General features: G+C 35.5%; 1 protein-coding gene across 1 annotated transcript; it reads left to right on the forward strand.

Annotated features, from left to right (window-relative positions):
• The first annotated feature begins 16,975 nt into the window (after positions 1 to 16,975).
• LOC139876575 (protein DETOXIFICATION 24-like) lies at positions 16,976 to 24,977 on the forward strand. The gene is made up of 9 exons (XM_071863914.1): positions 16,976 to 17,130; positions 21,310 to 21,569; positions 21,954 to 22,495; positions 23,004 to 23,090; positions 23,183 to 23,239; positions 23,345 to 23,583; positions 24,231 to 24,349; positions 24,469 to 24,555; positions 24,645 to 24,977. The coding sequence occupies exons 2-9, from the start codon at positions 21,321 to 21,323 to the stop codon at positions 24,717 to 24,719; spliced, it is 1,455 nt and encodes a 484-aa protein (XP_071720015.1). The 5' UTR covers positions 16,976 to 17,130; positions 21,310 to 21,320; the 3' UTR covers positions 24,720 to 24,977.
• The last annotated feature ends 47,112 nt before the right edge of the window (positions 24,978 to 72,089 follow it).

Consider the following 72,089-nt stretch of genomic DNA (forward strand, 5'->3'; position numbering starts at 1 on the left):
TAAATAAATCGTGGATATTGATAATGGGGTAAGTCACTTACCTTTTGCTTTATTTAATTACAAGATTCATGATTTTATTAATTTCCACCCATATTCCACTAACATAAAAGATGGCAAGTGGGGTATTCATTTGTTGAAAAATCTCGGTGGTAATACAAGTTGGCAAGTGGGTTACTTACTTTTGATGAATATCGGTCAAAAGGAAGATAGAAAGGAAAAAGTTGTATCTCATTTCGAATATAAATAGAAACCAAGACTAGCTGTCATCGTAGATTACGGAAAAAAATATGTGTGTAGCAGTTTTTGTTTGGTTTAAAATGGGGTTTTACAACTGTGAAAGGTGGTGCAGGTGATGTCTTGCTACGGTTAATGGTGGTGGTTTCAACAGAAATAAAGTGCAATAGGTCTGGTGTATTCTCATTTGTTTTGCTCGACAGAAATGAAATGGTTACAGCAATTAAATGGGTTTGTTGTGGTTAATGGTAATGGTAGTTTAATGAGAGTGGTGGTGATAGCAAGGTGACGGGTTAAATGAGGTTAATGGTGGTAGAGATGGTTCACGAAAAATAACAAAGAAGAAGAAAAAAAAATATGGCGTAGGAGGTCGAACAAGAATGGTATTTGGTTTTTATGAGGAAGGTGTTTTGTGGTCCGATGGTTAAACCGGAGGTGTGGTGCAAAGTGATTAAAGTTAATGATTGAAACAAGTTGATCCAATGATGCTTCACAATGGACATTAGAGACAAGTTAATACAATTAAAAAATTGATCAGGACATTCAACTGATTTTGGATGTTATGGTGATAAAAGTCGTGATTTGTACTTGGAATTAGATATTGGAATCCAATTAAATACAGTAAGAATGAAACATGTAACCGATTTGAACAAGTTGTCATGAATTTACAGATTATTATTACTAATACTATCATAATAATAATAATAATACTATTAATAATAATTATCTTAATAATAATAATAATAATAAATTTTAATGATAATAATAATAATAATAATATTGATAATAATATTATTAGTAGTAATAATAATAATATGATGTTATTAATAATAACAATAATAATAATTTTTAATAAGTTTAATAATAACTAATGATAATGATAATAATAAAAATGTTATTAATAATAAGAAGTATTAGTTCCTAATAATAGTATTAATTAATAATTCTTAATAATAATAATAATATCTAATAATACAAGTGATATAAAGATATAACAAATTACATGTATTCTATTTTCGTATTAGATTAATGATATTAATAATACTGATATAGATATTAATATAAGTAATATTAAAAGTAATAATAATATTATACAATTATATTTATGTTTATATATATATATATATATATATATATATATATATATATATATATATATATATATATATATATATATATATATATATATATATATATATATATATATATATATATATATATGCACACTCATTTTCTTTCAAACAATGGTTCGTGAATCGTCGGGAATAATCAAAGGGTAAATGTATACATGAAACAGTTCAAACTTTTTGATACTTTAAAATTACAGACTTCGCTTATCGCGTCGAACTTATATAAAGATTAAGTTTAAATTTGGTTGAAAATTTCCGGGTCGTCACACTAAGCCAAAGAAATACACTTCTAAACAAGCTAACATAGTTGATGATGCTGACAACCTGGTTGCTATGGTTTCTGACCTTACTATTATGATTTCCGAGGTTAATCTGGTTGGTTCTAATACCAGAGAGTGGTGGGTTGATACTGGGGCTACCCGTCATGTGCGTGCTGATAAGAGCCTCTTTAAAACTTTCAAAGAGGTTACTAGTGGAGATAAGATGTTTATGGGAAACTATGCTACAGCTGATATCAAGGGTGAAGGAAATGTGATCCTGAAAATGACCTCTGGAAAGGAACTTACTTTGACTAATGTGTTGTATGTTCCTGATATTCGTAAGAATCTTGTGTCTGGGTGGTTATTGAATAAGTTTGGCTTTAGACTTGTGTTTGAGTCTGATAAGGTCATGTTGACCAAAAGTGGTGTTTATGTTGATAAGGGTTATGCCCTTAATGGCATGTTTAAGCTAAATGCAATGGTTGTTAACAATGAAGCTAATAAAACAAGTACTACTTCTGTTTATTTGCTTGAGTCTTCTAATGTGTGGCATGGTAGACTAGGTCATGTTAATTTTAATTCCATTAGTCGCTTAATTAAATTGAATTGCATACCAACGTTACACATTGACTCAAACTATAAATGTAAAACATGTGTTGAAGCCAAATTAACAAGATCATCCTTCAAATCGGTTGAACGAATAACCGAACCCCTTGATATGATTCACACTGATGTGTGTGATTTGAAATCCATTCCAACGAGGAAGGGAAACAAGTACTTCATTACGTTTATCGATGATAGCACGAAGTATTGTTATGTTTACTTATTGAAAAGTAAAGATGAAGCAATTGAGAAATTTATTGCTTATAAAAATGAAGTTGAGAATCAACTTGAACGGAAAATCAAGGTTGTCCGCAGTGATAGAGGTGGCGAATATGTTGCACCTTTTGCTGAATTTTGTGTGCAAAATGGCATTAGACATGAATTCACTGCACCTTACTCACCCCAATCAAATGGCACTGCTGAAAAAAAGAATAGAACCTTGAAAGAAATGGTGAATGCCATGTTGGTGAGTTCAGGTATAAGCCAGTCAATGTGGGGGGATGCCATCCTATCGACAAACTATCTTTTAAATAAGATACCCCAAAAGAAAAGGGATAAAACCCCATACGAGTTATGGTGGAAAAGAAAACCATCATATGAGTACCTCAAAGTGTGGGGGTGCCTAGCAAAGGTAGCTGTTCCACTACCGAAGGCACAAAAGATAGGGTCAAAGACTGTTGACTGCATATTTATTGGATATGCTGAACACAGTACGGCTTATTGGTTCCTTGTGCATGAATCCAAGATTTTGGATATACATAAAGATTCGATCATGGAATCGAGAAATGCTTCGTTCTTTGAAAATTTATTTCCGTGCATTGCGAATGAACATGTTGAAGTTGAGACACCTCATGAACAAGTTCATGAGGAACTAGTAGAATCTGAGGAAGAAGAGCTTGAGCTGAGACGAAGAAAAAGAGCAAGGACAGAAAAATCATTCGGTCCTGATTTTCACACTTACATGGTTGAAAATGAACCTACAACTTACCGTGAAGCGGTGTCTTCCTCTGAAGGACCTCAATGCAAGGAGGCCATTAAAAGTGAAATAGATTCTATTTTACAAAACCATACTTGGGAGTTAGTGGATCTTCCTCCGGGATGCAAGCCACTAGGTTATCGATGGATCTTCAAGAAGAAGTTAAAGCCAGATGGTACCATTGATAAGTATAAGGCAAGTTTGGTGATCAAAGGTTATAGACAACGAGAAGGTCTAGATTACTTTGATACATATTCGCCGGTAACGCGAATAACCTCAATCAGGTTGGTACTTGCCATTGCCGCCATTAGAAACTTGGAAGTACATCAAATAGATGTGAAAACCGCTTTCCTAAACAGAAATCTCGAAGAAGAGATTTACATGGAATAACCCGCGGGGTTTAAAGTGCCTGGACAAGAAAGGAAAGTTTGTAAACTCGTTAAATCCTTGTATGGATTAAAACAAGCTCCCAAACAATGGCACCAGAAGTTTGATCATGTCATGCTTGATTTAGGATTTAAGATCAATGAATGTGACAAGTGTGTTTATGTGAAAGACACACCAGATGGATATGTTATCCTTTGTCTATATGTAGATGATATGCTCATTGCTGGTAGTAATGAGAAGATGATTAAATCTACAAAAGACATGTTAAAATCGAAGTTTGACATGAAAGACATGGGTCTGGCAGATGTGATATTGGGAATAAAAATCACACGAACCCATAGTGGACTTGTTCTGAGTCAAACCCATTATGTGGATAAAATTCTTGAGAAGTTCAATGCAAATGACTCTAATGTAGCTAGAACTCCCATTGACACGAGTTAACATCTAGCTAAGAACAGAGGAGAACCTGTTAACCAATTAGAGTACTTAAGAATTGTTGGCAGCTTAATGTATCTAATGAGCTGTACTCGACCCGACTTAGCATATGCTGTAAGCAAGCTAAGTAGATACACGAGTAATCCAAGTACATCTCACTGGAGGTGTATGACAAGGTTCCTCCGGTATCTAAGATACACTAGGGATTACGGGCTGCATTATAACAGATATCCTGCAGTGATCGAAGGTCATTGTGATGCAAACTGGATATCTGATACAAATAATTCCAAAGCAACAAGTGGATATGTATTCACACTTGGAGGTGCTGCTATATCGTGGAAATCGTCTAAACAAACGGTTATTGCTAGATCCACGATGGAATTAGAATTCATCGCTTTAGACAAAGCTGGTGAAGAGGCAGAATAGCTACGTCAATTCGTTGAAGATATACCAAGATGGCCTAAGCCGGTGTCGGCCATAAGTATACATTGTGATAGCCAATCGACGATTGGTAGAGCTCATAGCACAATGTATAATGGTAAGAATAGACATATACGACGTAGACATAATACAGTATGACAACTAATCTCTACAGGAATTATCACTATTGACTATGTAAAGTCAAAGGATAATATTGCGGATCCGCTGACAAAAGGCTTAAGCAGAGAATTAGTGTATAAGTCGTGCGTGGGAATGGGACTAAAGCCCATGAAAGGCTAAGTTTATATGAAGAAAAACCTAACTCAGTTGACTGGAGATCCCAAGATCTGAGTTCAATAGGACAACCTACTTGTATGAACTAGCGAAGTTACTGTGGGGGAGTTAATTACTAGACTAGCAACCCCTACACTTTTTAAAGGGAGTTTACTAATTAAGAGTAGACTTCCTAGTCCATTCCTAAAAGTGACAAGTGTAACATCCCGCCTTTTTCCGTTTACTTTTCCGTTTAACTATTTAAGTTCCGTTATATGTTTATAACACATCCCGTTAATATGCGTTGAATTATCTCGTTTAGGTAATTCCCGCACCCGGTTTAAAGTTGAGGGACCAAACTTGCCAAAGGTTGAAACATTTGACTAGGTCAAAGAGTCAACCCCTTTTCATCCATTCATTTCACCTCCTCTTCCTCTTTTTACTACTTTCAAATCCTCTCAACATTCAAACACAAATTCATCATCTAAATCCGGAATAAGGAGCTAGCAACAAAACAAAATACATATTCGTGATCCTCTCTTCATCCTCTTCGATTTGATACCAACTTCATCACTTTTGGGTAACATTTCTAAAACACTGGATTTCTTTAAATTCGTGTTCTTGACTTAAAAGTATGTTAATTAGTGTCTATGGCTCATTGTGATGTCGTGTATGTAATTTGTATGCTCGATTTGTTGTTTTTGGTGTAACTAGTTCATTATGAAAATTGCTTGCTAAATCCTTGATTTTGGATGATCAAATGTCGTTAGATTGTTAAAGTGCATGTTTTAAAAGTGTTACTAGCATCATTAGCTTCATGTTGATGTATAGGTTGATTAAAGAAACTTCATTAACATGATTATTGTTTTTGTGATGCTTGACTAGGGTTTGATAAGCTTTATATGAACTTTGATGCACCAAATGCTATGAAATATTGTAGATAAGAGTTTGGTTGCAATGTGTGTTTGATTACCTTCGAAACCGCATATCATACATGTAAATTGGTTTCCCTAATCATGAAATGCGTTTTAGAACTTGAAACTTTGATTATGAATGTTTAATACGGTTTTTGGTTGTTGTAAGTGTTGAATTGCTTGATGAAATGTGTCTAGGTGTTTTCCTCGTCAATTTACCTTCCCGATGATATATGATACATGTTCTAAGTGTTTCCGGGTCATAAATTAGGTTAGTTTGATATTTGGTTCGTGCACTTAGGAAATACAGCAAACAGGGCCTGGAAACCGATCAGGACGCCGTCCAGATACTGGGGACGCCGTCCCACCTTTTGAACCTGGACGCCGTCTAGGATATCAGGACGCCGTCCCACCCTTCATTTTGGGACGCCGTCTAGCCATTTGGGACGCCGTCCCATTGTACTAAAACTGGCTGTTTGGGTTGTCATTTGACGAAAAATGTTTGGGATGTTCTAGACCTCCAATTCACTTGCAACTTGTTTTAACATGCTTATATATGAATAACTAGCATAGAAAATTTGTCCGAGACCCGACCCGAACATGTTGACTTTTCCGTTGACTTTGACCCGACCAAGTTTGACTTTTTGTCAAACTTAACCAAATACTTATGCAACCTTTCTAGCATGATTATTTACTTGTAACTTGCATGAAACTTGACTAGTTGATTCACATGTTAATATAATCGAGTCGTAACGAGCCATAGGACTAATTGAACATCTTTGACCCTTCGTGACTATCGTTATTGATACAACCTATTTGTTTAGGTCAAGACTAGCATTGTTCTTTGCACACGTTACTTGTCGAAGTACTTTTTGGTTCGTGCATACAAGGTGAGATCATAGTCCCACTTTTACTCTTTTTGAACTTACTTTTGGGATGAGAAAACATAAACGTTCTTTTAAACTACGTGAACACAAGTACAGGGAAAACAAACATTCTACATACGAGTTTGAACACAAATCCTCAATTCGATTATCATTAGTTACATCAGATGGTGTAAGCGAGAACTTATGTTATATGGCCATATGGGTTTGACAAACCCTCACTTCGGACGGTTCGCTACCGTCAACGGGTGAAATATATTTTCGGGAAACAGTGTATGTTCTAACACTATTATTACGGGGTTCAACGGACGGAATGTTAAGCCTTGATAATTGAGTGCTCGTGAATATTAACTTTTAGAATGTACTATGACTTTATCGATGTTGCAAATCTTGTGGTTCAACTTACTTTTACTCACTTACTTATTTAAACCTATGATTTCACCAACGTTTTCGTTGACAGATTCTCTATGTTTTTCTCAGGTCCTTGAACTTAGGTGATATATGCTTCCGCTCATACTTTTTGATACTTGCATTGGATGTCGAGTATACTTGCATACGTGGAGCGTCTTTTTGACTACTTTTAATCGTGTCGCACGTGTTTCATACAAACTTTAAACATTGTTATGTACTTGTTATGGAAACTACTTTTGTAAACTTTGAAACACCCTTATTTATGAAATGAATGCGACATACTTTTCGGTCAAACTTTGTTATAAAGACTTACGACCATGTAATGGGACCATACGTAGATGACGCCGTCATTTGACGATTTGTCGGGGTCGCTACAAGTGGTATCAGAGCTTTGGTTATAGGGATTTAGAGTTCATTGGTGTCAACCCCGAGTCATAGGGTACATTGGTGAGTCTAGACTACAACCGGCATATAGACTTGACATAGGAATTACCTGACAAATTGTGCATTTATACTCTGACTCTTCTACTCATATCTACTCTTATTCTATCTAAATCTTGCGTTATATAATTTAATTGACACGCCACCTTGACTATATGATGTAATGTCGAATGCACATATGAATTAGGGTAATATAATTCCCGAAAATTATATTACGGTGACTCATATGAACATACCGACATTATGACATAAAGAATTTAAGGCGGGTCAAGGATAATTTTCTCTCTATCTTTATCCCATATCACGGCTAGTATTATTTAGAATACTAACCAACGGTATTCTTTTGTTTTGAAGGAACAATGGCTCCTCGCCGTGTACGACGCAATGAAACTCCCGAACAAGCCTTACAACGCATGATAGCCACCGCCGTGGATGCGGCCATGGCCGGTCACTCGTCTAACAACAACAATAACACCAACCACAACAACAATAACCAAGGAGCCGGTAACTCTAGCGAAGGGTGCTCCTACAAAGCTTTCATGGGGTGCAAACCTCACACTTATGATGGAACCGGGGGACCGGTTGTGCTTACTCGTTGGTTTGAACAAACCGAGGCCGTCTTTAGCATAAGCGGTTGTCGGGATCAAGACAAGGTCAAATACTCCACCCACACTTTCTCCGGAATTGCTCTAACATGGTGGAACACCTATGTTCAATCGGTGGGTACCGATGAAGCTCATGCCCTCTCTTGGGCCGATCTAAGGGAAAAGATGATTGTTGAATATTTTCCGCGCGAAGAAACCCGAAAGCTTGAGGAAGAACTAAGAGCTTTGAAAGCGGTCGGAAACGATCTTAAAGCTTATAATCAACGCTTCGCTGAACTATCCTTGATGTGTCCTAATCTTGTTAACCCCGAATCTCAAAGGATTGAGCTCTACATGCTCGGTCTTCCAAAAAGCATCAAACAAGGGGTGATGTCATCCAAACCCACTACTCATCAAGCCGCTATGAACATGGCTCGCCAACTAATTGAAACAGTTGACGAAGTCGTAGCGCCGGCTCCTAAGGCCGAGGACAAGTCGGGTGGCAACAAAAGGAAATGGGAAGCCACTCCATCAACCAACTACAACAACAACACCTTCACCAAAAAGCCTTTCAACAACGACGGCAAGAAGGGTTATGTCGGAAACTTACCTTTTTGCAACAAATGCCACAAGCATCATCACGGAGAATGTAACAAGCTAGTTTGTCACCGTTGCCAAGGTGTTGGTCATAGGGCCAACAATTGCACAAGCGCCGCCCCCGTTGCTCGAAAGGGGCCCAATCCTCCAAAAACGGTCACTTGTTACGAATGTGGCCAAACGGGCCATTATAAGAACGAATGCCCGAAAAAGAAAGCCAACCCCAACAACCGAGGCCGAGCCTTTAACATCAACACCGAGGAAGCCCGAGATGACAATGAACTAGTCACGGGTACGTTTCTTCTCAACAACTCTTATGTTACTTGCTTATTCGATTCGGGTGCCGATAAATGTTTTGTGTCTAAGACTTTGGCTCCTACCCTTTGCACTCCACCACACCCTTTAGATACTACTTATTCCATCGAAGTGGCCGACGGAAAACTCTTAAGTGCCGACACATATTACCGGGGGTGTACTTTGAACATTTTGGGTAAGGAATTTGAAATTGACTTGATACCCATGGAATTAGGGAGTTTTGATGTAATAATCGGTATGAATTGGATGGTCAAAAATAAATCTCACATTCTTTGCGATCTTCACGCAATCCGAATTCCTATCGAGAATGGTGAACCATTGATTGTCTATGGCGACAAAAATTGCACCGGACTCAATCTCGTTTCGTGCCTTAAAGTTCGAAAGCTACTTCGCAAGGGTTGTTTCGCGATTCTTGCTCACGTTAAGAAAGTCGAGGCCGACGAAAAGCGCATCGAAGATGTGCCAATTGTTAGTGACTTTTCCGATGTATTTCCCGACGAATTACCGGGTCTTCCACCTCATCGACCGGCTGAATTTCAAATCGATCTTATTCCAGGAGCTGCACCCGTAGCGCGTGCACCGTATAGACTCGCTCCATCCGAATTACAAGAATTACAAAGTCAAATCCAAGAGTTACTTGACCGTGGTTTCATTCAACCTAGCCATTCACCATGGGGCGCTCCGATTTTGTTCGTCAAGAAGAAAGACGGATCCCTACGAATGTGCATTGATTATCGTGAACTAAACAAATTGACGGTTAAGAACCGATATCCTCTTCCTCGCATTGATGACCTTTTTGATCAACTACAAGGTTTTCGTGTATACTCAAAAATCGATCTCCGTTCGGGTTATCATCAACTAAGGGTTAAAGGGGAAGATGTCTCCAAAACCGCCTTCCGGACTCGTTATGGTAGTTATGAGTTCCTTGTCATGCCTTTCGATCTCACTAACGCACCGGCGGTGTTCATGGATCTCATGAACCGCGTGTGCAAACCTTACCTCGACAAATTCGTTATCGTGTTCATCGATGATATTTTGATCTATTCTAAAAACGAAGAGGAACACAAAGAACATCTCCGACTCGTGCTCGAGCTCTTGAGAAAAGAGCAACTATATGCCAAGTTCTCCAAGTGTGAATTTTGGTTAAAGGAAGTTCAATTTCTTGGTCATGTTGTAAGTGATCAAGGCATTAAAGTCGATCCCGCAAAAATCGAAGCCATTAGTAAATGGGAGACTCCTACTACTCCTACTCAAATTCGTCAATTCTTGGGTCTCGCCGGATACTATCGTAAATTCATCAAGGATTTCTCCCTAATCGCTCGTCCTTTAACCGCGTTAACTCACAAGGAACGAAAATTCGTTTGGACCTCCGAACAAGAAACCGCTTTTCAAATCTTGAAAACTAAGCTAACCACCGCTCCTATCTTGTCACTTCCCGAAGGCAATGATGATTTTGTTGTATATTGTGATGCCTCGAAAAACGGTTATGGATGCGTATTAATGCAACGAAAGAAAGTCATTGCTTATGCCTCTCGACAACTCAAAGTCCACGAACGAAACTACACGACACATGATCTTGAACTCGGTGCCGTCATCTTTGCACTTAAGTTATGGAGACATCATCTTCTTGGTACCAAGAGTACTATCTTTACCGATCACAAAAGTCTCCAACATATCTTCGATCAAAAGCAACTAAACATGAGACAACGAAGGTGGATTGAGACCTTGAACGATTATAATTGCGAGCTTCGTTACCACCCCGGGAAGGCAAATGTAGTGGCCGATGTCTTAAGTCGAAAGGAAAGAGCGGTGCCTCTTCGTGTTCGAGCTTTGAATATCACCATCCACTCCAACCTTAATAGCCAAATTCGGGTAGCCCAAGATGAAGCTCTTAAGGACAACAACATCGCACGCGAACTTTTAAACATTCTCGTCTCCCGATTCGAAGTTAAGGAGACCGGACTTCGATATTACGCCGGAAAAATTTGGGTGCCTAGATATGGCGATCTACGAAACCTCATCCTAGACGAAGCCCACAAATCGCGATACTCAATTAATCCCGGCGCCAATAAGATGTACCATGACCTTAAAGAACAATATTGGTGGCCGAACATCAAAAAGGAGGTTGCTAGATACGTCGCCAATTGTTTGACTTGCGCTAAAGTCAAAGCCGAACACCAAAGACCGTCCGGGTTACTTCAACAACCCGAGATCCCGCAATGGAAGTGGGAAAGGATCATGATGGATTTTATCACCAAACTACCGAAAACGTCGGGCGATTATGATACAATTTGGGTCATTGTTGACCGTCTCACCAAATCCGCGCACTTTCTCGCCATGAAAGAAACCGACAAAATGGAGAAACTTGCACGACTTTACATTAAAGAGATTGTAGCCCGACACGGAGTACCGTTATCGATTATCTCCGACCGAGATGGTCGTTTCGTTTCTAGATTTTGGCGTACGTTACAAGAAGCGTTGGGAACGCGTTTGGACATGAGCACCGCATATCATCCCCAAACCGATGGGCAAAGTGAACGTACAATACAAACCTTAGAGGATATGTTACGAGTCTGCGTTGTTGATTTTGGAAAAGCTTGGGACAATCACTTACCTCTCGCCGAATTCTCTTACAATAATAGTTATCACGCGAGTATTAAGGCCGCACCTTTTGAAGCATTATATGGTCGAAAATGTCGCTCTCCTCTTTGTTGGGCCGAAGTGGGTGACGTGCAAATTTCCGGGCCCGAACTCATTCACGAAACAACCGAAAAGATTCTTCAAATCCGAGATAGGCTTCGGACGGCCCGGAGTCGTCAAAAATGCTATACCGACAAAAGACGCAAGGACCTCGAATTTCAAGTCGGTGACCGCGTCATGTTAAAAGTCGCACCTTGGAAAGGTGTCATCCGTTTTGGGAAACGTGGGAAACTAAATCCGCGGTACGTTGGTCCTTTCGAAATCTTAGAGCGTATCGGAACCGTTGCTTATCGTTTAAACCTTCCGCCTCAACTAAGCTCCGTCCATCCTACTTTTCATGTATCTAACTTGAAGAAGTGTCTCGCCGAGCCCGATATCGTCGTCCCTCTCGAGGAACTTACTATTAATGACAAACTCCGTTTTGTGGAGGAACCGGTTGAAATTGTGGACTACGTCGAGAAGGAATTAAAACAAAGCCGGATCCCGATTGTTAAGGTCCGATGGAACGCCAAAAGGGGACCCGAGTTTACTTGGGAAAGAGAAGATCAAATGCGAAAGAAACACCCTCATCTATTCCCGGTCCCGGAAACGTCAGATTCCGAGGAAGAAACAACGAAAACTACGCCTACCTAAATTTCGGGACGAAATTTCTTTTAAGGTGTAGGTAATGTAACATCCCGCCTTTTTCCGTTTACTTTTCCGTTTAACTATTTAAGTTCCGTTATATGTTTATAACACATCCCGTTAATATGCGTTGAATTATCTCGTTTAGGTAATTCCCGCACCCGGTTTAAAGTTGAGGGACCAAACTTGCCAAAGGTTGAAACATTTGACTAGGTCAAAGAGTCAACCCCTTTTCATCCATTCATTTCACCTCCTCTTCCTCTTTTTACTACTTTCAAATCCTCTCAACATTCAAACACAAATTCATCATCTAAATCCGGAATAAGGAGCTAGCAACAAAACAAAATACATATTCGTGATCCTCTCTTCATCCTCTTCGATTTGATACCAACTTCATCACTTTTGGGTAACATTTCTAAAACACTAGATTTCTTTAAATTCGTGTTCTTGACTTAAAAGTATGTTAATTAGTGTCTATGGCTCATTGTGATGTCGTGTATGTAATTTGTATGCTCGATTTGTTGTTTTTGGTGTAACTAGTTCATTATGAAAATTGCTTGCTAAATCCTTGATTTTGGATGATCAAATGTCGTTAGATTGTTAAAGTGCATGTTTTAAAAGTGTTACTAGCATCATTAGCTTCATGTTGATGTATAGGTTGATTAAAGAAACTTCATTAACATGATTATTGTTTTTGTGATGCTTGACTAGGGTTTGATAAGCTTTATATGAACTTTGATGCACCAAATGCTATGAAATATTGTAGATAAGAGTTTGGTTGCAATGTGTGTTTGATTACCTTCGAAACCGCATATCATACATGTAAATTGGTTTCCCGAATCATGAAATGCGTTTTAGAACTTGAAACTTTGATTATGAATGTTTAATACGGTTTTTGGTTGTTGTAAGTGTTGAATTGCTTGATGAAATGTGTCTAGGTGTTTTCCTCGTCAATTTACCTTCCCGATGATATATGATACATGTTCTAAGTGTTTCCGGGTCATAAATTAGGTTAGTTTGATATTTGGTTCGTGCACTTAGGAAATACAGCAAACAGGGCCTGGAAACCGATCAGGACGCCGTCCAGATACTGGGGACGCCGTCCCACCTTTTGAACCTGGACGCCGTCTAGGATATCAGGACGCCGTCCCACCCTTCATTTTGGGACGCCGTCTAGCCATTTGGGACGCCGTCCCATTGTACTAAAACTGGCTGTTTGGGTTGTCATTTGACGAAAAATGTTTGGGATGTTCTAGACCTCCAATTCACTTGCAACTTGTTTTAACATGCTTATATATGAATAACTAGCATAGAAAATTTGTCCGAGACCCGACCCGAACATGTTGACTTTTCCGTTGACTTTGACCCGACCAAGTTTGACTTTTTGTCAAACTTAACCAAATACTTATGCAACCTTTCTAGCATGATTATTTACTTGTAACTTGCATGAAACTTGACTAGTTGATTCACATGTTAATATAATCGAGTCGTAACGAGCCATAGGACTAATTGAACATCTTTGACCCTTCGTGACTATCGTTATTGATACAACCTATTTGTTTAGGTCAAGACTAGCATTGTTCTTTGCACACGTTACTTGTCGAAGTACTTTTTGGTTCGTGCATACAAGGTGAGATCATAGTCCCACTTTTACTCTTTTTGAACTTACTTTTGGGATGAGAAAACATAAACGTTCTTTTAAACTACGTGAACACAAGTACAGGGAAAACAAACATTCTACATACGAGTTTGAACACAAATCCTCAATTCGATTATCATTAGTTACATCAGATGGTGTAAGCGAGAACTTATGTTATATGGCCATATGGGTTTGACAAACCCTCACTTCGGACGGTTCGCTACCATCTACGGGTGAAATATATTTTCGGGAAACAGTGTATGTTCTAACACTATTATTACGGGGTTCAACGGACGGAATGTTAAGCCTTGATAATTGAGTGCTCGTGAATATTAACTTTTAGAATGTACTATGACTTTATCGATGTTGCAAATCTTGTGGTTCAACTTACTTTTACTCACTTACTTATTTAAACCTATGATTTCACCAACGTTTTCGTTGACAGATTCTCTATGTTTTTCTCAGGTCCTTGAACTTAGGTGATATATGCTTCCGCTCATACTTTTTGATACTTGCATTGGATGTCGAGTATACTTGCATACGTGGAGCGTCTTTTTGACTACTTTTAATCGTGTCGCACGTGTTTCATACAAACTTTAAACATTGTTATGTACTTGTTATGGAAACTACTTTTGTAAACTTTGAAACACCCTTATTTATGAAATGAATGCGACATACTTTTCGGTCAAACTTTGTTATAAAGACTTACGACCATGTAATGGGACCATACGTAGATGACGCCGTCATTTGACGATTTGTCGGGGTCGCTACAACAAGTAAGAGGATAAGCCTAGGCTTTTAATGATTCAACTGAAATAACCATGCGTGGTTAATCAGTAGCCACGATGTGGTGAATCACCTATGTGAGAGAGAAGTGGGGTCGCTTCGAATGGTATTGTTGGGGCAAAATATTTGATAAGCTCTCGCAGAACCAGGCGAATGTTCATGACCATAACGAACATAACTATGAGGACTTGACTTTGTCAGGGAGAGTCTTGTGTGAAGCGTATTGTCGCCTACACAAACGGCAGACGAGTTCAAAGACATCGTCGTCTACTCAGAGCCAGTAGACTAAGTGCGTTTCATAAGCGAAGGTTCAAAGGGTAACACCTACCTATCGTATGCAAGATTCAACTGCTGAAATTTAATCGGAATATTGTTGTTTCTGAGAGCGATCTCCATTCATGTGGGGGATTGTTGGAAATTTTGGATAAAACAAATGGTTTTACCAAATTTTGGACACATATTAATATATGATAACGTAATACATATTAGTAGCTATTTAGTGGATTTTGTAGTCCTTGACGAGGACTTTAAAACGAGCTAAAGTGTGTCCAAAACGGATAGAATGTGAATGAGATATCGAGTCTCAATGTTGTGTGTTTGATGCAAAAATATGGAAATCTAGTGGAATGCATCTTGTCCCACATAGGAGTGGAGATAAACTTATGAGAGGTATATAAGTTCTTATCTCCAAACCTATGTCAAGACCTTATGCCATATTTTACTCTAGCACCTACTCTCGCGCAGGGGGGTGCAAAAACTTGAGATTTCCCGTGATCCAATGGGCGTGCCCGCATGACCTGCAGACACGAATGCAGCTCCGAAAATTCGGGCTCGTGCGAGGCCTGTTTTTGCAATACGATTTATTTTTGGTCTATGCAGTTGTGGAGTCCTTGGAGACTCACTCACTTGTTGGAGTTGTTGGATCATGATTGCTGGAGTTGTTGGATCATGATTGTACAACTTGGTGAATAGTTGTTAGTGACCCACTCACTTGTTGGAGTAATTGATTAGATACCCACTCACTTGTGGAATGATTGAGTGGAATGATCATGGCATAAATCATTTCTTTAAGCTGCAACTTTATGTGAATAAATAGTGGCTCAGTCTGCAGAAACAAGACACAACAAAAACTGCACATCGAATTCGTTTATCTCAGCCTGTTCACGTCTCCGACTTCATTTCAGGCAAGTGTTAGGTCCGGCAGTACGCTGCTTCGAACCGGTGTACCCTGGGAACAGACATCGAATCTGTTTAAGGGAATTGTGTCAAACACAAGCCCGGTTCACTCCTGTTATTCGGTTTGATTGCTTTTTTACATTTCACCTTATTGTTACGTTTACAATTATATAGCAATGCATTTATGTGTTTCAGTTTCATACGTACATAGTTTATAACATATATATCACACGACATTATAAAATGTACTCTATAAATATAAAAAATATCATCTAATCCGTTACTTTTTCTTCCCAATAATGATTACTTTCATTGTTGTTTTAAGTGTTACACGATGCTATTTGGCAATTTTCATTAGTATAAGCATTTGTGTAATTTATTTTAATTTTTATTAAGAATAGACATTTTTCCCTTCGTTCTATTGTTCCTTTTTTTGCTTTCAAAATATGTTCTCTCTTTCAATTACTCAAATGAAAATAGTTAAAATTTTTGACTTTTAAACTTTTTAAGACATAGGAGAGTATATATCCATAAACATTTAAGTTTAGATTAATCTTCGGTGTACATATAGTTGGAAACTATTGAAACAATGTTTAAGGTCTTAACCACGCAGGCTTGCTTGAGTGGCCACCGAGTTGCCCAATTAAGCACACCACCCGGGTTCAATCATTGGCTATGTCAAATTGTTCAAAAAGGGAGTGTGACTAGAGGGTGCGCATATTGCGCAATTCACCCGTACCAGGTCTCGCTCTCGGCTTAATTACTCGAGGTTTTACCTTCTATGGAGGTGTCAATGTGTTCATTCATAAAAGAGTTTTGTTGCTTACCAAAAAAACAAAAAAAAAACAATGTTTAAGGTCTCAAGGAAAAATTGTTTTCCGTATCAATGCGTGAACATCCGCTCGTTTTAACTAAAATCACTCCTTTTACTTTTGAAAAATCTAACAAAAAGTCCTTTTAGTTTAAAAGGTTACCTATTTGGATCAAATTTTAGCTTGTCATGTTCTTCTTTCTACCTAACCCTCTCAAGTCTCAAATAACAGCCACCTACCATGTTACAAATTGTGGACCAATGGAAAAAAGCCATTATTATTTTGTAAACAAAATAGAATAGAACTTAATTTTTAAATAAATTCATTGTCCCTGTTTTAAAAGGGGTAGGTACACTCCCCCAAACGTCAAATAAATATACTCATATAATATCATTCTATTTAGTCCACATATCAAAAGCCTCATAATTTTTGGAATTCTCCTTCCTCCACCGTTCTCCACCAAGAGTGGAAACAACTGTTGGACGTGCAACGACGGCGTCTGTCGGCGTTCATCCGGTGACTATTAATAGTAAGTATTTTTTTTCTTTGTTCTATTTATTATGCATATCAAATCTTATATGGGGTTGCAATCATTTTTCTAAGAGATTGATCAAAACATAGACTTTCAGATAAAAATCAAGTTTTATAAAATCTAACTTGTATGAAGATGTTATGATTCAAATATAATATCAATTTTGAAAAACCGGATTGGTTGAAGCTCGGTTTTGTTAGTTATTTATGTGGGTTTTCGGCTCGAGCGACTACTCACTTTGCTAGCGGATTAATCCCATAACGACAACCGAGTAGTAAGAGTTATCGCCGCTGAACCTCCGTGCCACGATAATTTTAAATGGTTTAGTTTGTTTGGTCGGTTTAATTTTGTTATATACTTATACTTTAATTTATTATTTTATCATTATATAAGTTTGTAGTAAAGAACGATTCGACCACCATATATAACTTGTTCTACTTCTGAGTATATTATATATATATATATATATATATATATATATATATATATATATATATATATATATATATATATATATATATATATATATATATATATATGTTTGTATATGAACTGAGCATACAAAATTGTAAATGTTATGCTGGATATATTGTTGAGTTATAGCGCTAAAAACCTTTTAAAGAATATAAGGTGTCGAATTATATATATGTACTCATTGAGTTATTAGCATAACAGTCGTTTTATATAGTGGATTTTGAAATTTTATTCAAAGTATATTGGTGCAATTCACCATAATATAATATTTTTGTGTTCATTTGGAGCATTATTGTATTGTATTTTGATCTTCGTAATGAGTCAATTAAAATGAAATGTTAGATTTTTTTTTTTTTTTTTGGCGAAAAAACGAATACTATAAACGAGTCCTTTTCTAGAAAATGAAATGTTAGATACTAGTGTTATATTAGAACTTTTTAATTGCAAAAACAAAAGTTAAGATTTTAGCATAATGAAAATTTGGTTGCTTTTCAAAAAAATTATAATTATTTTGACAATTTTATTCGAAAGATTGGTATGTAGTAGGTGAATATAAAAGCATGTTTGTATAAAATCTATCTAAAATCAGTCCAAAGCATTGATACGGAAAATTCAATATGTAGTGAAAAAATCAATATATAGTATATTTTTAAACGTAGTTTTTAAGCATGCTGTTAATCTTTAAAGATTATTGTAATTTTTAAAGTGGCACCTTCTAATTGTACAGTAATGTTATTCGTGTTAACGTGATTGAATATTACGTTTATAAAAGATATAAAACATTTTCATTTTATGAATATTAATTCAAATAAAAATGTACGGAGTACAAAAACAATGAGAATAGAATATTATTGGAGAAAGCTGACTAACTAAATCATTGATGGCTGGTTTGCTTTTATTGATGATGGTTGGAAAAAGTTGAAAAAATAAAAATTGGTGATGCAAATGAAAACACATCACGTGTAGACGCGGTTAGGTGTAGCCACTCACATTGCCACCTAACTATCAATTTAACCAAATATATACGGAGTACTAGACTAGACCCTTTTCTAATCACATCACATTATACTTTATAAACTTTACATCAAACAATGACTAAAAGTAGTAGGTTTAAACCAACGTTTTTGAAGTGTTACTGATTTTATCTTGCCATATAGACAAGCTGTTGTTTATTTTATTAAGATCATATTGGGATCAACGGGGCATTAAGCCACTCATGTAATCATCTCCTCTAGTTGTATAACACATCTTCAACTGCTGCTCTAAGAAAATTCGGATCAATCCGAGGGCATGACCTGTAAACCACCCCTCCCCGTTTCCTCGCAATGTGCGAAAGACTACCATTGATAGATTTCAAGGTCAGGGATAACATTTTATGCAATGTTGTAGTCTTTGGGAATCGAACTTCTAACCTCTAACAAAGAATGTCAGGCTACTTCACTTGAGCTACAATTCACAAACAAGTTATTTATTTAGTAATGTTGGGATATGATAAAGTAAAACTATAGTTTGTAATATCATAAATAACCATGACTATGGGTGTTCATAATGTGCAATTCATCCGGTACCAGGTCTCGCACTCGGGAGGCTTGATTACCCGAAGTTTTACCTTCTATGGGGGAGCAAGTGTGCTCGTTCAAAGGAGGGTTCTTGCTTACCAAAAAAAATAAAATATCACATATAAACATGAGTATGGTGTATTTTTGGGTGAAAAAGTAAGTTTTTGACTAAGACATGACATTTCATGAATTGAAGTTAAATAAAGGTGAATGTTAAATTTGAGTTAAAATTTTCTGCCTGATGTGGTAAAATACAATTGGGAGTTGGATAGTGAAAAATAAATTAATAATATATATATATATATAAATTTTTTTTTTTTTGAAAGGCAAGTTGTTGGCATCGAATACTCTCATTTGCCAGCACGCACGCGCTTTCGGGCAGGAAACCCGAACCGCATTACAGGGAGCCGAACCTTAAACCATCCCGAGGGCAGGCGGTCGGACCTGGGTCGTGAATACGGGTCGGTAAACCTTCCCCAGGGCAATTCGGCTTTTAGGAAATAAATCCCACGAATATTTTTCAGGGGAGGGACTCGAACTTGAGACCTTCCCACCCCATTCCAATTTTTAATAATATATATTTTTATAATATATTTTAATAATATATTTTTCAGGAAATTAATAATATATTTTAATAGATTCTAATTCGTTGAAAAAAATCGAACGCCTTCAATTTTTTCTGAAAAAAATCGAAAAAAATCGAACGCCTTCAATTTTTTTGTCAGTCCGGTACGCCCCGCTAGTAGCACCAGGTGGCGTCAAATTTGTCCATGTCATCTAACTTTTTTTTAAGGCAAAAAACACACATCCATACACGAATTTAAACACGAATATATACATGTCCACCCCGAGACTCGAAACCCCAACCTATATGTTGAAGGGGTCACGTCGATACCGCTAGACAATTGGCCCTTTGGTCCATGACATCTAACTTTTTCATTTAATATACTTGGTAGCTTAATATATCCATAAAAAATTTTACTGTTTTAAATTTATTAATCAATCATTTGTATTTATCATTGTTGTGGTTAGTTTCTTGAAGCACCATAATCAAGATCTGGGCTAGAGTTTCATGACTTCTGGATCTGGTCAGAATTTTATTCATAAAATAGTACTGTAGTAATCCACTACGAAGTAGGAGCACATGAGCAATATATAACCTAATATATATTATATATATTTGTATATAATAATTAAATTAAAATTAGCTTAATAAATTAATAACTTAAAAATCAACAACAATCGAGAATGTGAAACAGGATTCTGGATCTGGAGTATGATTTTTTATTTCTTTTCTTATTTTTGGAAACTACTAAATGCTAGATATTATATGGAGTACCTACCACCTCTGCAGATTAAAATGTGACAACTCAGATTTGTTTTTATGTTTCTTCATTTCTTTTTAGTTGTGTGACAGCGATACAAAAAACTTTTTGTATAATTCCAAACTTTAACTCTTTGTTCTACTGTCCTTTCAAGTCCTTTACTACTAATGTTATATAGAGTATATATGTCCGTATTACTTTGGACTGAACCATAAAGTTTTAACACACTTTTATTTTCCTTAGTCTTTTTTATAAACAAAAATGTGTTTATGTTATTTCATTTTCTTTAGCTATTTATGGTTGCACATTTTCACCCAACTAAATACATCAGTGTGTCAAATATTTTGTGTGTTAAAAATGAAATGTAAATCAGATATTGATTTATATATTTATATCATATGCACCAAATGACACAATGCACCCTTCCAGATTGACCTGCAGTAGATACAGCCCCTCCATTATCCAAATGTTGCATCCAGACCCTTAGACTTCTATATAATCAACAAACAGCACAGGAACACAGTCACTATAACAAATAAAGTCTTACAAGCATATTGACATGAATGAGATACGATTAACCAAATCTAGTCCACTTTATAGTGTATAATTTAACAATATTTGACCAAGTTGATAAAGGTCAATAAAGTTATTCTTGCTACCTAGTACCATAGTACCATAATAGTCATAAACTCATAATAAATAACTTGCTACCTACATAGATGGTATCCTATGCATTTAGTGGTTAAATTTTTTTTCTTGTAAAAGATAGATTGTTACAAATCAACTTAACTAACATGGCAATAATTTATATCTTTCAGCTTAAGTAAAAATGGATAATGGACTACATAGAAAGCTACTTGCACATGAAGAAGAAGAAGTTGAAGGTGCCTTGAAAGAAAGAGTATGGGTTGAATCTAAAAAGATATGGAGGGTTGCATTACCTGGTGTAATATCAAGAGTTTGTGCATTCGGTTGTATCGTTGTAACTCAATCATTCGTCGGTCATATTAGTGAGATGGATCTAGCCGGTTACGCCCTTGTCCAAACCCTAAGCGTCCGATTCGCCAATGGTATACTTGTAAGTCAACACATCTTTATTAAAAAACACACACACACATATATAAGTATTTGTCGTCACTAAACCTATGGGTGTGCTTGGTACAAAACTGGACCAAATTAGGTTGGTTTGGTTCTCTCCCGAGTTTCAATTTATATTAAAAGATTAGACCGCAGACCGGACCATATATTTTCAGTTCGGTTCGGTTATTTTTGGTGTTATTTTCGGGTTTGGTCCGGACAGAAGACCGAAAATCTGGCAAAATTTGGACGGAGGACCGGACCGAAATAGCTCGGTTCGGTTCGGGATTCGTTCGGTCTCCAACTTTCGATCCGGACCGGACAGGGAAAAACCTTATAACTAAATACCTAAATCTTGAATAATTTTTTGTTGGTGGTATAACAGTTGGGAATGTCAAGTGCAACCGAGACGCTTTGTGGCCAAGCGTTTGGAGCGGGTCAACACCATATGATGGGGATTTACTTGCAACGATCATGGATCGTTGATTTCATTACTTTGACTGTTTTGTTACCAATTTTTATCTTCGGTACACAAATTTATAGACTACTAGGGGAAGATGAAGCGATCGCACAAAGTGGTGGTTACATGTCGTTATGGTTCATCCCTTTTATCTATAACTTTGTGTTTAGTTTGACTGTACAAATGTTTCTTCAAGCACAACTGAAGAATATGGTCATTGCGTGGCTTTCGATATTTCAATTTGGGCTTCATATACCTTTATCGTGGCTTTTGGTGAATAAGTTGGGATATGGGGTGCCTGGCGCGATGATTTCGTTGTCTGCATCGTCTTGGTTTCTTGTTATCGGAGAATTTATTTACATTTTTGGCGGTTGGTGTCCGCATTCTTGGAAAGGGTTTACGGTTGCTGCGTTTAAGGATTTGATTCCTGTTGTGAAGCTCTCCATATCATCTGGTGTTATGGTCTGGTAAGTATTACCCAAATATATTTTGACTTCCTTACCAAAAAAAATTACATTTTGACTTTTGAAGTCAAACTCCTTACATTTGAAATTCAATTTATTATGCTTGTTTTAAGAGCACCTTAATTGTTGATATATTTCCATGTGCATCATCTGTTCTAGAGTCTGGGCAGAGGTTAATTTTGTTTTCAATGTATGAAATCTGAAGCCCAATTTCGCATTCTATAACGCCAGTTGACCATAAAAAGTCAAAGTTGAATCACTTTTTGACTTGAGTTTAATTCTCTATAACTTCCATATTGAACACAAGTAGTTAACCTAGAAACAACTAGTTTGTTTCCAATGAATTAAGCAATTAAACTGAATTTCCTTGTTAAAACTGGAGCACTTTTGACCTTAAAAGTCAACAGTTACATACGCTTAAAAGTCAACAGTTATCTACGCTTAAAAGTCAACAGTTATCGGCATCAACATTTGAATATATGTAAACTTAACTCTTATTTACCCTGTTCAGCTTGGAGCTATGGTACAATGCTGTGCTCGTATTACTTGCAGGATACATGGCAAATGCAGAAGTTGCGATTTCTGCCTTCTCCATATGGTATAAAAATTCATTATATTTTTATATTCTTATTAACTTACCATAATTTAAAATACTCGATTAATTTGAAACTAAAATTCCGACTTTTGCAGCTTGAACATTAACGCGTGGGAGTTTATGATAAGTCTCGGGTTCTTAGGCTCTGCAGTGTACGCAATGAATATATCGTTTCGTTTAAATAATTTAAATTGCATACTTTGTATGCTCATTATTTGTGACTAACAACTTAAATCTTTTGTTTATTTAATATGTAGCGTTCGGGTTGCAAACGAACTTGGAAGAGGAAATGCTAAAGCTGCAAAGTTCGCCATTAAAGTTTTGTTGGGAACTTCGATCGCCATTGGAGCATTCTTCTTTGTTCTGTGCTTGGCGTTTGGCAAAAATATTGCGTATATGTTTACAGACGATGAACGAGTTGTGGAAACTGTATCAGAACTCTCTTTACTACTTTCATTTTCCGTGTTGTTGAACAGCATTTATCCCGTTCTGTCAGGTAATTTTAACAATTATTCGTCTTTTAGTAGTTTGAATCTCTGTGAAATCTTGCTGTACCATAAAAGGTCTATCAAAAAATCAGTTAAACTAAATCTTACTTAAACCCTTTAAATCTTTTGTTTCATACTAAATATTTTACTGCTCCATATATTGGACCTTTTTACCAATGATTTTATTCCTATAAGATTTGTTCCATAATAAATACATTTGGTAATTTAAGGTAGCTTAAACTATGAACTTTCTATTTTTGGAAATTATTTCTTCATGTTCATGATCTTGGATTATTTTTATGATTTACACTAGCAGAATATTTTTGTCATTTGGGGTTTGACAAAACTTTATAAAAATACAAACTTTATAAATTCTTGGAATGTATTGAGTTCTCCAGTTTCATTACACTATGAACTTTCTATTTATGGAAATTGTTTCTTCATGTTCATGATATTGGATTTTTTCAAGAATTAGAGTTGCAGAATCTTTTTGTCATTTGGGGTTTGACCAAACTCTGTAAAAATACAGACTTTATTAATTCTGGGAATCTATTGACTAGTAAAATCTTGTTCCCATATGGTGTGGTGAAACTAAAATGTTAACTTCTACAGTTTTACCTAGACCGATAACACTCATGTTTTTTGTTGCGATCAGGTGTTGCGGTTGGAGCTGGAATGCAGAGTATTGTAGCAGTCATTAACCTTGTTTGCTATTACATAATTGGTATTCCAAGTGGAGCGTTGCTAGGATATTTGACAAATCTCCAAGTAAAGGTAAGTCCAATATTTATGATCGTCATTATAAAACAAAGTTATGCTCTATACTTGTCTCTTTTCTTTTTTTTCTTTTCGGATTAATGATTATATTTTATATTTTATGGGTCACTTTGTAGGGTATATGGATTGGAATGATCTTTGGAATTGTTACTCAAACACTTGCCCTCATGTACTTGACATGGAAAACAGATTGGGATGATCAGGTAAATATGGTAGCAATGAATTAAGTGTGAAAATTCATACTTTTATTAGAGTTTTGTTTTGAAGTAATGTCCGTTTTTTCGTATAATAGGTAAAGAAGTCATTGGAACGGCTAAACCGGTTCTATGTGAAATCTTCGGACACCGTTGATGAAATTGCTAACTGATGATGTTGCATCAGAAGAGTGAAGTTTCATAAGCAATGTAACAAGATTTTTATAGTTCTTTTATGGATTTTGCAAGCCATTGCTGGAAATTTGAGAGGGGGTTGATTATTTTTTATTTAGTAGAATGTCTTCTTTACTTTCTATTAATTGAAAATAAAGCTGGTACTAGTTTAGTCCTTGCACTATTCATTATTTTCACCTACAGTCCCTGTATAAAGATGCTGCAAACTCTAATTTTAATGGTTTCCTATTGTTTGAGTCGATGGTGGAGCCAGGATTTAACGTTAAGGGTGACACTATGGACTTAAAGTAACGTTAAGGGTGACCAATTGAAGAAGACTTGTTAATTTTAACGTAAATGGTAAGCTTGTTAATTTTGATGGACCTAAAATAAATATAAAAATTACTATACGAATATATAATAATGGGCTTATTAAATTTGTGGAGGGTGACATTGTCACCTTCGATCATCCTATTGGCTCCGCCTATGGTTTGAGCCTTCTTCTACTTCCATTTTTTTGTTTCTATGTCATGTTGAGCTGTAACTATTGTCAAATAGATTAAAACATTTGCTTAAAAGGTCAAAAAAGTAGAACAAAGTTATGAGTAGGTTTAGATGTATACTTATATCATGAAGTTATGGTTTCCTATATATGTGAGCCTTCTTCAACCTCCACACCACATCCCACATTGATGACTAAACTCCGTTATACTCCTAAAACAAGCACAAATCAATGAACCCGACACTTAACCCTTCAAAGTTATACCACAGTTTCCTGTAGGGATCGCCCAAAATCGAAGCCGAGAAGCATCATGAGAAACCGAACAAGTGTGTAAATTCATAAACTGACTAAAGAAGGTCATCTCACCTGATAGTGTGATACGAGTTGGATTAACCATGTGTGGAGTTGGGATACAAACATATTAAATTCTTGTGTCGTTTACATCTATTTACCGTTCATGCTTGTGTCGGGATTGGTCTACGATTCTGATCAAGTGGTTTATATATTCAAAAGTTAATCTGTCGAGATTGGTTTATGATTCTGATACAGTGGTGACGTAACACGGAAAATTGCGTTATGACGGTGATGATTCGCGAAGGAAATGAAGTCAGTGATCAGATTGATTGATCTTAGTTCAAGAGAGATTTTGCAGGAGATTCGGGTGTCGGATATGAGTTCCATTCTTTGCGATCCCGTGCAAAAGAATATTTCAGCTATCAAACTCAGAGCTTATGGTGCAGCTGCGGGAGAAAATTCATAGCAAGTTCGTTAACCATTGGTATCCTTGATATTTTGAACTATAGGTGCTAGACACATAGATCTAAAAGCGGTCAAATTTTGGTTGAGATCGGACAATTCAATTTGGAGATATGATTTTTCGAACTTTGACAGCCATTCTGGAAAAAAACTTTAGGGTTTGATTGTGCTTCTGTGGGAAAAATCATTGTGGGTTCGTTTACCTTTGGATCGACCTGAAATTTGGATTGTAGATACTTGACATACATATCTAACCTGGGGACGATCGAACCGCTGGATTTTCAGATATTGTTTTTTGATTTTATCTCAGATTTGGAGGAATTTTCGGGTTTGATGTCACGAGTGGTGAAACGGTTTTGTCTCGATAAACTTCGGGTGATACGGGCTTGATTTTCAAAGATATAGGTTTTTTTACGGGAGCTCAGTGGGGTGTTTTTCTCTCAGGTTTGAGCAATTAGGTAATAAATAAATACACATCTGTTGGGAAGTCCGCCGTGGAAGTTATCATGGAAGATATCATGGAAGTTGGAACACTTGCGAGTTTTTTTACGGGTCGACCAAAGTGTTCAGTCGGATGTTCCAGGATTTGGAATATGCGGGCGGGGTTGAGCTTCTCTCACTATGGAAATTGGTTGTAGAGGGGTGTCAGATAAAAGGCGTTCGACTGGTGCTCAGGTTTTGGTTGGTGGTTGGTTCAACAAAATGAGCGGTTTCTTTGGGTTGACTAATTATGAATCTTTAAGTGATGGAGGGAGTAAATAATCGTTTTAATTCCCAAAACTTAGGCATTCTGGATATTGTTTAGGGAGTCGGGAACTTGTTGAGAGTTCGGTAACCGGCAGAAGTATCGGGCTAGTGGGAATTAGACGACTAGTGAGAGTTGTGGTGTGTGACGTGGTACTCTAGTTTTTCCAGGATTTGTGTGTTGATTCCGAGTAACATTAGGGACTCGAGTACTTGTTTTGTAACACCGTACTTTTTACACACTTTTTTTAGGAACACTCACAGCGGAAGACTTACTAATTTACACATCATATATTGGATTCAAAAATATACATTTACACAATTCACTGGTGTTACGTTATTACTACAATCCGTTCAAATATATTAGTATTTATTACAAAACATCAGAGTTATGCACTGTGTCAAACATCTTCAACTGTCCTGCAAAACCCACCAAAAGCTGCTAATATACACCTGCAAAGCAAAACACTTTGAGGGAATTAGCATAACGCTAAATAAATGGCAATATCTAGGTGAACATCACTACAAGCATCAAGCACAGCTTAAGCACTGGTCACTAAATCACTTAAAGCCATACACAAGAGGACCGACAATCCATAGCTGATCAAGCTAGAATCTATCGATAGCCCCCATTACTGAATCACTAGTATAGTCTTCCAGACGTGGCGCACTCGTCATTCACACTATACCACAAATCAGTAATTCACGGGCCCAACAATATTACCCGACAATAAGGTAAATAAGATTGACCTCTTACGCCCAAAAACACTAGGATGTTCACTGGGTGCGCACATAATCATATATAGTCACAGCACGGGTCACAGATTCATTACATAGTCTAAACATAAGCATGGCAGTGATCACTACACTTGCCACTATAAAATCACATCCATAAAGATAGTCTCACTCACCTGGAAGCACAAGTACTCAGTTATCTTATATCACCGAGCCTTCACCTTTTCGTTTATGACCTGAGAATCAGTACATATACATAAGTCAATAATAGCATTATATCCGCAATTATACAAATGGACAGCATAATGACCCTATATAAACACTTAGTAAAATTCTCACTGCCTTAGACCATCGGTCGATAGTTACTGACGGTCGGCCGAGTGTCACAACACCATCGGTCGATGGTCATCCTCCATCGGTCGATCGTCTTATTAACAGTCATTGGTCGAAGGACATACACCCTCAACCGAAGGTCTTACACTGTAGGTCGATCGTCTGACACCATGGACTGTTAATAAGACGATCGACCGAAGATATCATGGAAGTTGAAACACTTGCGAGTTTTTTTACGGGTCGACCAAAGTGTTCAGTCGGATGTTCCAGGATTTGGAATATGCGGGCGGGTTTGAGCTTCTCTCACTATGGAAATTGGTTGTAGAGGGGTGGCAGATAAAAGGCGTTCGACTGGTGCTCAGGTTTTGGTTGGTGGTTGGTTCAACAAAATGAGCGGTTTCTTTGGGTTGACCAATTATGAATCTTTAAGTGATGGAGGGAGTAAATAATCGTTTTAATTCCCAAAACTTAGGCATTCTGGATATTGTTGAGGGAGTCGGGAACTTGTTGAGAGTTCGGTAACCGGCAGAAGTATCGGGCTAGTGGGAATTAGACGACTAGTGAGAGTTGTGGTGTGTGACGTGGTACTCTAGTTTTTCCAGGATTTGTGTGTTGATTCCGAGTAACATTAGGGACTCGAGTACTTGTTTTGTAACACCGTACTTTTTACACACTTTTTTTAGGAACACTCACAGCGGAAGACTTACTAATTTACACATCATATATTGGATTCAAAAATATACATTTACACAATTCACTGGTGTTACGTTATTACTACAATCCGTTCAAATATATTAGTATTTATTACAAAACATCAGAGTTATGCACTGTGTCAAACATCTTCAACTGTCCTGCAAAATCCACCAAAAGCTGCTAATATACACCTGCAAAGAAAAACACTTTGAGGGAATTAGCATAACGCTAAATAAATGGCAATATCTAGGTGAACATCACTACAAGCATCAAGCACAGCTTAAGAACTGGTCACTAAATCACTTAAAGCCATACACAAGAGGACCGACAATCCATAGCTGATCAAGCTAGAATCTATTGATAGCCCCCATTACTGAATCACTAGTATAGTCTTCCAGACGTGACGCACTCGTCATTCACACTATACCACCAATCAGTAATTCACGGGCCCAACAATATTACCCGACAATAAGGTAAATAGGGTTGACCTCTTACGCCCAAAAACACTAGGACGTTCACTGGGTGCGCACATAATCACATATAGTCACAGCACGGGTCACAGATTCATTATGTAACGACCCTGGTTTTACCAACGTTATTTATTAATAATTATTATTATTAATACGCTTGATTAAACGAATGTATGTTATTACATTTACATGTTGCTTTAATTGCCCGTACTTGAACTTTAAATGCCCGAAACGTCTTTGTGACACCCGGAACTTGCACGAATAATATTTTAAGATATTATTTACATTCATGATTAATTTTATTAATCATTTTAATTAACTAAGGCCTTTAGTTAGTTACTTGGGCTTAAGATGGACTTTTATTGGATTACTTGCTAACTACTCACTACTTGGGCCTTTTAAGAGTTAATGGACTTGTATAAGCCCACCCTACTTATTACTTGGATTAATTAGCCCACTCTTGAAGCTTGTAAGTATCATTTAGCTTGGAACTAACTAGTTTGACCATTTGGAATCTTGTTGGCTCACTATCCCCATGCACACCACCTTATTGTCCAACTTTAAGCCTTCTTTACATGCTAATAACCATTAAACTTAACCTCTCCCCTCCCAATTCTGCTGAATGCCGAATCCATGTACACCATTTAGTGGTGTTTTGATTTCATTTTCCTTCATTACTCTCACTTGCTCACTCATTTCTCATATACACACACACACTTGCTTCATCTTTTCTCTTATCTTTCTCTCAAGTTCTTCTTTCTTTCTTGTAAGTAACAACTTCTTTTCTTCTTTTCTTTGTTGGTAAAAACTGATTTCTACATGAACATCATCATCATCAATCTTTGTTGTTAAAACTTTTGTTACTTGTTCTTGTTTAAAGTTAATTACTTGTAGGTTACTAAGTTGTTTACTTACTTACTTTCATGTTACAAGATCAAACTTCTTAGTTTGATTCTTCATTTATATCTTGTATTTAACAAGAACATCAAGAACATAATCTCTCTAGTTATGTTCTACATATTTTGTTTCAAAGAATTAAAGTTCATAGTTTTATAAACTCTTTACTTGTAGTTCTTGAAGTAACTTTGAAGTTACTTCACTTAAAGATCAACTTGGGTTGAATCTTTAAAAGTAAGAGCAACTATGAATCATCTTCTTGTTTAGTTAGCTTTCTACTCTATTTGTTTCAAAGATTTAAAGTTTATAATCTTTATAATTGTTACTTGTGTTCTTGTTTGTTGTATGTTACTAGAATACCACCTTCATGGTTGGTTTAGGCTTATCATTCATTTTCTTTATTTCTTATTGTTAGTTGCTTACTACGCATTTGAACAAGAACATGAAACCAACAAGAGCTTACACTTTGGTGCAAGTATCATGGATCTAACACTTGGTTGTGATCTTTCTTAGTGTTCATGAACTTGTTCATAAACTTACATGTAACCTTGGTTCATCAAACACTTACAACACTTGCACTTGAGTTATGATGGACAAACCTTGGTCAAAATGATGTTAACACATCAACGAGTTGTACACTTGAAGCTATACGCATCAAGAATGAGAACCGTGATGAACATCAAGCACCGAGACAACCGGAACTCTCCAAAACCCACTGCATTCTGTCCAAAAGTTTCTGACCTACTGCTTCTGGAACAGACCAGCAGACCTGGGCTGTTCTAACCTTGATTTTTAGATAGAACTTTTCGAGTAGATTACTTTTCATATAGGACTCGTCTTAATCCGAGTTACGGTTTAGGATTTATGGCCCTCCGATCGTTACCATGTTCTTTAACGTTGTGCAGAAATTTCTGACCTACTCGCACTTAGACCGTCGCCACGGTCAAACCAAGACGAGTTTGCTTCTGTAAATTTTACCACACTTAAGGGACTCATAGACGGAGCCATGACCACTGGTCTCACCTTAATTCAGTAAGGGTAGAGGCCGTGGTGACTGACCGAAGTCAGCCTTTGTTTTAAACGACTTTCATAAACGAGTCTTACTTGTTACCTTTTGTTTAATGATGATTGATGATGACCCTTATGACCTTAATTACGTACTTGTACACCTTTTGAGACGACTTATTGACTTAGTGCTATTTGACTTAGGTTGAGGACGTTTGGACCGTTACTTGCACACCACTTTCCGACTACTACCTTACCGTTACTACTAATCATTGTGAGTTATAGCATTCCCTTTTTACTTTAACTTATTTTGGGAACTGAGAATACATGCGGATTTTATGTTTTACATACTAGGCACGAGTACTTGAACTTTATATATGTGTGGGTTATATAACGGCAGAAACATTCCCTTTAGCTCGGTAACGTTTAATCATTGGTTTTTGAACCGTGAACGCGAATCTTAGATATGGATCCATAGGGTTTGACATCCCCACTCGGGCTAGTAGCGCTAGCATTTAACGAGTGTTTAATACTTCGAGGTTATACGCACTTGCCAAGTGCACTTTAAGGGGGTACATTAAACGTTAAGTTAGTTACCGGGTGCCCACGGTTAAGCATATACTTTTACATACTTTTGAAACGCTCGTTGTAGCACTGAAATCTCGTGGCCTACTTACATTACTGTTATACTTAAACTATAGCTCACCAACCTTTGTGTTGACCTTTTTAAGCATGTATTTTTCTCAGGTGCTTGAAGTCGCTTCCGCTATCTTACTAGTCGTGCTGTAGAACCCGCTGCCTAGAGTTGTTATCGCATGACTACTTATGTTGCATTCAAACTTTTTACTTATGAACTTATGTTATGTAACGACCATTATGGTCACGTACACTTATTTAATGCTTCTACTTAGTGAAGCATACTTTGATTTGTAAAACAATTGACGTATGTTATGACGTCACTTTTATTTATGAATGTAAACTCTGTTTTGAAAACGCATATAGTACTTAACCTTGTAATGATCCTGTTGTTGATGGTCCGTACATGATGATTTAGTACGGGGCGTCACATTTGGTATCAGAGCATTGGTTGTAGGGAATTAGGATGCATTAGTGAGTCTAAGACCGACCCGAGTAGGATTCACTAATAGGGCTAATCTACAACTTGTTAGTTTACTTGTTTCCGCTGAACTTACTGCATGCTGCTGCTTACTGTTACTGCTATATGCCGTATGCTACTACGTGATTTCACTACTGCATGCTATTACTTGCTTTCGATTGCATGCTAGTTTCGTACGATTACTGATATTGCCATGCTACTTATTGTTATACATGATATAAACTGTTGGCCTATTATTTGCTTGCTTTATGACATACTGACATGGAAAATTTATTTTTCCTTGTTCAGATGTCGGACGTTCCACCTACTGACATCCCGAGCGGCTCAGGCCCCGTTGTTCCTCCCACTGCTGCACCTGTTGCTGCTGCTGCTGCTGCTGACATTCCGGCCCCGACACCCACTGGCGACCCCGGCGCCTCTAGTTCTGGAGCTAGCTCTAGTGTGCCTATCCCGGCGTCTTCTTCCAGACCCCTGAGGCAACTGGCTCGCATTGGTGGCATGGAGATCCCCGCGGAGTTCGGGGAAGGACCCTTCCGTAATCACTGGCGCACACCTTGCCGACGCACTGCCGACGGCCGCTTAGCCGTGATTACGCCAGGCCGACACCGACAGATGTTGGCCGCTTTCGGATACGTTGAGCCACCCGCGCCACCACCGCATGATTCAGACGACGGTTCTTCCACCGATGCTTCTTCAGACGACACCTCATCTGACGACTCCAGTGATGAGGAGGATCCCGCTGACCGACCGATTCAGGCACCTTCTACCCCGCCGAAGAAGCGGTATCGCTTCGCTGGCATAATTCCTGGTCGTACTGTCACTGACGCTTATGGTCGGCGTCGTAGGATCACTGCTCGTAAACGGCTGGTGCCGTACCCCGCCGACCCACTGATATTACCGTCTCCACCCAGAGCCGGACCATCCACTTCAGCACCACCGGCTCCACCTGCACCGCCAGCACCACCTGCCCCACCATCTTCCTCTAATGAGGAAATGAGGCGGGAGATTGAGATTCTCCAGACTCGAGTTACTGAGCTCGAGGAGCAGTTGGCTCATGTTTTGGACATCTTGTACCCACCATCGCCGTAGGACTTTGTACTAGATTCTGTATTGTAATCTCTTTTTGTAATTTCATATTTCACTTATGTAATGTACGAACTTATTGTAATGTATGAACTTATTATCATTAATGAATGGAATTTGTGTTGTTACTTTGTGCGCAAGTGTTCTATTTACATTATCATATCATGGTTTTGTGGTACTTATATATGCTTGCATTACTTAATCAACATGTGTTGTGCTGTTTTCATGTTGGTTGTTATATAATGTACTATTATTATTTGCATAATGGATTTTTGACTTGAGTCAAAATGATTGTATAGAACATCATGGCCAACGGGAGATCTATCCCCACCGCGGCACAAATTGAGGAAATGATTAACGAGCGAGTCGCTGCTGCACTAGCTGAAAGACAACCCCAAGTTCCACCACCACCGCCTGTCAATCCACCTGTGGTCCGAGATGGGTGTACTTACAAGGAATTTCAAAACTGCAAGCCACACTACTTCAGTGGCACTGAGGGACCCGTCGGTCTCACCAGATGGTTCGAAAAGTTGGAATCGGTATTCAGGGTTAGCAATTGTTCTGAGGCTAACAAAACGAAATTTGCATCTTGCACACTTTCTGATGGCGCGCTCACATGGTGGAATACCATGGCCCAAGCGAAAGGAATTGATGAGGCGTATGCTACGCCTTGGGAAGAATTTAAATGTGCTATGATCGAGGAATACTGTCCGAGAACCGAGATTCAAAAGATGGAAATCGAATTTATGCAATTGAAAACCGTAGGGAACGACCTTAACAACTACAACCGTAGGTTTTTGGAATTGGCTCTTATGTGTCCAACCATGGTCACCCCCGAATTTAAGCGTTTGGAGAAATACTTCTCGGGACTTCCTAAGTCCATCAAGGGTAATGTTACCTCATCCAAACCACCAAGTGTTCCCGAAGCAATGCGCATGGCGCATACTCTCTTGAATCAAATCATCCTGGACGAGCCGGAGAAGGCTAAGTTTGAAACTGTTAGTGGTGAAAAGAGGAAATGGGACAACAACCACAACAACAACAGGGGTAGGAACTATGATCAAAACCCGGCAAAACGACATGAAGGGTTCAGGCAAAACAACAACATGCACAACAACAACACCAACCCCAACAACAACAACCGCACCAATCCGAACTACAAAGGAACCCTACCACAATGCAATAGGTGCTACAAGCACCACACTGGGTATTGCAATGTTATCTGTGAGAAGTGCCAACGATCTGGACATGTTGGCAAGGATTGCAAGGTTACCACTTTGAATGTAAAGCCAAACCACAACAACAATGGGCCTAAGAAGTGTTATGAATGTGGAAAGACGGGCCATTTCAGAAACGAGTGTCCTAACAAGCGTAAGGATGGCGGACCACCGCGTGCTAGAGCCTTCAACGTTAATGCAAGGGACGCTCGCGACAACCCCGACTTGGTGACAGGTATATTCAAGATCAACAATCTTTTAGCTTCTGTCCTATTTGATACTGGTGCCGATAGGAGCTATGTGTGTAGACATTTTTGTGATAAGTTAGATTGGTCGTTAGTTCCTTTGAAGGAAAGTATGCTTGTCGAGGTCGCAAATGGAAAACTTGAAAAGGTTGACCATATTAGTCGTGGAGCTATTATCAACATAGCTGGTGCAGATTTCGAAATTGATTTGATACCTATCAAACTGGGAAGTTTCGACGCGATCGTCGGTATGGATTGGTTGAGCAAGATAAAGGCCGATGTTATCTGTGGAGATAAAGCACTTCGCATACCACAAGGAGATGGCGAACCACTGGTTATCTATGGAGAGAGATGTACCTCGAAGTTGAACCTCATTAGTTGCGTGAAAGCGCAAAAGATTATGAAGAAGGGACGCTTTGCTGTCCTAGCACATGTGAAAGCGGTAGAAACTGAGATGAAGAACGTGAACGACGTTCGAATTGTGAACGAATTTTCTGATGTCTTCCCAGAGGAATTGCCTGGATTACCACCGCAGAGAGCAGTAGAGTTTCAGATTGACTTAGTGCCAGGAGCTGCACCTGTAGCTCGCGCACCTTATAGACTCGCACCTTCCGAGATGCAAGAATTACAGAGTCAACTACAAGAGCTATTAGATCGAGGGTTTATCCAACCAAGCTTCTCGCCTTGGGGCGCACCTGTGTTGTTTGTAAAGAAGAAGGATGGATCCTTCCGTATGTGTATCGACTACCGTGAACTCAACAAATTGACTATCAAGAATCGATATCCTCTTCCACGAATTGATGACCTTTTTGATCAACTACAAGGATCGAGCGTTTATTCAAAGATCGATTTGCGATCCGGATATCACCAGCTGAGGGTGAAGGAAAGTGACGTGATGAAAACTGCATTCAGGACCCGTTATGGTCATTATGAGTTCCTCGTGATGCCATTCGGTTTGACAAATGCACCTGCCGTGTTCATGGATCTCATGAATCGTGTCTGCAAGCCTTACTTGGATAAGTTTGTTATCGTCTTCATAGATGATATCCTCATCTACTCTAAGAGCGAAGAAGAACATGAGCAACACCTTCGGCTAGTGCTTGAACTCTTAAGACAAGAGCAACTTTACGCCAAATTCTCCAAGTGCGAATTTTGGTTGAAGGAAGTACAGTTTTTGGGTCATGTTGTGAGCGACCAGGGTATCAAAGTTGATCCCGCAAAGATTGAAGCCATCAGCAAGTGGGAGACTCCCACTACTCCAACGCATATTCGCCAATTTCTAGGTCTCGCCGGCTATTATCGAAGGTTTATCGAAGGATTTTCTCTGATTGCGCGTCCTTTGACCGCACTGACTCACAAGGGCAAGAAGTTCATTTGGGAACCCACACACGAATCAGCATTCCAAACTTTGAAGAAGAAGTTAACCTCCGCACCTATCCTATCACTTCCTGAAGGCAGTGACGACTTTGTTGTTTATTGCGATGCATCGAAGAGTGGTTTTGGTTGTGTACTGATGCAACGATCAAAGGTTATTGCCTATGCCTCCCGCCAATTGAAGATTCACGAGCGGAACTACACTACACATGATCTTGAACTTGGAGCCGTTGTCTTTGCACTCAAATTGTGGAGACATTATTTGTATGGAACTAAGAGCACTATCTTCACCGATCACAAGAGTCTCCAGCACATCTTCGATCAGAAGCAATTGAATATGAGACAGCGTCGATGGATCGAGACGCTCAACGACTACGATTGTGAACTCCGTTATCACCCTGGCAAGGCCAATGTTGTAGCTGACGCTTTAAGCCGAAAGGAGAGGACGGCACCTCTCCGTGTTAGGGCTCTGAACATCACCATCCATTCGAACCTCAACAGCCAGATCAGAGTAGCCCAAGTTGAGGCTCTCAAGGAGGAGAACATATCTCACGAGCATTTGAACATACTTGTCTCTCGATTCGAGGTTAGAGAGTCTGGACTCCGATGTTATGCCGGAAGAATTTGGGTACCTTACTATGGAGATCTACGAAGCCTGATACTTGATGAAGCACACAAATCGAGATACTCGATTCACCCCGGTGCAGGTAAGATGTACCACGACCTTAAAGAACAGTATTGGTGGCCGAATCTTAAGAAGGACGTTGCGACTTATGTTGGTAAGTGTTTGACTTGCTCGAAGGTTAAAGCCGAACATCAGAGACCTTCTGGGTTACTTCAACAGCCGGAAATCCCACAATGGAAGTGGGAAAGGATCATAATGGATTTCATTACTAAGCTGCCGAAGACGGTGGGCGGATGCGATACTATTTGGGTTATTGTTGACCGCCTCACCAAATCTGCACACTTCCTAGCGATGAAGGAAACTGATACAATGGAAAGACTTGCTCAGATGTACATCAAAGAGGTTGTATCTCGTCATGGTGTACCTTTATCAATCATCTCCGATCGCGATCCCCGTTTTGCTTCCAGATTTTGGCGTTCTTTGCAAGAAGCCATGGGAACTCGTCTTGACATGAGTACTGCTTATCATCCTCAGACTGACGGGCAAAGTGAACGAACGATTCAGACCTTGGAGGACATGCTGCGTGCATGTGTCATTGATTTTGGAAAGGCCTGGGAAAGGCATTTGCCACTCGCCGAATTCTCGTACAATAACAGTTACCACTCCAGCATTAATGCTGCACCTTTTGAAGCATTGTATGGTCGTAAGTGCCGATCTCCTATTTGTTGGGCCGAAGTAGGCGAAAAGCAAATCACCGGACCCGAGGTAGTTCACGAAACCACGGAGAAGATCGCTCAGATCCAAGCTAGACTTAAGACTGCCCGTGATCACCAAAAGAGCTATGCCGATCTTAAACGGAAAGACTTTGAATTTAATGTTGGTGATCGTGTAATGTTGAAGGTTGCACCTTGGAAAGGTGTGATCCGTTTTGGAAAACGTGGAAAGTTGAACCCACGATACATTGGTCCTTTCGAGATCTTGGAACGTGTTGGACCAGTTGCTTACCGTTTGGATCTACCAGCACAATTGAGCTCAGTTCATCCTACCTTCCATGTGTCAAACTTGAAGAAGTGTCTTGCTGCACCCGAACTCATCATACCTTTGGAAGAACTTACTATCGATGACAAACTCCACTTTGTGGAGGAACCTGTTGAGATTATGGATCGTGAGATCAAAACTTTGAAACGCAACAAGATTCCGATTGTACGAGTACGATGGAATGCCAAACGAGGACCTGAGTTTACTTGGGAGCGAGAGGATCAAATGATGCAAAAGTATCCTCACCTTTTCCCGACTCCTCCATCTACCTCAGCTTAAATTTCGGGACGAAATTTTCTTTAACAGGTGGGTAATGTAACGACCCTGGTTTTACCAACGTTATTTATTAATAATTATTATTATTAATACGCTTGATTAAACGAATGTATGTTATTACATTTACATGTTGCTTTAATTGCCCGTACTTGAACTTTAAATGCCCGAAACGTCTTTGTGACACCCGGAACTTGCACGAATAATATTTTAAGATATTATTTACATTCATGATTAATTTTATTAATCATTTTAATTAACTAAGGCCTTTAGTTAGTTACTTGGGCTTAAGATGGACTTTTATTGGATTACTTGCTAACTACTCACTACTTGGGCCTTTTAAGAGTTAATGGACTTGTATAAGCCCACCCTACTTATTACTTGGATTAATTAGCCCACTCTTGAAGCTTGTAAGTATCATTTAGCTTGGAACTAACTAGTTTGACCATTTGGAATCTTGTTGGCTCACTATCCCCATGCACACCACCTTATTGTCCAACTTTAAGCCTTCTTTACATGCTAATAACCATTAAACTTAACCTCTCCCCTCCCAATTCTGCTGAATGCCGAATCCATGTACACCATTTAGTGGTGTTTTGATTTCATTTTCCTTCATTACTCTCACTTGCTCACTCATTTCTCATATACACACACACACTTGCTTCATCTTTTCTCTTATCTTTCTCTCAAGTTCTTCTTTCTTTCTTGTAAGTAACAACTTCTTTTCTTCTTTTCTTTGTTGGTAAAAACTGATTTCTACATGAACATCATCATCATCAATCTTTGTTGTTAAAACTTTTGTTACTTGTTCTTGTTTAAAGTTAATTACTTGTAGGTTACTAAGTTGTTTACTTACTTACTTTCATGTTACAAGATCAAACTTCTTAGTTTGATTCTTCATTTATATCTTGTATTTAACAAGAACATCAAGAACATAATCTCTCTAGTTATGTTCTACATATTTTGTTTCAAAGAATTAAAGTTCATAGTTTTATAAACTCTTTACTTGTAGTTCTTGAAGTAACTTTGAAGTTACTTCACTTAAAGATCAACTTGGGTTGAATCTTTAAAAGTAAGAGCAACTATGAATCATCTTCTTGTTTAGTTAGCTTTCTACTCTATTTGTTTCAAAGATTTAAAGTTTATAATCTTTATAATTGTTACTTGTGTTCTTGTTTGTTGTATGTTACTAGAATACCACCTTCATGGTTGGTTTAGGCTTATCATTCATTTTCTTTATTTCTTATTGTTAGTTGCTTACTACGCATTTGAACAAGAACATGAAACCAACAAGAGCTTACACTTTGGTGCAAGTATCATGGATCTAACACTTGGTTGTGATCTTTCTTAGTGTTCATGAACTTGTTCATAAACTTACATGTAACCTTGGTTCATCAAACACTTACAACACTTGCACTTGAGTTATGATGGACAAACCTTGGTCAAAATGATGTTAACACATCAACGAGTTGTACACTTGAAGCTATACGCATCAAGAATGAGAACCGTGATGAACATCAAGCACCGAGACAACCGGAACTCTCCAAAACCCACTGCATTCTGTCCAAAAGTTTCTGACCTACTGCTTCTGGAACAGACCAGCAGACCTGGGCTGTTCTAACCTTGATTTTTAGATAGAACTTTTCGAGTAGATAACTTTTCATATAGGACTCGTCTTAATCCGAGTTACGGTTTAGGATTTATGGCCCTCCGATCGTTACCATGTTCTTTAACGTTGTGCAGAAATTTCTGACCTACTCGCACTTAGACCATCGCCACGGTCAAACCAAGACGAGTTTGCTTCTGTAAATTTTACCACACTTAAGGGACTCATAGACGGAGCCATGACCACTGGTCTCACCTTAATTCAGTAAGGGTAGAGGCCGTGGTGACTGACCGAAGTCAGCCTTTGTTTTAAACGACTTTCATAAACGAGTCTTACTTGTTACCTTTTGTTTAATGATGATTGATGATGACCCTTATGACCTTAATTACGTACTTGTACACCTTTTGAGACTACTTATTGACTTAGTGCTATTTGACTTAGGTTGAGGACGTTTGGACCGTTACTTGCACACCACTTTCCGACTACTACCTTACCGTTACTACTAATCATTGTGAGTTATAGCATTCCCTTTTTACTTTAACTTATTTTGGGAACTGAGAATACATGCGGATTTTATGTTTTACATACTAGGCACGAGTACTTGAACTTTATATATGTGTGGGTTATATAACGGCAGAAACATTCCCTTTAGCTCGGTAACGTTTAATCATTGGTTTTTGAACCGTGAACGCGAATCTTAGATATGGATCCATAGGGTTTGACATCCCCACTCGGGCTAGTAGCGCTAGCATTTAACGAGTGTTTAATACTTCGAGGTTATACGCACTTGCCAAGTGCACTTTAAGGGGGTACATTAAACGTTAAGTTAGTTACCGGGTGCCCACGGTTAAGCATATACTTTTACATACTTTTGAAACGCTCGTTGTAGCACTGAAATCTCGTGGCCTACTTACATTACTGTTATACTTAAACTATAGCTCACCAACCTTTGTGTTGACCTTTTTAAGCATGTATTTTTCTCAGGTGCTTGAAGTCGCTTCCGCTATCTTACTAGTCGTGCTGTAGAACCCGCTGCCTAGAGTTGTTATCGCATGACTACTTATGTTGCATTCAAACTTTTTACTTATGAACTTATGTTATGTAACGACCATTATGGTCACGTACACTTATTTAATGCTTCTACTTAGTGAAGCATACTTTGATTTGTAAAACAATTGACGTATGTTATGACGTCACTTTTATTTATGAATGTAAACTCTGTTTTGAAAACGCATATAGTACTTAACCTTGTAATGATCCTGTTGTTGATGGTCCGTACATGATGATTTAGTACGGGGCGTCACACATTACATAGTCTAAACATAAGCATGGCAGTGATCACTAGACTTGCTACTATAAAATCACATCCATAAAGATAGTCTCACTCACCTGGAAGCACAAGTACTCAGTTATCTTATATCACCGAGCCTTCACCTTTTCGTTTATGACCTGAGAATCAGTACATATACATAAGTCAATAATAGCGTTATATCCGCAATTATACAAATGGACAGCATAATGACCCTATATAAACACTTAGTAAAATTCTCACCGCCTTAGACCATCTGTCGATCGTTACTGACGGTCGGTCGAGTGTCACAACACCATCGGTCGATGGTCATCCTCCATCGGTCGATCGTCTTATTAACAGTCATTGGTCGAAGGACATACACCCTCAACCGAAGGTCTTACACTGTAGGTCGATCGTCTGACACCATCGGTCGATCGTCTAAGACCATCGGTCGACTGTGTTCATCTGTTGCAGAATCTGTAGAAACCTATGGGTTTCACACCCAATTACTCGAATCTTGTTCACAAACTCATCATTAGACACTAAAAATGATCATTCAACATTCAATATAAAGTTTAGACCATAAACCCACAAATTTGACACTCAAAACAACATCAAATTTAAACATTTGACTAAAAAATATATCTTTATCAAGTTCTTACAAAAACTCATTTTGCAATCGATTTGGATTAGGAAATCACAGATAATTTACCTTATGATGATCACTAAAACACAAAGAACAAGATTAAATGACTGATTTGAGCTTAGCAACACTTTGGTGAATTAAGGTTATTGAGTTGAGAAGAAAGGAACGAGCGAGATGTTTATTAATTTTTTTTGGAAGACATATCTCAAATGAGATGAGTCACATGTACATCTAAAAAAAAAGGGGCTAAAAACCCACTTCCCACAACACACGAGTATTTTTCAGTGATCCGGAACACAATGTACCTCAATTGGACACCCAAATAAAGTCCAAATCACAAAACCCACATATCTCCGTGACCCTTGTCACAAAGCGAATCTAACCCCACAATTAAATAATTAATATCACCTAAAATTATTTAATTCACTTAAATAAACACAAGGGCCAATTTAGTAAATTACCACTAGGCCCGAGACGAGGATGTTACAAATCTACCCCCCTTAAGAAGATTCCGTCCTTGAAATCTGGTCAAGGTCAAACAGGTAAGGGAATCTAGAGGTCATCAACTCTCCATCTCCCATGTCAGATTGGTACCTAAACTATGCTTCCATTCCACATGCACCTTTGGAATCTGCTTCTTGCGTAACGTAGTCAATTTTCTGTCGACGATTCTCGCTGGTTCTTCCACCAATTTCTTACTAGAATATACTTTCAGATCTTGTAGAGGAAGAATATTAGTGATTTTAATAATTATGGTTGATAATTATTTGATTAGTTTGTTGTGTGCGCTTTGGGAACAAGGGTCACAGAACAGGTTTCGTTATGTAATTTGGACCTCATTAGGTCCACCTAATGAGGTACATTGTGTTTTAAATAACTGGTAAATACCTTTGTGTAGTGGGGAATGGGGTTTCCTTACAATGAAGAAACCCCCATCTGTTAAAATAACCCGTACGTTCCCTCCTTTACCATTTTTAGTAAACCTAAACCTAAAACACCCTCTTGCACTCTAATCTTTGAAATTAAAAAGTGCAAATCAATCTTTGTAATCTTGTGTATCTGATTCTCTGTGATTCAAGTAATCAAACAAGGTAAACATCATTGAATTTGGTATAATTTAAAGTGGGTTTTGGGTTAAAATGGGTTTTGATGATTTTTTGGGTTTGATTCTTGATTATATGTGTTTGTTATGCTTAATTGATGTTACAAATAGTTTATATATGTGTTATGTGATATCCTTGATGCATTAGATTGACCAAAACAAGCAAAGATCGAGTTTTGGGTGCTAAAAACGCGAAAACAGCGAGCTGGAACTGATTTTCAGCACCCACACTTTTAACAGCTCAACCACACGGTTGAGCACACTTTTGAGGGCTCAACCACGTGGTTAAGGACTCAACCATATGGTTGAGGGCTCAACTACGCTGTTGAGCAGTGTTCAGCTTTTGGAAAAATTGAAAAGGGTGTAACATTCAAACCGTAACTCCGTTTTTGACAAATAAACTATCGTTGGAATCATCTTGAGGTTTACTTTCCAATGAGAGGGTTTTAAAATACTAAATCAAAATTTAATTTGGGTGGAAAAAGCTCGAATTGCAGTTATGCTCCTGTTTTTGCTCAATCGTGCGAGTGAGGCACTCACTCGTACGGGTGAATTGTCCAACCGTGCGTGTAAGCTACTAAATCATACGAATGGACTTTAAAGTCACTCGTAGGAGTAGGTTTTCAGTCATGCGAGTGAGGATACTCATCCGTACGAGTGAGCTAGTCAGTCGCATGAGTGAGATCTCACTCGTGCGAGTGATAGTATTTGTATGGTTGGGTCAAGTGCTATTCTGACTCATTTACTATATTGTTGTGTTTATTTCTTCTGATGTGTAATCTTACTGAAATGGGTACTAACTAGAGAAATGATAATCTCGGGTGATAAAGGAAAAGGTGAAGGCTCAGTGAAATAAGACTACTGAGTTCTTGTATTTCCAAGTGAGTGGGACTATCCTAATGTTTATAAGTATTTAGTAGCGGGTCATGCTACTGTTACCTTGGATTACTCATCTGAATACTTATTATCTGATATACTGTGTTATATTATGTGACTTGTTGTGGTCACTTTGATGCCGGCTACGGGTTAGTAGTCCGGTAGTTGATATTGCCGATTGCGAGTTTTGTAGCGGCAACTGGCTTACATGTGGGGCAGCTATGGTTTTGTAGTTATGCCAAATTTGTAAGTTAGGGAAGAGGCATGAATGAGTCTTTTTGGTTCAGGAGTTACTATTCGCATAGTATAGTTGAACGATGCATCCCCTGCATCAGGATACTATGTGAGGGAGACAGTAACTGGAATTATCGGTATACTCCAGCCTGATCAGTTGGAGTTAAGGGCCCAACCACCGATCCTCTTGTTATCAAGACCTTATTTGTGTATTGGCTAGCTTGATGCTATATGCTTATACCTGTTAGGACTGTGTCATTCACTTAGCCTTGTGCTAACCCCTCACTTCCTCCCTGCAGGTAGACTTATATGCAAGGGTTTTTGGGAGGAGCTTGTTGTTTTGATGGATATGTTTGAAGAACAAACTCTGATGTCTTTTGTATAATATAATAATAGTTGTTTAACGTAACACCTGATGATTTATAATAACCGTGTGATATTGTAAAACATAATTATGGTTATGTAATTATTATATGTATAATATTTCCGCTGTGTATTTAAAAAAAATGGACTGGTGTTACACCTTTGATAGTGCAGCATGTTGTGACGTCGTCAAAATGATGGGGGTTACATAATACCCAACAGCGTCGTAATAAATCAAAAACCTTAGTTCTCATCTCAACCACCAAATCCGTTACCAGTGGAAATGTTTGATTAAGAATTTGAAATCCGATGTTCTTTTTCTCGGTTTGGCGAGAGGCTAACATAACTAACCCATAAACATATCATGCTTCTTTATGTTGCATGTTTGAAGCTGTCTCTAATGAACGAAGTACTATATTGGGGTATATAGAGTCGAAATAAGCCCTCAACCCGTAGCGAAAAATTGCATTAGGGTTTCCAGAATACATAGCCATAAAGAAATATGGGCCAACTTCTGGTCTCCCCAAGGTGAGATACACCACCTATCAAAGGAAAGCCTTTTATAAACAAAGCATGCTCAGAATGCCTTTCAAATGCTTTGCAAACTAATTTCACCATAAACAATTGTATCGATGAATCCTGGCTAACTCTAGACAAGATTTCATCAAGCATTTCCTGTGGCAGATCTTCTAAAATATTCGGTTGTCTAACCCTAACATCCATTTTTTTGTATTTTGTTTTATACTGTAAAAGAGATAAAAATTATACTTAGATCTATAGAAAAAGATGATGGTAAATAACAAGGCATAATCAAGCAATTTCACATACAACATAAAAGTACAAGCACGTTTATAATACATATATTACAAGACATGGTAAAACTTAATAACTAAGAACCCTTCATTCGGATTTATTTGCTTCTTCTTCTTCGGACTTAGTTGGTTCTGCTACTTTCTTACCGATGCCCATACCATACCTAATACGAGCAGTCCTTTTCACAAATGTTTTAGAAAAATCTGGCCTCTTAGATGTTTCAGGTTGATAATCAAAGTTTAAGTGGTACGGGTGTTTACGGTATGAATGGTCAGGGTTATTCTTGATAACTAATGGTCCATCGGGTTTGGGATCGGTTTTCTCTATTTTGACCGATGAAGATTTCCCCTTATTATTTTTCTTTTCTTTATTATATTTTGCCGGTGTAATTTCTATTACTTCATTGGAATCTTCTTTGGGATTCTCTTCCGGTTCCTCAGGAAATTGGGAATCTTTCCAGTATTTTTCTTCCTCGGCGGTGACACCATCGACCAACTTTAACTTTGGTACATTGGTTGAAGGTTTTGACTCAATATCTGAGTCGCTTGAGTGACTACTGTAATCGGATGAAGTCATCTATCACATAATAGCAAGCACATTATGAAAGGACCCGTTCATATACATTATAAACGATTCACAATAGTTGATTACATTGCGAGGTATTTGACCCCTATATGATACATTTTACAAACATTGCATTCGTTTTTAAAAGACAATCTTTCTTTACATCAAAAATTGACAGGCATGCATACCATTTCATAATATCCACTATCCAACTATAAATTGCTTTAATAATAATCTTTGATGAACTCAATGACTCGAATGCAACGTTCTTCGAAATATGCTATGAAAGACTCCAAGTAATATCTTTAAAATGAGCAAATGCACAGCGGAAGATTTCTTTAACACCTGAGAATAAACATGCTTTAAAGTGTCAATCAAAAGGTTGGTGAGTTCATTAGTTTATCATAATCATTTATTTCCATCATTTTAATAGACCACAAGAATTTCATTTCCAGTTCTCATAAATATACGTCCCATGCATAGAGACAAAAATAATCATTCATATGGTGAACACCTGGTAACCGACATTAACTAGATACATATAAGAATATCCCCTATCATTCCGGGATCCTCCTTCGGATATGATATAAATTTCGGAGTACTAAAACATCCGGTACTTTGGATGGGGTTTGTTAGGCCTAATAGATCTATCTTTAGGATTCGCGTCAATTAGGGTGTATGTTCCCTAATTCTTAGATTACCAGACTTTAATAAAAAGGGGCATATTCGATTTCGATAATTCAACCATAGAATGTAGTTTTAATTACTTGTGTCTATTTCGTCAAACATTTATAAAAGCGCATGTATTCTCAGTCCCAAAAATATAAAGGGTAAAAAGGCAAATGAAACTCACCATACTGTATTTCGTAGTAAAAATACATATAATGTCATTGAACAAGTGCAAGGTTGGCCTCGGATTCACGAACCTAAATTAATTATATATATTTATGTGTTGGTCAATATTTGTCTAACAAATTAGGTCAAGTCATAGTGTACCACAATCCTAATGCTCGAGACTAATATGCAAAAGTCAACAAAAGTAAATTTGACTCAAAATAATTTCCAAAAATCTATACATGATTAATATATAGTTTAAATATCGTCATTTTATATTTTTAAATATTTTTAAAAGATTTATTAGAGTAAATAATATAATTTATTTATTAATAAATAAAATTTTATATTAAATTTATATAATAAAATATACTTTTATATATATTAAGTAATAAAATTTATAGGGTTCATTTAATATCATAAAGATAATATGATAGGTATTATTAAAGTAAGTTATTACACGTAGTAAAATATGTTTGTATCACATATTTATTTGATAAAATAATATCTATAATGTTAGTAAGTAAAAGTTATATTATTTTGTAATAATAATAATTATTATAAAAATATCAATATTTATAATTACTAAGATGACATTATGATAAAATGATAATTCTAATTATGATAACTTTAATATTTACAATAATTTTTAATATTATCTTTAAAATAATAATTCTATTTAAAATAATAATAATGATATTTTATAGTAACAATGACATTTCTATTAAAATGATAATTTTTATTAAAATGATAGTTTTAATACTAACGATACTTTTAATAATAATAGTAATGATAAAAATAATAAGAACGATAATTTTATCTAAATCAATATCTTATAATATTTTAATTTCATCATGATACTCTTACCCATTATTTCCTAATCGTTTCGTTTAATAGCTTTTAATCGTCTTTTATATCGTGTTCATAATAATGATAATAATAGTAATCAAAATAATTAGGTGTTACAAATATTTTTTTTAATTACAGTAATATTAATAATGATAGTTACTATAACATTATTAACGATAATACTAATAATTATCTTAATGATAATATAGTAATAATAATAATAACAATAACAATAACCATTTTTAAATAATGATATATATATTAATAATGATGATAATAATAATAATACCAATAATAATAATAATAATAATTGGATAATAATAATAATACTAATTATAAATTTAACGATAATAACGATAGTAATAATAAAAAAAATAACATTTTTTTAATGATAAATCCCTTTTATTGATAAAGATAATAATAATGATAATAATAAGATAAAACTAGAATGACGATAAAAACGACGTAAAAGTTCTTAATTTTTCGCTAGCTTTCCAAGGACATGCATATCTTATACCTTATCTCAACCGCAAATGTAACTAATTCAAGATTCAACCTAACCTGTCTAAGGGCAATATCAAAAGTACAAGCATGCATAATCTTAAATACTCGAGCACTAGTCAGGGATACACTATTAGTATGTAAAAGTTAAATTATGAGTACTCACGTATCAATATTGAGATTCAATATTGCAGGAAAGGTACGTAGATGCAACGGAAATGATAAATACTATATTGACCTCACGAGCATACCCATGAACCATACTCAATCACCTCCATAGCTATAACCCATAATTTCCTTAATCCTATTCCACTCGAAAAACAATTTCGAAATCACTCGGACAGCACTCCGTCGTAATATTTTATGTATACTAATAATATCTTGAAATAATGCGGAGTATATATATATATATATATATATATATATATATATATATATATATATATATATATATATAAATCGATTGAGAGAGTTTAGAGAAAAATATTTCAAGTTTCTATGAAATAATGAAACCTATTGAATTCTATTTATAATAGATTTTTGAATTATTAAAGTGAATTATTAAAGTATGAATTATTAAAGTGAATTATTAAAGTTAAAGTAAAGTAAAAATAAAGTAAAGGTAAAGTTTAAGTATAGTAAAAGTATAAAACTATGTACGTATAATACGCATATAAATATATATAATATTAATTTAAATCATTATATATATTTAATAAAATAAAATATAAATATCGTTATCTTTATCATACTAGTTAAGTAATGAGTTGTCAAAAGTGGTTCTAGATATTTAATAAAGTTATATACGTTTTAATAATAAAGTTCTTTTTAAACTGAAAATGTTTTTGTACGTTTGAAACTAGATAGATCAATCGAGTCTTTATGAGATTCAATCTTCCACTATCCTTTGTCTAGTTCTCAATGATTGACAATTTTTCTTATTTATAAATCACTTTACCATTTTCCGAATATTGTTAAAATGGAAAGATTTTTCAAATCAACGTGGCCCTTTCAACAGAGACTTGTAATCATAATTCAATATATCTGATAATTCAATCATTTGATCTTATCTTCTAATTCCATTGATAAACATTTTGAAACAGATACAATCATATAAAGTATTTAATCTAATATTTTGTTTACGTTTCAAGTTATAATATATATACACATATACATATATAATCATATTCATTTAATGGTTCGTGAATCGTTGGAACTTGGTCGAGGTTGAATGAATGTATGAACATAGTTTAAAATTCTTGAAATTTAACTTAACAAATATTGCTTATCGTGTCGGAAACATATAAAGATTAAAGTTTAAATTTGGTTAGAAATTTTCGGGTTGTCACAGTACCTACCCGTTAAAGAAATTTCGTCCCGAAATTTACGTGGAAAGGTCGTGAATGATAATAAGTATGTTTTCATGATGCATACGGGCTGAAAATTAGAGTTTTATCATCAACGAATAATTTGGATATACAATCCATTTATATGAAGAGTACGAATGAAGCTAACATAGAAGAGTGAAATGAGTAAGTGTAGATTCATCTTATCATTTGACGTAGATATGATTGATTCCCAGATTTTAAGGGATTTGAAGAAAATCTTCTTAATAAGATTTGACTCTCCGGTAATCAAGGAAATTAGGATCCGCTTTAAATGCGATCGTCCATTTTAATTGTTCTGTCGAAGATTTTCTTATAAATTCACCTCCTTCATTTCCTTACAACTCACACCTTCTGTTGATGCATTTTATGCAAATTCCTAGACATCTACCCACGTCCATTGCAGGTACAACAGTTTACAGGCCACTATGATTGCTCATTATTATCCTATCCGTGTTTGTATGTGGTTACAGGAACTGCAGGAACGAGATTTAGATGTTTGACTATGTTAGACTTAGTCAGACGTACGAGTGAAGCCTCACTAGTACGGCTGACAGGCTCATACGCACGGTTGATGCTGAGCTAAGTCACAATTACAACCTAAGTGAGAAGACACGAGTGAGTGATCACCCGTACGGCTGATGAAGCCAACTCGTACGTCTGATGAATGAATCGTATGGGTGAGTCAACAGCAGGGGTATATAAAGTCTTATGTTCTTCATTTTAGGTTAAGCCTCTCATTTTTTACACACACTCAGATCTAGTGAGCTCCTCCGATTCTCTCTCAGTCCAAATCACCCAGGTGGTGAATAATAGCTCTAGGTGTTGATCTAATCACACTTGATTTAGTTGTGGTTTGACTAAATTAATCAAAAAAAAACTTAACCTATTCACTAGAGGGTTTGATTCACTTATTCCGCCATTGTGTGAGTTAAATCTGTTGATTTCTAAGTTCCTAGTCATGTTTCATCACTTTCTATTCTTTCCCCCTCAACTCATATTTTAAAGTATTCATCAATATGCTCCATCCAGTTCTGATTCTCGATATACTTCTAACTTTCATATCGGTCATTCTTCTTTTTCATCTACCGCCGGAAGAATCTATTTACTTCTACTATACTCTTGGGTTTATAGTGTTTCTAGTTCTCCCGTGTCTTTATATTGCTATATGCATCGATATATATATGGTTTATAATTTCTGGTTAATCGTTGGGCTTTATATGTTCCCTTATATTTCAAAGTCTCTGCTTCTGTCTTCTATAATCATTATCATTCACAGTTAATGCTCTCTTTTATTTGCTGCAATTTATACCCCAATTTCTATTTCGGAGTTTTGTCCTTTCGTTTCTTCTTCTTGCGATTAAGCACCGCTTGTAATGGTCCAGAATTCACAGATATGAATTTCAGAATGAACATTGTTACTGTTCTAGGAAGGAAATTGTGATGGCACGATCTTGACTTGTCAAATTACTAGAATACCTTGGAAAAGGCCGAATCATCAAGAAATATTTTCTTGATATTTTAGAGGTTAAATAGAATACAAGAGTCGTATAACATGGCACATGATGATGTTATGATCTATGAATCATCACGTTCCATTTAGAAACTCAGCATGACTTACTGTAATATAATCAGGTTGATCAAGTGTCATTATATTATACTAATTCATGCTTCAGTTCCCAACACTACTTCAAAATATTCCTATTTTAAACTTGAATGTTTCAGAATTTAGAAACTAAAATAGTTTCTTTTATGATGTAATACAGATAGCGCGAAGAGGTAAATGATTTCAAATAAGAAAAATTAAGAAAATATCTTCAGAAATATGGAGGATATTTATAATGAAAGATATGATGATATTTTAGAATTTCTAATATCAGAGGATGATGAAGAATATTGTCCGCAGGGGTTTAGAGTCAGGAGCAAGGTATTCGTTAATGACTTCAGCAGGTACTGAATCATTTGGATCCTTTGAAGTCAAGTTCAGTCTTTGTAATTTGTCCACAGCCTCCTTCCTACTTTGCTCAATCCGTTTTCCAGTTTCAAAACTTCTCTTTTTCTGTGCTTTGCCAGCACACTTCATCATTATCATCCAGCTTTTACCGTTTTAAGTCGTTTATAGTTTTTGCTGCTTCATCAGCATTTTTTCCATTTTCGGAGAACCAATTCGTAGTTCAGAGTGTTTTTCAGAAACTTCACATTCAAATTAAGTCCAGAAGATAGACGTTATATATACACATATAACTGTTGGTGTAGACATGCTGCGAGATTTTAAAATACTGATTGCTAATTCCCAATGATTCGTATGACAATTCTCATTCCAAGATGCGAATGAGTAAATGATGGGGTTTCAATAAATAATTATAATGACTTTTTGGAGAGGCTAAAGTCAAAGGGTAATGAAGTTGTTGGTACATCTGCTAATAATGTGGTGGAATGTAAAAGGTTCTCTGGTAACGATGATGTATATCTCAAGGTTATAATAAGGTTAGTCCGACTGAAAATTCGAAGTTGACTTGCTGGAGCTGTGACAAAACTAGCCACTTTGAATAGGAGTCGTAAAGTTATTTTTGCTAATAAATGCCAAAGAATCTGACGCGGATACGTTGTTTAAACTTTTACTTTGGTTTCAAGAGTTTTTCGGGTACATAACTGTGGGTAACATGTGGTTGGATCATCATCTCGATTGCTCATCATTCGAAGTGTCTTCAGAAATTTTCGAAGGGTTTGAACACAGATTGTAATCGTTAACATACATTTGATGTTCTAACACAGTTTTGAAGTCAAAATATAGCTTGTGAAAGATGTAAGGATCTAAGAGTGATCATTTTGGTCATATCTCGAGTTGAATTTTGAGATTTCAAAATCAGAATATGTAATTAAATTTTGAATGAGTATGGTGGTTTTGATTTCTATAAAAGAATGTATATTGTTGTGAAAGTAGGAAGTATAATGGATGATTTGCTGAATCAGATTCAAAGAATGTAACATATTATTTGTGAATTTATATATCTCTCGGGTATTACCTACCCGTTAAAAAAAAAATTTCACAATTAATATTTTGTACAAAAGAATTTTATTACAGTCTTTATAAAAATATATATATATGTATATTTTCTTCATATGTAACATAGATTTAATGAGTTAATATTAAATTAAACTCATTTGATTTACGGTTGAAACTAGAATTGAATAATCCCTAAAGGCTTTAAAAAGTACATAACTTTTACGCAGTATTTCTTTAATGACATTGAAATTATGAATCAATACTTCGTTATTTGTTGATGTATGATGTTCTGTTCGTGGAATTCTTGTGAATTTCGCAAAGTAGGAATGATGTAATCTGAAAAGTTTTGGGTACATCGATGATGAAAGTGTAAAATCAAATATATACTTGATTTATTATGAATTGGAATTTGTTGAATTGCGACAGAGATTGTAGTTAAAGCTGGTTAAGTTGCGGCCGAAGGATGTACATTATTGCATATTTGTAATATGAATTAACCGAGTAGTTAAGATTCACACACAATAGCTTAGCACGGAAAGATTTATTTCAATATATATATATATATATATATATATATATATATATATATATATATATATATATATATATATATATATATATATAATATATATAATATACATATAATTTCTTCAGAGGGAATGAGTTAATTCTTCATCACTCGTTGATACAATATACACGTTATTGTTTCGTAATGATGTCCACAGTGATTCTTGAACTGACGGAGTTTGTGATGTTATCGGTGTTGTTGATTCGAATGTTGGCTGTACTGACGATGATGGTAACGCTGACGGTACTGTTGATGCTGTTGGTAAAGCAAGTTTAGCTTGTTAATCACACACTATTTTTTTCAGGGTTTCTACTCTTCCTTTTATCATTTTAGTTCGCTTAACTGATTTATGGTTAGGGCTAGATTAGATAATCTCTAAGACTTTAGAGATTACATAATCGCCGCGGAATGTTTCTCCAATGAAGTTATGAATTAATACTTCGTCAGTTATTATTGTTGGTACTCCTTGGTATCTATGGTGCGTATGACGTTGATGCTCGTGGGACAGATTGTGAAGTTGAGGTTTACGACGTGGTTGTGGTTGGAGGTGGTAATGGTACTGTTGGCGTTGATGATGGTGGTACTGGTTATGCTGCTGATGCTGCTGCTGGTGTTTGTAATCTCTGCACCATACTCTCCAAAGCCACTACCCGAGCGCGAAGCTCGTTGACTTCTTCTATTACACCGGGGTGATTGTCGGTTCGGACGAGCGGATAAATAAAATCTAAAATTTGATGTAATATATAATCGTGACGAGATACTCTGGAAATGAGCGAGAACATGGTATTTCGGACAGGTTCACCGGTAAGTGCTTCAGGTTCTTCGTCAAGAGGGCAATGTGGTGGATGGAAGGGATCACCTTCTTCTTGTCTCCAATGATTGAGGAGGCTACGAACCCATCCCCAATTCATCCAGAATAGGTGATGACTGATTGGTTGATCTATTCCGGTCACACTGCTTTCGGAGCTTGAATGGGATTCCATTTCGGAATCTGAGTGACTTGAACTGATGACGAATTCCATTTCGTACGATTTGGATAAAGGATTTTTTTTTCGATATGAAATGATTTTGGCTAACGGATGGTATTCTAATTACATAGAATATATAGATCAAAAGATTTCCTAGATTACGGAGGACTTTGCGGGATATGTCAGGAAAAGTTTAAAGTAACAGATACGATAAGATATGATTTAGCAGATATGCTAAGATATGAATTTTTGTCTATACACTATTCATGCAATCAATGCAGCAAGACGTGTCTTAGACTAAAAATGATAAGCAGGTAATTTCCTGAGGATGATAAGTAGTTAATTTTCGACACAAAATGATAAGCAAAATTTTTGACATGCAGACACGGTCGAAGTCCAGACTCATTAATGAATCCTATCGACTTATCAGTTAGACACACTAATGCAGACCTGGTTCGCTAAGACCACCGCTCTGATACCAACTGAAAGGACCCGTTCATATACATTATAAACGATTCACAATAGTTGATTACATTGCGAGGTATTTGACCCCTATATGATACATTTTACAAACATTGCATTCGTTTTTAAAAGACAATCTTTCTTTACATCGAAAATTGACAGGCATGCATACCATTTCATAATATCCACTATCTAACTATAAATTGATTTAATAATAATCTTTGATGAACTCAATGACTCGAATGCAACGTTCTTCGAAATATGCTATGAAAGACTCCAAGTAATATCTTTAAAATGAGCAAATTCACAGCGGAAGATTTCTTTAACACATGAGAATAAACATGCTTTAAAGTGTCAACCAAAAGGTTGGTGAGTTCATTAGTTTATCATAATCATTTATTTCCATCATTTTAATAGACCACAAGAATTTCATTTCCAGTTCTCATAAATATACGTCCCATGCATAGAGACAAAAATAATCATTCATATGGTGAACACCTGGTAACCGACATTAACTAGATACATATTAGAATATCCCCTATCATTCCGGGATCCTCCTTCGGATATGATATAAATTTCAAAGTACTAAAACATCCGGTACTTTGGATGGGGTTTGTTAGGCCCAATAGATCTATCTTTAGGATTCGCGTCAATTAGGGTGTCTGTTCCCTAATTCTTAGATTACCAGACTTTAATAAAAAGGGGCATATTCGATTTTGATAATTCAACCATAGAATGTAGTTTTAATTACTTGTATCTATTTCGTCAAACATTTATAAAAGCGCATGTATTCTCAGTCCCAAAAATATAAAGGGTAAAAAGGCAAATGAAACTCACCATACTGTATTTTGTAGTAAAAATACATATAATGTCATTGAACAAGTGCAAGGTTGGCCTCGGATTCACGAACCTAAATTAATTATATATATTTATGTGTTGGTCAATATTTGTCTAACAAATTAGGTCAAGTCATAGTGTACCACAATCCTAATGCTCAACAAAAGTAAATTTGACTCAAAATAATTTCTAAAAATCTATACATGATTAATATATAGTTTAAATATCGTCATTTTATATTTTTAAATATTTTTAAAAGATTTATTAGAGTAAATAATATAATTTATTTATTAATAAATAAAATTTTATATTAAATTTATATAATAAAATATACTTTTATATATATTAAGTAATAAAATTTATAGGGTTCATTTAATATCATAAAGATAATATGATAGGTATTATTAAAGTAAGTTATTACACGTAGTAAAATATGTTTGTATCACATATTTATTTGATAAAATAATATCTATAATGTTAGTAAGTAAAAGTTGTATTATTTTGTAATAATAATAATTATTATAAAAATATCAATATTTATAATTACTAAGATGACATTATGATAAAACGATAATTCTAATTATGATAACTTTAATATTTACAATAATTTTTAATATTATCTTTAAAATAATAATTCTATTTAAAATAATAATAATAATGATATTTTATAGTAACAATGACATTTCTATTAAAATGATAATTTTTGTTAAAATGATAGTTTTAATACTAACGATACTTTTAATAATAATAGTAATGATAAAAATAATAAGAACGATAATTTTATCTAAATCAATATCTTATAATATTTTAATTTCATCATGATACTCTTACCCATTATTTACTAATCGTTTCGTTTAATAGCTTTTAATCGTCTTTTATATCGTGTTCATAATAATGATAATAATAGTAATCAAAATAATTAGGTGTTACAAATATTTGTTTTAATTACAGTAATATTAATAATGATAGTTACTATAACATTATTAACGATAATACTAATAATTATCTTAATGATAATATAGTAATAATAATAATAACAATAACAATAACCATTTTTAAATAATGATATATATATATTAATAATGATAATAATAATAATAATACCAATAATAATAATAATAATTGGATAATAATAATAATACTAATTATAACTTTAACGATAATAACGATAGTAATAATAAAAAAATAACATTTTTTTAATGATAAATCCCTTTTATTGATAAAGATAATAATAATGATAATAATAAGATAAAACTAGAATGACGATAAAAACGACGTAAAAGTTCTTAATTTTTCGCTAGCTTTCTAAGGACATGCATATCTTATACCTTATCTCAACCGCAAATGTAACTAATTCAAGATTCAACCTAACCTGTCTAAGGGCAATATCAAAAGTACAAGCATGCATAATCCTAAATACTCGAGCACTAGTCAGGGATACACTATTAGTATGTAAAAGTTAAATTATGAGTACTCACGTATCAATATTGAGATTCAATATTGCAGGAAAGGTACGTAGACGCAACGGAAATGATAAATACTATATTGACCTCACGAGCATACCCATGAACCATACTCAATCACCTCCATAGCTATAACCCATAATTTCCTTAATCCTATCCCACTCGAAAAACAATTTTGAAATCACTCGGACATCACTCCGTCGTAATATTTTATGTATACTAATAATATCTTGAAATAATACGGAGTAAATATATATATATATATATATATATATATATATATATATATATATATATATATATATATATATATATATATATATATATATATATATATATAAATCGATTGAGAGAGTTTAGAGAAAAATATTTTCAAGTTTCTATGAAATAATGAAACCTATTGAATTCTATTTATAATAGATTTTTGAATTATTAAAGTGAATTATTAAAGTATGAATTATTAAAGTGAATTATTAAAATATAAATTATTAAAGTGAATTATTAAAGTATGAATTATTAAAGTGAATTATTAAAGTTAAAGTAAAGTAAAAATAAAGTAAAGGTAAAGTTTAAGTATAGTAAAAGTATAAAACTATGTACGTATAATACGCGTATAAATATATATAATATTAATTTAAATCGTTATATATATTTAATAAAATAAAATATAAATATCGTTATCTTTATCATACTAGTTAAGTAATGAGTTGTCAAAAGTGGTTCTAGATATTTATAAAAGTTATATACGTTTTAATATTAAAGTTCTTTTCAAACTGAAAACGTTTTTGTACGTTTGAAACTAAATAGATCAATCGAGTCTTTATGAGATTCAATCTTCCACTATCCTTTGTCTAGTTCTCAATGATTGACAATTTTTCTTATTTATAAATCACTTTACCATTTTCCGAATATTGTTAAAATGGAAAGATTTTTCAAATCAACGTGGGCCTTTCAACAGAGACTTGTAATCATAATTCAATATATCTGATAATTCAATCATTTGATCTTATCTTCTAATTCTATTGATAAACATTTTGAAACAGATACAATCATATAAAGTATTTAATCTAATATTTTGTTTACGTTTCAAGTTATAATATATATACACATATACATATATAATCATATTCGTTTAATGGTTCGTGAATCGTTGGAACTTGGTCGAGGTTAAATGAATGTATGAACATAGTTTAAAATTCTTGAAATTTAACTTAACAAATATTGCTTATCGTGTCGGAAACATATAAAGATTAAAGTTTAAATTTGGTTGGAAATTTCCGGGTTGTCACACATTAAGAGATTAATATATCACATAATATTTACATGTTAAGAATATATAGTTTCCATCAAAAATGTTAAGCAATCATTTTTAAAGTAGACACGGTCGAAGTCCAGACTCACTAATGCATCCTAACAAACTCGGTTAGACACACTAATTCAAATTTCTAGTTCTCTAAGACCAACGCTCTGATACCAACTAAAATTCCCCGTTCATATCGATTATAAACATTTCATATTAATTGGTTTCATTACGAGGTTTTGACCTCTATATGAGACGTTTTTCAAAGCTTGCATTCGTTTTAAAAACAAACCATAACCTTTATTTTATCGACAAAGGTTTAAAAGACATAACCTAGGTTATCAATCAATGATAATTTAAAATGCAACGTTTCACACCAACCATTACATAATGGTTTACAAAATATATTACAACTCATGAATCCCGAATGCAAGTCTTAATATAATACAAGCATGCTGACTTCAAAATTCTGACCAAGATAGCATTCAAGGAAGTCTTTTTAATAATCACCTGAGAATAAACATGCTTAAAACGTCAACAAAAAATGTTGGTGAGTTATAGGTTTAGCCTATATAATAAATCTTCATAATAGACTACAAGATTTCCTTTTCATAAATAGCATACATGCATAAAGTAATTTGTATAAAAATCATTCATATGGTGAACACCTTGTAACTGACATTAACAAAATTCATATAGAATATCCCCCAACATACCGGCAAACACAATCAGTATGCAACATACAGGCATAAGGCAATTTTTATAGAAATCGAAGTACTAAAGCATTCCATTTTCTAGAATGGGGGGTGTTAGTGCCCATAGATCTATCTTTAGGATTCACGTCAATTAGAGCGTATACTAATTCTTAGGTTACCAAGCTAAATAGGGATATTTGGTATAGTAATCTAACCATAGAATGTAGCTTCAAGTACTTGTGTCTATTTTGTAAAACATTTACAAAACTGCATGTATTGTCATCCCAAAAATATTAGATAGTAAAGTTGGGACTATAACTCACTTGAATAGATTTTCAAATCTTTGAAAATCGGACTTGGCCTCGAATCAATTCACGAACCTATATATATATATATATATATATATCAAAGTGTGATACAATTATTTTCATATCATATTTTCAATCACGTGTGATGTTTTAAGTTGTTTTAAGTAGTACAGTGTTCTTCGTGTTTTCAAGTTTAAATCCTTAAGTTAGCATATCATATAGATATATTACATGTGTTTACTTGTTTTTAAAAGTCAAGTTAGAAGGATTAAGTTTGTTTGCAAACAAGTTTAGAATTAACTAAACTATGTTTTAGTGATTACCGGTTATGTACTCCGAATAAGATAGCTATATGAATATGAATCGAACAAGGTTACTACCTCAAGTTTAGAAGGTAAACCTACTGGAAATGACAAGATATAATCTTGAGCTTGAAAGGATCTTTGATGGCTTGGAAACTCTTGAAGTAGAATCATGGAATGAAAACAAGTTCAAGTAAAATTACTACTTGATTTAAGATAGTTATATTTATAGAAATCGAAACAAAGCTTGAATATGATTATTACCTTGATTTAGAATGATAACCTACTGAGAAAAACAAAGGTTTCTTGATCTTGCAAGTGTTCTTGAAATGGATTAAAAGTTTGGAAGCAAACTACTTGAAATTGGATGACTATCTTGATACGTTCTTGATCAAGCTTTCTTATGATGATTATAACTTAGTTTATGATTTCTAGCTGAATTGATGAAGGATTTTTAGAACTTGAGAGAGATGAAGATTAGAGAGAATCTAGAGTAGTAAAATGGAAATGAAATTGATGTATGTGTGAGTGAAAGTTGGCATCAAAATGGATGGGATTAAAAGGTTGAGTCATTTAGGGCTGCTAAGAGCTGATCATTATGTATACATACCAATAGTATGTACATCTAGAAGCTGGGTATTATACGGGTGAAAATACTGTATGAATACGAGTAGAATTCTTGAGAAAATCGATTGCGAATACAAGTATAGTTATCTTTGTTGAGTATAAGTATTTTGATATATGTAATTTAGTCTTTCAAAAGTGTATTAATACATCATAATACGATACATGTGTATTCGTTTTGATTTATGATTCATTACGTCGTTAATTATTACATATATATATTGTTTCGAAACCTTTAAGTTAGTAGTCTCATTTTATGTATAAAGTTCATTGTTAATATACTTAATGAGATACTTAAATATCATTTTATCAAGTTAGGTATATATATGTCCATATATATCCCATTATATCATTTTTAAAAGTTATGACGTTCGTGAATCGTCTGGCGAACTGGGAGGTCAAACGTTTACATAAAATCCGTTTCAAACATTCAAGTCTTAATAAGTTTGATTGCTTAACATGTTGGAAACATTTATGTACGAAAATATAAATCTCATATATATAATCATGCAAAATTCCGGGTCGTTACAACTACACTTGTCACTGTAAAATCACATCCATAAAGATAGTCCCACACACCCGGAAGCACAAGTACTCAGTTGTCTTATATCACTAAGCCTTCACCTTTCCATTTATGACGTGAGAATCAGTACATATACACAAGTCAATAACAACGTTATATCCGTAATTATACAAATGGACAGCATAACGACCCTATATAAACACTTAGTAAAATTTTCACTGCCTTAGACCATCGTTCGATCGTTACTGACGGTCGGTCGAGTGTCACAACACCATCGGTCGATGGTCACCCTCCATCGGTCGATCGTCTTATTAACAGCCGTTGGTCGATGGACATACACCCTCGGTCAAAGGTCTTACACTTTCGGTCGATCGTCTGAGACCATCGGTCGATCGTCTGAGACCATCGACCGACTGTGTTCATCTGTTGCAGAATCTGCAGAAACCTACGGGTTTCACACCCAATCACTCAAATCTTGTTCACAAACTCATTTTTTGACACTAAAAATGATCATTCAACATTCACTATAAAGTTTAGACCATAAACCCTCAAATTTGACACTCAAATCAACATCAAATCTAAAGATTTGACTCAAAAATATATCTTTTTCAAGTTCACACAAAAACCCATTTTGTAATCGATTGGGATTATGAAATCATAGATAATTTACCTTATGATGATCACTAAAATACAAAGAACAAGATTAAATGACTAATTTAAGCTTAGCAACACTTTGGTGAATTAGGGTTATTGAGTTGAGAAGAAAGGAACGAGCAAAAGTTTATTTTTTTTTTATGAAGAAATATCTCAAATGAGATGAGTCACAGGTACATCTAACAAAAAGGGTTAAAAACCCACTCCTATAACACACGGGTATATTCCAGTTATCTGGAATACAATGTACCTCAATTGGACACTCAAATAATGTCCAAATCACAAAACCCAAATATCTCTGTGACCCTTGTCACAAAGCAAATCTAACCCCACAATTAAATAATTAATATCACATAAAATTATTTAATTCACTTAAATAAACACAAGGGACAATTTAGTAAATTACCACTAGGCCCGAGACGAGGATGTTACATGTTTTTATCCTCCATTGCAAAGAAATTTGCAACTGACATGGTACAAAACATATTCTTTTGGGTAGTCACTGCTTTATTTCCTATTCGTATAGTGGGATTTTTGCTTCGGAATGAGAAGATGTGTTCGTGAAATTCATAGCACTGTGAGAATGGGTCATTGTACTAGCGTGAAAGCAAAAATTTATAAGGTGTATCTTTCAAGGGTGTGACTGCGTTCTAACTAAAAGCCTTGATGAATAGTATACGAGGGTGTCTGTCAGGATTTCTAATTTTCTGGGAAAGTAAATCAAAGATAGATGGAAATTATGCACGATTGATCATTGACATGTCCGTAACAGGATTGAACGTGGTTAGAGCGATGAGTGGGGCGGTGTAGTCTCCTAGTAAAATCTTATATTTAAAGTCTCACATATTTCAATGTGTCTTCTAGTTTAAGAAAATGATCTTCTAGTGTATGAAGATCGTGGTACAAGAAATTGAGATGACCCACGCTAAAAACTAACAGATTGGGTTATCACTTAGCGGTATTTTTTTGTGTCAAAAGACTTCATTCCGTCATAGTATAGCGGTGTGGAAGTACTGCGTGACTCGAATAGTTTATCCGGTGATATTAAAAGGAGCTATAATTAGCTAATCGGGAGTTTTTGTATGTGTTTAAGCATGATTGATAGTTGATTTTTTTTAGCTGGAAATCAGTGTTCGAAGTTTGCTCAACATCTTTAAGTGGGTGATTATTGAGTGTAATGATTAGAACTAATGAATATTAGTCGTAGCATTTCACGGGCCGTGAGAGCTAGCTAAAGCATGCAAGAATTATTGGAGTTTTGGCCGAGACAAGGCTCATAGATCGTGAGACAAGGCTTGCAAGTCGCGAGGCAAGGCTCGCAGATCGCCAGGAATCGCTTCCAAATCGCGTGGCTACCTTGCACAGAAAGTCGAATCAGTTTAGGAAACGTTTTATATTCTTCCTATTTATTTTTAACCCTAGTGTCATGCACGAAAAATAATAGAAGAAAATCTTTGGATTCCGCTCGTGCATTAAACTCTTCTTCATATATGGAGTTGGATATAACCACATTAAAGCCTCGTGTCATTTATATTTATTTATCGTGTGTTATCCATGTAACGACCCTGGATTTTCCAACGTTTATTTATTAATAATTTTTATTATTAATACTTGTGATAAAACGAATGTATGTTATTACATTTACATGTTGCCATGATTGCCCGTACTTGACTTTTAAATGCCCGAAACGTCTTTGTGACACACGGAACTTTCACGAATAATATTTTTAGAATATTATTTACATTCATGATTGATATTATTAATCATTTTAATTAACTAAAGTCATTAGTTAATTACTTGGGCCTTTATTAGTGTTAATGAACTTTTACTTGGATTATTTTGTTAATTAATACATACTTGGGCTTTATGATCAAACATGGGCTTATAAAGCCCACCCTACTCCTTTCATGGACTCTTAAGCCCATACTTACATGTAAGTATTACTTATGACACAACTAGTTAGTGTAAAGACTTGTTACATAATACTTACACCTTATCCCCATGAACACACCCTTATTAACCACCTTTTATGACCTTTACATGCATGTGACTAGTGTGTAATTTCCTCCTCCCTCCCCATTTTGAAACTGTCCCCCTTTGTGTACATGTGAGGAGTTCATTTTTTTTTCTTCAAACTTATTACTTGATACTTGCATTTCATTTTCATTTACACACACATTCAAACAATATTTCAAACTCTCTCAACCTTCTCTCTAGTTTGTAAGTAACAACACTTTTTTCTCTCTTCTTTCTCTCTTGGTAAAAACCGAACCTAATACATCTCATCATCATCAATACTTGTTCTTGTTTAATGTTTGATTACTTGTAGTTACTAGTTGTTGTTACTTACATATACAAGAATCAAACTCATTAGTTTCATTCTTCTTTTATCTTGTAATTTCAAGAACACACAAGAACTAAACTTACTAGTTTATGTTCTACATATGTTGCTTCAAAAGATTGTAAGTTCATGGTTGTAAATCATACTTGAAGTTCATGAAGTAAACTTTAAAGTTTACTTTCTAAGGATCAAGACTTAGGCTTGAATCTTTAAAGTATGGACAACCTTGAACTAACTACTTGTTTACTTAGTTTATTTCTTTACATTATGCACTTTAATTTCATGTTTGTTGGTTGTTATTGGTCAAATGTTACTAGTTAACTTTGATCTCATTAATCTTGAACTAAAGTTAACTTTAAAAGTTCAAGAACATGTAAGTAAACTTTCTATTATTATAACTTGGTACACTTATGTTAGATCTAGACTTTTGAGTCTTGGATCTTCAAGATCAAACTAAGAACTATGTTCTACATCTTAAGATCTTGATTTCATAAGTTCACTTTCAAGTTTATAACTTATTATTAGTTTTAAAATTCATGTATGTGTTAGATCTAAGACTTTGATGTAACTTTGGTTCATCAAAACACTTGCAACACTTAAGTGAGTTGTGCTTCATGTCTTAGACTTACACTTGGGTTATGATGGTCAAACCTTGGTGAAAATGATGCAAACACATCAACGAGTTGTACAATTGAAGCTATATGCATCAAGGATGAGAACCGTGATAAGCATCGAGCACCAAGACCACCGGAACCCACTATTTTTCTGTTTACTGTCTTCTGCCTACTGTTTTCTGAGTTCTGTAACAGACCAGTATACGTGGGCTACTGTAACCTTGATTTTCAGATAGATCTTTTCGAGTAGATAATTTTTCATATAGGACTCGTCTTAATCCGAGTTACGGTTTAGGATTTATGGCCCTCCGATCGTCACTATGTCCTTTTAACGTTGTGCAGAAATTTCTGACCTACTCGCACTTAGACCGTCGCCACGGTCAAACGAAGACGAGTTTGCTTCTGTAAATTTTACCACACTTAAAGGACTCATATACGGATCCGTGGCCACTGGTCTCACCCTAATTTAGTAAGGGTAGAGGCCGTAGTGACTGATCGAAGTTAGCCTTTGTTTTAAACTACTTTCATAAACGAAACCTACTTTACACCTTTTGTTTGATGATGAATGATGATGACCTTTAAGACCTTATTTACATACTTTTAAACCTTTTCGGATGGTTTACTGACTTAGTACTATTTGACTTAGGTTGAGGACACGTTTGGACGACCTTCATTACTTGCTTACTTTCCGAGTCATACTTTACCGCTACTTTATCATTGTGAGTTATAGCATTCCCTTTTTACTTTAACTTATTTTGGGAACTGAGAATACATGCGCATTTTACGTTTTACATACTAGGCACGAGTACTTAAACTTATATATGTGTGGGTTATATAACGGCAGAAACATTCCCTTTAGCTCGGTAACGTTTAGTCATTGGTTTTTGAACCGGTGAACGCGAATCTTAGATATGGATCCATAGGGTTTGACATCCCCACTCGGGCTAGTCGTGCTAGCATTTAACGAGTGTTTAATACTTCGTAAACATACGCACTTGCAAAGTGTACTTTCAGGGGGTGATATATTATTAAACGTTAAGTTAGTTACCGAGTGCCCACGGTTGAGCATATACTTAAACATACTGATTTGGATTACTTTTGAAACGCTCTTTGTAGCACTGAAATCTCATGGCCTACCTTACATTACTGTTATACTTAAACTATAGCTCACCAACATTCGTGTTGACATTTTTAAGCATGTTTTTCTCAGGTGCTTAAGGTTTGCTTGCTTCCGCTGCTCTAGAGTTGTCATTGCATGAACTATTTATCTCGCATTCATAACTTTAATACTTTGAACTATGCTTTGTAACGACCATTGAGGTCACGTACACTTATTATTTGCTTCTACTTAGTGAAGCATGCTTTTGGGTTGTAAAACATTTGACGTTAGTTATGACGTCACCTTTTATTTTTGAATGCAAACTTTTTTTTGAAATCGCATATAGTACTAAACCTTGTAATGATCCTGTTGTTGATGGTCCGTACATGTTGATTTAGTACGGGGCATCACAATCCATTTATAGTTATGGATTAGTGATTGTGGTTAATCACCTGTTTTATTTAGGGTCTACAAATCCTAAGCTATACATGTGGTTGGCGATGGCGATTGTTAATGCTCCACAATGATTTTGAGAAGTTAATGCGAAGTTGTGTTTTTGATGATAACATTACGTTCGAGATTAGATTAGATAGTTTGAAGAAAAAGAAAAAGAAAAAGAAAAAGAATGAAGAATTATTGGCAAAAAGAAAGGTTGAATTGAATGGTGAAATGCTTAAACCGATTTGATTGATCGTAGTGGAAGATGGTATTGTGATTACGAGGTCCTCGTTTGACGGTTTTTGTAAGGCGTGATATATTTTGAACAAGGATCTCTCTAGATGTTTACTTAGTGAGGTTAACCCGAAGTCAAGATGGAAAAGATTGCGGTTTATCGTTTTTTCAGAAAAAAACTTGTTTTTGGTTCATAAAGATGGAAAAGATTGCGGTTTATCGGCAATTGGGAGAGGAAACATGTCCACGGAGACTTTTGCGGCGTTCGATGTTATGATGACACGGTTGGTCTGGGAGAGCGCACCTGGTGATGAGTCCGCTAACGTGTTATCTTACAAGATTGAGGATCGGTCCGAAAAAAATTCTTTAAAAGAGACGGGCAATGGAAGATTGAAAAGCGCGGGTCCTCGTGGTTGATTGCTTTTGTCCGTATTGTTTCTTCGGTTGGTTTCAATCCTTGTATTATCGTGAATATTTTCGGTTTTTTGTTTGGTTTTACATTTGTAGGGTTCGTTCTTTTTCGGAAAGTTAAGGAGATTCGTTTATAGATAGTTTTGTTTCGTTGGTTGCTTTTTAAGTGCGAGCTTCTCCGTTTACGCCCATTGTCTCCTTTGTATTCCTTGTCGAGGGCGTTTTTCTTTAGAAAACGACCTCATTTGAGTATTCGTTTTTTCAGAAAGAAAAAAAAAATTAATGCTCCACATTAATTTTGGATTGTACTTGTGTTTGCACATTTTTTTAACGGTGGTAAACTGTTTGCACTTTGCACATATTAGGAAGTGAATATCTCTAAACACGCTTGTTGATTAATTTCGCTAAATAACCATCAATATAAGTAGCAAACGTTAGTTAGAAAGAAATAATTAACGGGAGTTTAGCAAAATAATAAATGGGTTCTGCACGTTAAGGTGCAATAAATGAAGTCGAAATTTTCTTCATCTTTGAATTTAATACTCATAAATTCGATTTAACGGTCATCATATTTATGTGTGTATTAAATGAAAATGCTGATAATTAAGAAAATTTCGAGTTATTAGTTGCGTTCTAACATATACTAAGGAGCATACATTAGCAAAACTCTTTTATTAAGGAGCAGACATTAGCATAACTCTTTTATCGAAGTTAAATGATGTTTAGGTTAAAATTGACAAAACGTGATAAAATAAAGCTTTTTTAGACATGTGTGTTTTGGCCTTCCAAATATAAATCTCCTTGATTATGGTGTGTTTGGATGAAACTAGGTTGTAGCTATACAACAACAACAACAAAATCCAATACCACATAAGTGGTGTATGGGGGAGGTGAGATGTAGACAATCCTTCCCCTATCCGAGAATAAAGTCAAGTCATTTCTCCACCTAGAGTGAAAACACTCTCAAAAGTAGAGAAAATCATCACTTTCTCTATTCGACTGATAGAGAGATTGCTTCCGAGTGAACCTCCGATCAATAAGTAGGAAAATTTTTTTTAAAAAATAAAATAAAATAAAAAATAATTTAGGCTCTAAGAGTCAGTCAAGTCGCCAATAAATCGACGCTTGCTGTTGACTCAATAACTAGAGCCCAAGGTTTTAGATGTAGCTGGAGCTTATTTTTTAAGATAGAAGCTGGAGCTTATGTTTTATAAGTGTTTAGTGAAGTAGCTGGAGCTTATGTATGTAAAATGATATAAAAGGACAAAAATAAATTATAAATAATGATTTAGGGGTTAATAATGTAATTTTACTTCTATAAACTCTCTAGCTTATTTTCATAAGCTTCTCCAACTAATTTATTTTTCTAGAACTTATTTTTTCATAAATTCTAGAATATTTGTGTAAAGACCCGTCCTAATCCATCCGGACGAAGTCCATATCGATTATAAACGATTCACAACAGTTGATTACATCGCGAGGTACTTGACCTCTATATGATACATTTTACAAACATTGCATTCGTTTTTGAAAAGACAATCTTTCATTACATCGAAAGTTGACAGCATGCATACCATTTCATAATACATCTAACTGTAATTGATTTAATAATAATCTTGATGAACTCAACGACTCGAATGCAACGTCTTTTGAAATATGCCATGAATGACTCCAAGTAATGTCTCTAATATGAGCTAATGCACAGCGGAAGATTTCTTTCATACCTGAGAATAAACATGCTTTCAAGTGTCAACCAAAAGGTTGGTGAGTTCATTAGTTTAACATAAATAATCATTTCATAAATTTTAATAGACAACAAGATTTCATATTTCCATTTCTCATAAAATACGTCCCATGCATAGAGACAAAAATATCATTCATATGGATTGAACACCTGGTAACCGACATTCACAATATGAATATAAGAATATCCCCATCATTCCGGGATCCTCCTTCGGACATGATATAAATTTCGAAGTAATAAAGCATCCGGTACTTTGGATGGGGCTTGTTGGGCCCGATAGATCTATCTTTAGAGTTCGCGTCAATTAGGGTGTCTGTTCTCTAATTCTTAGATTACCAGACTTTATAAAAAGGGCATATTCGATTAGATAATCCAACCATAGAATGTAGTTTCGATTACTTGTGTCTATTTCGTAAAGCATTTATAAAAGCAGCGCATGTATTCTCAGTCTCAAAAATATATTGCAAAGCATTTAAAAAGGGAGAAAATGAAACTCACTATACTGTATTTTGTAGTAAAAATACATATGACGTCGTTTAACAAGTGTAGAGTTGACCTTGGATTCACGAACCTATATTATTTGTATATATTAAAACATATACTCATAATCGAATAAATATATATATCTTAATTTATATATTATATATTTAATTTATGTTTATATTCAAAATGGTTATTATTTATGTAATTATATTAATATATGTATATAAGTAATTAATAATTTGTTATGGGTAATATTTATGTATTTAATGTTAATATGATTATTCAATATTTTAAGTAATACTAATATAATTATGTATCAGATATGTTTTCAAGTATTTCAAAATAATATTAATAATAATAAATATAATAAAAATCATGTTAATGATAAAAATAATAATAATACTAACAATGATAAATAATGTGATAGTTTTAATACCAATGGTAATTTTTAACAATGAAAATTTTTATTAAGAGTACTATCTCTGATAATAAATGATAATTTTAATAATAATAATAATAATAATAATAATAATAATAAAAATAATAATAATAATAATAATAATAATAATAATAATAATAATAATGATAATAATAATCATAACAACAATAATAATAATGATAAATAAAAACTACCTTAAATAGTTTTTCCAAGAAAAAAAATGGCAGAGACTGGGCTCGAACCCACAACCTCCCGTTAACCCAACACTCCCTTTACCACTGCACTGCTTACTGTTTTTCTGAAATTATTCATACTTAAATATATTTAACCTCTATATCTACGTTTCCCTTTCTTCAAACACAAAACCCAGTTAAACTTCCAGGTCTGTTTAATCTGTAATTATTTTCGATGGACTCTCCTGAGTAATAATCGTAGCAGCGATTAATAATTCATCATTATCATAATAACGTTTATCATCATTATCGCGAATCATTATCATCTTTCATTTTCTTTATCGTGCAACACATATCATCATCATTATTACTTCTCAACACCATTGTCATAACCTTAATCCATCGTCATCACCATAATCATTATCTATTCTTATTCGTATACATCATACTCATTGTTTAATCACAGAGAAACCTAGGCAACAATTTGTAGGGTTTCACGAAGAAACAGAAGAAAAAAAAAATATAGCAGCGATTGTTTATGCCGTAATTTAGTCGACCCATTTGCTGCAGTTTATCCTAGGCCCATTTATATTCCAAAAATACGGCCCCATAACTAATGAAAGAAGATCACGACCCAATAGATAATCCCGTAAAAACATCACGGGTTGTGCAATCATTATGTATTATTAGTGTGTTTTGATATAATGTTAAGTGGGATAGGGGTCCATGAATAAAGTGACTAACATGCGTTTAATAATCACCTTCTATTCTTCTTTACAGCTCACCCTTGGCAATATAAGATATTCCATCATCAATTATTCTATTCTTGTCATTGCAACACAATTATAACGAATGTAACTGCAGTTTCTGGAGCAGCAACAATAGCCGAACAAAAACACCACAAAGGAGATCATTCAACAAAATCATTACCTTTCATGTAGCGACCCGACCAAATCATGTTTGACGGCGCCAACTACTTCGGTCCCGTTGCGTGGTCATAAGTCTTTATCATGACGTTTGACCAAAATATGTCGCATTTATTTCATAAGTAAAAGGATGTTTCAAGTTTACAAATGTAGTTCAAAGACTAGTTACATTACAATGTTTAACGTACGAATGAAACCTATGCGACACAATTTAAAGTAGTCAAAAGACGCTCCAACTATGCATGTATACTCGACATCCAAGCAAGTATCAAAAAGAGTGCGGAAGCATGTATTAAGTAGCTTTCAAGGACCTGAGAAAACATATAGAAAACTGTCAACGAAAACGTTGGTGAAATCATAGGTGTTTTAGTAAACGTTGCATTTGAACCACAAGATTTAATATAATATGATTATCAAAATCATTTGCATTCCAAAGTTGTTATTTGTTTCGCGGGCACCCAATTATCAAACTTAACTGTTTTGCACCCTTTGCGTAGTGTTAGAACATACACTCGACCCGAAAATATATTTCATCCGCTAACGGTAGCGAACCGTCCGAATGAGGCTCGTCAAGCCCACGTGATCACATAATATAAGTTCACGTTTACACCCTGCAAGTGTAACTAATGATAATTGAATTGAGGATTTTTGTTCAAACCCGTACGTGGAATTTTCGTTTTCGTACTTGTGTTCAATGGATAAAAGTATGATACGTATATGTTTCTCATTCCATAGTTTAAAGCATAAAAGTTGTTTGAAAGATGGGACTATGATCTCACCTTGAGTGCACGTATGAAAAGTACTTCACAAAGTAACGTGTGCGAAGGATAGTGCTAGTCTTGACCTAAACAAATAGGTCGTATCAATAACGGTAAACACGATAGGTCAAAGATGTTCAATTAGTCCTACGGCTCGTTACGACTCGATTATGTAGCATGTGAAATCAAATTGTCAATTTTCATGCAAGATACAAGTATAGAAACAAGTTAGGAAGGTTGCATAATCATTTGGTTAAGTTTGACAAAAAGTCAAACTTTGGTCGGTCAAAGTAACGAAAAAGTCAACACGTTCGGGTCGGGTCCCGAACTATTTTTCTGAGGTTTTTAATCATGTATTAGCATGTTAGAACAAGTTACGTGTGAATCGGAGGTGCGTAGCATAGCAAACATTATTCAAAAATCGACAAAGTTGGACAGACCACTTTGGCGCGCCGCGCGGGTATATGGCGCGCCGCGCCATTACCTGTGCAGAGAATTCTGGCAGTTTTTATGTTTTATGCACGAACCTAACTTCAACCAATCACCATTTATGACCCGCAAACAACCAAATCATGTATCTTATATCATCGGAAAGGTATTTTGACAAAGAAAACAACTAAACACATTTCATCCATCACATTTACTTTTACAACAACCAAAACCACATTCAAAGCTCCTCATTAAATGCACTCAAGTTCATAAATGAGATTCGATGATTCGGCAACCAATTTACATGAATGATATGCCGTTTCGAAGGTGATCAAGCATACAATACAATCTAACACTTACAAATAACATTTCATGTCATTCAAAGCATCAAAAGTTCATTTCAAGTTCATCAAACCCTAACCCAAATCCACCAAAACCAATAATCAAGTTTATGAAGTTTTCTAAAACAACCTACACATCAAATTGAAGCTAGTGCTACTAGTAACACATTTAATACTTGCACTTTACCATAACAACAACATTTAAGCAACCAAATTACCAAATCAAACACACCAAAGTTCATATTTAAGCTAGTTACTTCAAATAACGAAATCGAGCATATAAATCATATAATCATGTTATACTTGAGCCATAGACACTAATTAACAACTTTATAAGTTAAAAACATCAAGAACACAAAATCTAGTGATTTTAGAAAGTTACCCAAACTTGATGAAATCGGTATGGAATCGAATAGGAGGATGAGAGGATTCCGAATATGCAATTTGTTTAGATGGATGCTTGCTCGATTTGATTTGGATGATGAATCCTTGAAGTGGTGTTTGAGAGATTTGGTGAAAGTATTAGAGAAAATGGAAAAAGAAAAGGAAATAAATGAATGGATGAGAGTGAAGGGTTGACTAGTTGACCTAGTCACCTCTTTGCTCTCTTGGCAACAATGGTCCCTCTAGTTCGGTTGCGGGTGAGTGAATTACCTAAACGAGATATTTTAAAACGCGTATTAACGAGGGATGTCATAATCATATAACGGACTTTAAATAGTTAAACGAAAAAGTAAACGGAAAAAGGCGGGATGTTACATTACCTACTCCTTAAAAGAAATTTCGTCCCGAAATTTTAAGTAGGCGTAGTAGTCGTTGTTTCTTCCTCGGGATCTTGCGTTTCCGGAGCCGGGAATAAATGAGGGTATTTCTTTTGCATTTGATCTTGCCTTTCCCAAGTAAACTCGGGTCCCCTTTTGGCGTTCCAACGGACTTTAACAATCGGGATTCGGCTTTGTTTCAATGTCTTGACGGAGGTGTCCACAATTTCAACCGGTTCCTCCACAAAATGAAGTTTGTAATCAATAGTAAGTTCCTCGAGAGGGATGACGATATC

This window comes from Rutidosis leptorrhynchoides, chromosome 11 (assembly GCF_046630445.1).
Source record: "Rutidosis leptorrhynchoides isolate AG116_Rl617_1_P2 chromosome 11, CSIRO_AGI_Rlap_v1, whole genome shotgun sequence".
NCBI classification, from domain to species: domain Eukaryota; kingdom Viridiplantae; phylum Streptophyta; class Magnoliopsida; order Asterales; family Asteraceae; genus Rutidosis; species Rutidosis leptorrhynchoides.

Bases quoted from the DNA above. Each gene is read 5' to 3' on its own strand.
- LOC139876575 (XM_071863914.1), top strand. From the start codon at position 21,321: ATGGATAATGGACTACATAGAAAGCTACTTGCACATGAAGAAGAAGAA. The intron at 23,091-23,182 runs GTATAAAAATTC...CGACTTTTGCAG, and splicing joins ATTTCTGCCTTCTCCATATG to CTTGAACATTAACGCGTGGG. The intron at 24,350-24,468 runs GTAAGTCCAATA...GTCACTTTGTAG, and splicing joins TGACAAATCTCCAAGTAAAG to GGTATATGGATTGGAATGAT.